Here is a 72,089-nt window from a genome sequence, read left to right on the forward strand (position 1 = left end):
GGAGTACCCTTCAGCAGCCGTTAGTTGTTGTCTGGCTGCTTCCCTTAGTTCTGTTGATGGGTACAGCCCCCCTTCCTCCTTCTTCACTACCTTTTCCGTTTATTGTTCTTATCTCTGATTCCTCCTTTCTTGTTTCCTTCCTTTACTTGCAGTCCTTCCTCCGTTCCATTCTCCTCTTTTACCCCTTGTACTGTGTACATACCTATATCTCCTGGTTTAGTTCCCTGGAACATCTTCCAGAGGTTAAAAACGTCTAAATGGCTTGCTAATTTCTTCCCTTTATAGGTTTTGTGAATGTATGTTAACAAATTATTCTGTGTGTATGCATCGAAGCTGCCGTTGGGCGGCCACAGTACCCTTACTTTATTGTCCGTTCCTTGTGTCCATTCTATGCTGTACTTTATTATTTTCTCTCTGTGTGGTGTCAGTGTCGTGCAAATGTGCTGAAGTGCAGTTGTCAATGCACTTCCCATGTTTCTCCACCCCACTCCTGCCCCCGATCCATAGTACAATGCCATGTTACAAGTTTACTTTTCCAAATGTCAACCTTTTACCTGGCCCCGTAAACTGGGGACTTCGATTGTCCACTGAAAAGGAAGCACCTTTTATATAACAGTTTATTGCTTATTACTTCGGCCCCCTTCGACCGTGGTACACAAAGCCCCCTGCGGCGATGTGTCCAGTGTGGTGTGCCTCTGGGCTGCCCCACCTTCCTCTTCCTTCTTTACCCAGCAAATCCTCCTCCTCCCTTCTTTCGCTCTCCTTCTTTTCAAACCACACCTACTATTTCCACAAACCCTCGTTGAGCACTGCCAGCGTTCTCCGTGCACGGCCGCCTCTTCCCCTGTGGCCCTCCCCCGTCGGAGTGTGGCCGGCATTCTCTGTGCGTGGCCGCCTCTTCACCATATCCTTTTCTTCCGCACCCTCTGTTCCTAACCGTCCTTGGATGGATGCAAGACGAGATGCGAAGTGTACCGCGGCGTCCTATTCAAACCCTATGGGTGACGTCACCCCTCTCTACAATTCACTTTAAGTACCTACACAACGTCAAATCTTTACAAATGTGCTTGTTTGTTACCCTTATATCCCCTTTTAACCCCACAGCTGTGTTCTCGCCTCTCCTGGAGCAAGGAAATCCACAATCAAAATAATCGGTCTGCGCACGCTGCGTTGCCTCGCGTGTGTTACGCCCCCTCTCCAGAGGTGCTTAACTAGCCAATTATCTTCCTCACTCGGTAAACAACCTAGTTACTCCCTGCGGGAAAACATCATCTACTTAACAAGCTGCAACACTCACTTAGTAGGGAACCTCATCTACTCATTGATCTATAACGTCAATTCATAGGAAAGCCACACCCCCTCTTGTACAGGTGTCCGCGATCTCCAACCAATATGCGCCCTTTAACAATCACTCGTGGGTGCTCGAGGCCCCACCTTATCCACTCCGTGACGTTGTAAGGGATGACCCTCGTGTCTGTCCCCTCACGCTTCACACCTCTGTTGCCGCGGAACAGCCAAAATCAATGTACACACACTGTGTCAACCGCCCTCCTCCCTCTTTACAACTCCTCCCCCCTCCCGCACAACATTTCATTGCTGGTTGGGCGTGCCATACTCACCAAATCCTCGTGAGCCAGGGCCACTCAACTGCGGGCACCCCTCCAAAAGCCGCTCGCCACCCCCCTTATCTGGACCACGCCCGGACACTCGCCAACCGCGGGCGGGATACTTTTCAAGTCAGCTCCCAAGGGCCAATATTCGGATTGCGCCGTCCGGTCTTTTCGCAGTTCCGCGATGGTCCTGTAGTCCTCAAAAGGGGGCAACAGCAAGGATAGCGCTTCGCCTGTATGCATCCATGGAGACCTTCTTGTCCTTAGGAGGGCTTGCAGGCCCTTTTTACCATAACATGATGCGCTGCTCGCGTCACCTGAGAAAATCGCCACTTCGGGTTGGCTCCCCGAGTGGTAGGGTTAGTATAGATGTTTATATGAAGGAAGGTTATTGGAAAAGGACAGGTCAGGTTGCACACTTTGGGGTGTCTCTAACACTTGCTACACTGAACTTGTTACATGGGGAACCTTAATGATTGGCTAACAAAAATGGCATCAGTAAAGAGCCCTGAGTCCACTGATTAGTTCCCTCATGAGCCCCCAAGCCTGGGACCATCGTTGTTTCCAGCCCGTGAAATACCTGGCGTTTGCAACATTGTGTAACTATGTGTTAGTGGGGGGTCAATGGCCAGGTATTTGCCTGTGGCGGATCATCACGCCTTTCCCATCGGTGTAGATGTCCAACTTGGCGTTTTGTTTTTGCAGCCTGTGACCCAGACGTGGGACCCGGGCGACTTTCTGTCTCGTGAGCCTGGCACCTTGTCAGGTTGGCCTGGTCACGTGTGGAGAGACCATAGCTGGAGCATAATTATGAGCATTTAATTTGGTTTATTGGCCCGGAGGGTGCTCGGCGGTGGCAGGTGTGACCTTGGCGCTTGGAGCTCGGTATGTGGGTTGCAACATTTCGGCCTTGGCGATGGGTGATGGGCTTTCGCTTGAGCTCGCTCTGCCAGGTCAGCGCAGTGAGTTTCGTCTAGAGAGGGTTTTCTACGACCTGGGGACTCTTGCTTGAGGTCTACTCTGGCCTCGTTCCTGGGAAGCGATATTTGATCTACAACATGGGTGCCGCGGGGCAACAGCGTGTCACAAGTCGTAGTATTGTATGTACATATGACGGCATCTCTATAGCAGTCAGGTAGCATAAAGCATCGGCAAGCATATATACAAGTTCTTCAGGCATCTTCAGGCATCTTGCGTTTCTGCGGTGCTGTAGGGTCCTATGTGAAAAAATAACAACGATGCATGTCAGTGAGTGAGTCAGTCCGCTATGTCATAGCACTGAGTATGTTCTTCGTGTGGGTTGGTATGTGAGTGAGCAGTGTGCATGGTGGCACATGTGTTCCTGTCAGTTGGTTATGTCGTCATGGCATCTCTAATGATGTTGATGGCTTGCGCCTGTTGTTTTAGTTGATCTGATCCATATCACAGGCGTCGGCATGGTAATGGGCAGGCTCCTCGTGCATGTGGGCCGCGAACACATATTACCTAGTCATCTGGTAAGGAAGTGAACGGGTCAAACTCCTCTCTTCGGGGGTGCTTGGGTCGTGATGCTCTAGGCCAGGGTCTGGATGAGAATGGGGGGAAGGAAGTTTCCCATTTTCCCACTTCACCGCCTAAGCAGCTAAATGGTTGTCAGAAAAAAGGCTGTCGAAAGGAAAAAACCCAAGGCGACTAAGGAGAATAGAGTTCACCAACAAGTCGAATTATCATTTCTAAAGACTTGGGCAATGGGTCCACAAGACAGGCTGAAATTAGGGGCCCTATTGTCAAATGGATAAAGAGTAATGCTGAGGTTCCGAAAGAGAATCAAAATGGCCACATGCAAGGAAGTGGGCGATCTGGCGATAAAGTTGAAACTAGCACTATGAATAACACTCAAAGAGCCACTAGATCCAACCCTAATAGCTTGCCGGGCCCATTACCAACAAAGCACATGGGAATAGATTCCTATAAAGAATTCCCATCCCACTGTCTAAAGCCCTTTCACGACTTGAGATCAGTAATGCCCCTTTAATGCCCCTTGGTCAACTGGTCAAACTGGAGGAACTATTCCCAACAGCCACTAGTCCCTTACTAAACTGATCCATTTTGTTTGGCAATATGGAAGGATATTCCATGGCTTTCCTCAATTAAAAGTAGTGATCTACTTTGCATAGAATTACCATGGAACTACCAACGTGGGACAGCCCCACAAACTGGGCACTTATTACATTGGCTTAATTTGCTATTTCATCTATAGTCTGTGCTTGTTAACCTGTACTGTTCGAGCTGGAGTTGAAACTGATGGTATGTCCCAACGATAATGGGAGGGGGAGTATGTTTAGATCGGCAAAAGATGGCTGGGGTCTTGCTGTGAGCAACATGGAGCAGGCTACCTGAGCAAACCAGCAAGGTGATGCTGAAACAACCATACACTCGATGAAGATTATCTCCTAGAATAGAGCAGGCCTTAACAGAGTTGTCTCTGACCCGGATTTGTGCAATTTTGCCAGAAAATATAAGGTGCTGCTCTTTCAGGAGACTGGGGGCATCATTACGAGAATGGGGGTAACCATGCCGCTTTGTGCGGCATGGCTACCCCCATTCTGGGTACTGGGTCCAGGTTCCCTGAATGGAGAAATACCGGGCCATTCCAACCTTGGAGGGCCCGGTATTTCCCCATTCAAGGAAACCGGACCCGGTACATCCCCATTCTCATTTGACCCCCCAAGGGCTCAATGGGAATGGGGAGGATGCAAACAACTGGCCTGTTAATGACGGGCCCATTGTTTGCATCCTGGTCTGCTTTGCCAGGCGTCCTTAGTGGGTCCTGCGAGGAGGTGGCAATGAGGTGTAATGAGGTGGCAGGGGTTTAACAGGGCCGACAGCTCTATGGCTCATTAACCCCCTACCGCCTAACATGTAATGAGGCCCTTGATCTCGTAGCCCTGTGAATTTCCAAAGTTATATAAACAATACAATCACAGCGATTGGGGGCATGCGGGTTAAGCCAACAGGGTGGCTGCAGATTTTGTTTGATGTAAACCTGCAGTGGAAGATGACCAATGTAGAAACATACTCAACAGATCTGCTGCTCGTGATGGCAACAAAAGGTGTGGGTCGGTTCCTGTTAGTTAATTTCTAAATTCGACCCAAAGTTGACTTTGACAGAGGAGTCATGTAGACACTCCAGGAGCTGATCAGATCAAGAATCCAATTGATGCTTCAGGGAGAATTTAGAATAGTCACTGGAGATATGAATTTTCAGATAGAACCTTTGAAAGAAACACTAGATCATTGGGATGATCAAGATGCAGCTTGAACTATTCTAATCCTTAAGGCTGCTCCACCGAAAATGGTGCATAGATGGGAAAAGAGAACAGCTTGCATTGTTGCTAACCACACAGCAAATCTAACATTCAATGGATGTAATGGCTTGTCGCGTATAGACTGCATTTTGCTACAGGCACTAGCTGTTCTAGGGTCTTGGGTTTTGAAGAAGTAGAAATAAGTGGGAGTGATCACTACCCTCTGGTGCTTCAATTCTGCACAAGGGCACCAAATCTATCTCTGAAGCCAGTCCTTCCCAGGAACCAAGTTGCAACCAGTTCCAACATTGTAAGGAAAACTATGAATTGGGCTGCCTGATTAAAAGAGACATAAAGCCAAAGGTGTAATACTCTGTTAAAGATAACTTGGGAAACATCTGCAGTAGCGGGTTGTTTAACAAAATGATTATTGCAGAGATAATTAGCAGGAAATTTACCCCCTTTCTAATATAAGTACCAGCCGCCTGAAAAATAAGACCACATTGCTAAATGCTTGGTATGATTTGGACTGTATAAGGGCAAATAAGGCCATTGTTGTATGTAAAAGAGCCAGTGCCGTTCCGGACAAGAACTGGCTCCGGGACCTCAGGGTAAAATATAAGGCCCTAATACTAACAAAAAAGAATGAGCATGACAAATCAAGGTGGGCAGTGAAGGTGGTCACTGCCCACAATACATTTAGAAACTCAGAATAAAGGACACATCCCAGTAGGGAATGAGACCAGGAGATTGGTTGTGAAAGACAATAAAGGTTTATGTAAAATTCAGCATCCAGAGAACTCTGCTGCCTTGAGAGCGCTCTGGCAAACAATGCAGATACAATACATTTTAAAGGGTTACAGTGTCATAGATGATGTTTTCCATACAGTTTACAAGTTACATTTGGATTGGTGAGGGAAAGGGTCCTACTATGGCACTATAGGGGAGGGCTCCACGAGATTGGCTGGCAGCTTGGCGAGCGGGTGGGCATTACGTGGGTCAGCTGGGCTGGTCCATGCGAGGTGAAGGTTGGGGGTGGTTTGGGTCTGGGAGAGGTGGCTGGTGGTGTTTAACTAATCTACATGCTATCACAGGACATGCAGTAAATTATAACCCATAAACTATACCTTTGTATTAAGAGAGACCTATAAATTGTACACACTTGTTTACATTATCCCGCCTTAGATCGTTGAAGCGGTGAAGGGTGTGGGGGTCTTGCCCTCCAAGAGGCTTACTGTGGGGTGAGATTTAACAGTTGTCGGTTCCGGCACTTTAGATCGGGAGGGAATAGATTGATATGTGTTGGTTTAAGGCAGCATATATGACAACATGAGATTAGCTATATTGGGGGCACTCTAGGGTGGTCAACAAGGAAGGGACACCCTTCTGTTACATCAAAAGAAGACTGGAGGGGCACAGGGTTGAACATGCAGTAACTTTCCAACAGTGGGGGTGAGAGGTGCAGGAGCAGGTTTGTGGAGCTGGATGGGCCACAAGTCATGATTCGGCCCGGTCACATGCAGGGCAGTGATCTCAGAGGAAGGATGAAAAGAATACACTGTTTGCTTTCAACAATTCCAGAGCATCTGTGAGAAATGGGCTTGGGTGGAACAAGTGCAGGTGGGAAAGGTGGGGGCCATCAGTGTTCGCTGTGTGCAGCACTGCTAAGGGGAGAGAAGACTTTGCAGATACCAGAATGCGGCCTAGTCCAAAGATGGAGTCTGGGGTACACAAAATGGAGTCCAAATGTATCTTGCAGTAGCCCCGCTTCTGTAGGTGCCAGGGACTCATCCACTGGGACCAGGGAAGGGCAAGGAAGGCATCCCCCCACTATTGAAAGATCAGGTGGTCTCTTTTGTGTGGAATGTATGGGGGAGGCAATCTGACCCCCCTCCTTCCTTACAGAAGTCCTGCCTATGGCATTGGTGCAGGGAGATAGTGCTGGCTTCTGGACACTGGTAACATGAAGGGAGTCACAAAACAAGCAGGCTCTTCAATCTCATATTTCTGCAGATGAATGGTGGTCCCATTTCTCTAAACTGGAAGCAAGTCCAGACCCATTAGTAGGGAATGGGTTTGGGCAAAAAGAAAATGATTCGATTCCATCCGAGTCCTGGCCCATTACAATCGAGAAGGTCATAAATGCTCTGATTTTGCAAAAATCGTGAAAAGCAGCTGGCCCTGGTTTGATAACTGTGTGCTTCTACTTCTACAAAGATGACATTTTAATCAGGGCTCCAATCCTACTTTAGGTTTTTAATGCTGTCACCAGTTTGGGAGAAATCCCAAGAATTGGAGAGAAGCAACCGTAGTCGTCATATACAAGAACGGGGGCGGGGGGCACCCAGAAAACTACAAACCTGGGTGAATGAAGCTGGGATTATTACAGGAGTGCAAGTGTTCTTCTGTGCCAGTAGAGGCACTGTGGATCATGTTTTCTTTTGTTTTTATAAATCCAAAAATACATATTTATGTCCAAAACCAGGCTCAAGGCCATTTCTTTTAACTTAAATTCATCTTTTGATACAGCCTTAAGAACTACCCTTTGGCAGGTACTAAATTAATGTAATGTACCCAAGCCATTGTTGGATTCAATTAAATTATTATATTAAAAAACGGAGGCATCAGTACGCTATGGAGCTGGGGGGGAACCATCAAGGCTGTCTGTAGTGAATAGAGGGGTGTGTTTGGCGCCCCTCCTGTTGCTACTTTATATACAAGGCTTAATAGGTATGGTATGGTAATGTTTGTTTGTAAAACGCCTAAGCACAAGGCAAGTGTTTCAAAGCGCTCACAGCTCTCAAGGAGGGAGGGAACAAGGGGAAAAAAACTACCGTCATTTAGAGCCCTGAATTTTTGAATGATACAAGTCTGCACATGCAGAGTAAGAGCATATAATACTATTAACAATGCAGATAACAGCAAATAGGTCTGACGAGAATTCTGCAGTGTTTCCAAGTGCAATGAGGCACCACCATGCAAGGAGGGGAGACAGAGATGATAGATAGACGATCTTCAAAGCATGGTATGTTAAGATCGTTCAAGTGTGCAGACAGTACAGGATAAGGGAGGGGGAGAACAAGTGCTCAATCAAAAACTGGGAGATGCCACTCTCATCGGTCTTTGACAAAGTGTGGTAGCAATGAGACAAGTGCAGGCCCGGAGGACTGGCGAGGTTGTCAGGGACCTTTGAGACTCTGAGGTACACCCAGTAGCCTGTCAGCAAGCTGTGTGGAAAAAGGGGGGGAGGGATAGAGCATAGATAGAGTTTTTTCATGTATAATTGTTAAACTGAATCTATGCCAAAGGTATTTATGCCCAATAAATCTATTGAATTGTATTGATATTTGTTACTTACAAATATTATTCGTACTCACATTTTACATAAACATAAATAATACACTCCCAAAATCCAGAATATTTTGTACTTTCCGGTAGCTGCAGCATCTTCTTTCAGTATTTCCTCCTCTTTGGGATAAATTATGTACATGCCGTCCATGTAGTTGTCCATTGTAGGGTGAGAGTAAAAAACACGGCCTGTCTCCTCACTTGTTAGAATGAACAATGGAAGAACATTACTTGATAAAAGAAGGTAGGATTCTCTGCATTTACTTTCTGATTGGGTCCTTATTATTTCTATGGTGGGCAGCTGCCAATAGAATGTCAAGTACCTTAGCTACTGTTCAGCTGTTCAACCTATTAGATAATGGGACTCATTATGAGTCAGCCAGTCCGGAAACAACAGTGGCGGTAAATCCGCCGCCACCGTTATTTCCGGACCGGTTGATTCCGAGTCCTGCAGGCGGGAGGTGTCACTTCCGCCATGTCTGACCTGGCGGAAGTAACACCACCCGCCTGCAGGCAGACATGGAAACACTGGCTCTGTCATAGACGGAACCAGTGTTTCCATGGTCCCCATCCCCATGGAGTCCTGTGGGACTCCATGGGAATGTGGATTTCCAGAGTTCCGCCTTCGGAATGACACAGGTCACCGGGGTTGTAATGCCCCGGTGATTCCGGCAATCACAGAGGCGGAATGGTATTACCGGTCCGGTAGCAGCCTGCCAGTTTTTCCGGCACGGCTATCACCGATTCGTAATTTAGGCCCCTTGTATTTTTTTGATTGATGTTTAAATATATCAATTACATGGAGGTTCCATTACAAAGCTGCTGCAACACTTTAATAACTTTCGATTCATCAACCATAAATACTACTGTACACATTTTAAAATGCCAAATAAGTTTGCAAACAAAGATTTTTGTACACATATTTATTTGCATGGAAGTGTTTGTGAATTTCTTTTTCTTTTAGAATGTAGTGTTTTTATATATAATAAGGTGGTATTTCCTGAACAAGAGGTGTGTTTTAGGAGATTGAGTTAAAGAGGCCATAGATATTGTTTTTGCTGGATATTTCAGAAATGGAGGCAATTAGACAATTTCAGAAGGAGATGTTGTCACTGCAGTATGTGGCGTGCCAGATGATAAATCCCATTGCTCAGAAGATTGGGGAGGAATCAAGAATGTTGAGAATGAGACTAATAGTGATGTTGAGGACATAGGTGATGTCAAAAGCATTGGATTGGTAATTTTTTCTGGTTCTATAATATAACTTTATATGAAGTATTGGAAATAAGAGCTATGTGCGCAAATTGTGGAAAAATATTTTAAACAGGGAGCACAGGTGTCTTTCTCTTTGAGAAAAGAAAATTAATTAGTCATCTAAGCAAAGAGCACAGAGACATTTTGCAAGCTTTTTTAATTGTATTAAAAATGTTTTTGGGTTATATATTGGCATCACAAAACAAAGTCTCTTTTAAGAGCCACCCATAGACATTTTAAAATATTAATGAAAATGAAAACATTATCTGTTGCCTATTTTTCTATAGCCGTGGTTACTGTGAAATTTTGACCAAAGGAACATATTAGGTTTTAAAAGTTGGAAAACAAAATTTCACATATCATTTGTATGGTCTTCACCTCTAGCCCTATGTTGTTTAAAGTTGGAAGCCTTTGCACATATGTGTTTTCTGTTATATAAAAATGTACGTATACATATGACTAAATAGGGCTTTCTTTATGTACGCGGCTAAAGACCAGCCACTGAAAGGTTGCGCCCTTTCATATGCTTTGATAGCTGTGGGTATCGACAAGCCAGTGGGCATTGCGGGTTTTGATGAGCCAATATAACCAAGGGAAAAACTGCTGTCAGAACCGTGGCTGTTGTAATACTTATTCTTATGCCATAATCATAATATTTCATGGCTGTTACAGCACACAATTTTATGTCTTTCTGACTCCATGCCCTCACGTGTACCCTTGTGTCATTTGAACTTTGAAACCTGGCTATTCACCAAGCCAATCGGACATTTTGTATTTTGGCGGACCAGTTTAACCGCAGGTATCAATGCCCTTTTGTAGTTGTGGCTTTTGGTACCCACATTTATGTGTACTAATAATTTTATTTTGTGGATGTTACACCGCACAATTTTACATGTCTTTCTGATTCCATGTTCTCACCGCTACCCTTGTGTCGTTTCAACTTTGAAAGCTTTACAATATGTGTTTTTGAGTGTATAAAAAATGTATGCATACCCGCGGCTATAAACCAAGGGTAGCATATGATTTCTTTTTTTTTTAAAGTTGTATATTATATGTCTACAGATATATGTCATAGGTAATCCTTAAAAGGTCTGTTTTGGAGAACACTCAGGGCCCTATTCTCATCCAGGAGTTAAGTACCGAAAAGGAAGTTAAATGGCTTAACAACGTTTTCCGAAGTCGGAAGGAATGCGCCACTTTCGGAATACATGTGATGGTTGCTGGGATGGGTTGGAAACCAACCTAGCAACGGCCACATTTTTAAACTGGCTTTTTGGACACCTATTCTTGTGGCACTCCACCAGATTAATATGTGCGCTAAACTAGCGCACATGTAAGGTACCCTTTTGGTACCGTTAAACTGGAGAAGTGCCACAAGAAGCCTTGTTTGGTGTAAATGAAAGTGTTAATATACACCTGTGTGTTGTATATGGACACTTTTATGTAGACCAACACAAGCAGATTCCCCGTTATATGATGCAACGTAGCAGCTTCAACGTTGCATACTGTAACGTTGAAGCTGCTCGCTTTGGTGTAAATTTAAGTGTTCATATACACCGCACAAACATGTGTCAGTCATTTCAGTAATTTGCTTTATGCAGTCCTGTTTGTGTGACATTGTTTTTTTTAAAGAAGGCACCGTTTTGTAGACTTTTGACATTCTGAATGCAGAATGCACACTGTAGCTGATGTGAAGATCTGTGCATCTTTTTGATTAGTTGATTAGTTGTAGGTGAGTGATTGTGTATTTGTCATGTATATGTGATGTGTTATTAGTTCTCTTGTTTATAAAAGGTATATTAAATAAGGTTATGTTTTTCAGTTAGAAAAGGTTATAGCTTTCATTTTTAATACAGGTTTTTCTGGTTTACTTGTGTGTTTTAAGGAGAGTGATCAAGCAGCAGTCCATGTTAAGCTATGGATCATAATATTATTTATATAATATGCTGTTAATGTGGCATATCTAAAAATGATATGATTAGGTGATTAGGTGATTAGGAAAGAAAACTGATTTCAGATTGAAGAACTAGACTGTACATTGAGGTGCATGATATAGAAATACTAAGTATGCCTGCTCCAGTGAACATAAATAAATGCTCACAGAGCTCTGGGAATGTGATTTTTTCTCAATAGTCTTATAACCACTTGTGATGATTTAAAAATAGTTGTGTGCGGTAATCTGAAAATGTCTATGTTTTTAAAAGAGTTGTTATGCTGCATTCAATGCTACTGTTTGGTATATTGTATTATTTTTTTCTTTGTTGTTGTTTTGCTAAACCCAGTGCTTAATGTGTAAACAAATATGTGAAAGGGCTGAACATTTTTTTTTTTTGGCAGCCAGCAGTGCTTTAAGTCATTCCCTAAAGTGGAATAGAGCCCTGTGGGCTGCACTGGTGTAAGGTAAACTTCCCTGAACACAGACTCTGTAAGCATGAGTCATGGAAGTGCAAGCATCCAACATATAGAATAGAAGGAATCAGCAGTGTAACCTTCGATCAAATAGAATGATTGCAGCATGCTCATCAGAAGTGTACACCTTCCCCACAAAGCCATAGCAGTTAAAGGTCTATTCATAAAGAACACAGGAATGGCATTTGTAGTGAAAGCTCACCTTATGTAAAAGAGACACAGAATGGTTTCCCAAGTTCAAATTGCCCCAAGAAAAACAGGCACAGTATGGGCCTCCGCAGAGCAATCTCAGCCCACACAAAATAACCACAGTATTGGTTTGGTTGTTGCTGCTCCACTCTTGTAGAATAGGCACAATATGCACATTAGCAGTGCAATTGCACCCCACATCTACAAGGTAAAATAAGGGCCTTGACAGTGCCTGCTCCAGTCGTATAGTTTAGGCATAGCAGGGGGCTTTGCAGTCCATGCTTCACTCACATAGATCATGCAAACTTCTGGAAGCTGTGGCTGTGCTAGCACTCGTTTTCTTTATTAATGCACAATTGTCACAATAAAAGCCATATGCCTTTAAAGTACGTGGTGCAGCTGGACACTGACACAAATTAAGCACTGGCTAAACTACTTGATTGGTTATATGTTGTTAATGTGGGTTCGGTAGTTTTTTTCTTTATTTCAATGTTCACTATATTTATACCTGTGCATTAGTTCTGCTTGTATCCACTGTATACCAATGAACTCAAATAATCCTTATTGTGCCTGGTCTATCTATCCATTCAATTTAATTAATTGTATCCCTGTTGAGGCATTCTTCTCCCAATATCTAAACTCCCATGCATCCTTCTTATTCCCACCATCTGTACCTTTTTCCATGCACAATATCTTTTTTTCTTTCTATCCCAACCCACTGGAGTTACTCCAAGTGTCTTTAACTTCACAAACTCATCCATTCTCCATGCACTATATCTGCATCAGTGTACCACTGAATTTTGTATCCCCACCCTATCTATTCAGCTCACTCATTTTACACATGTTTTGTGTACCCCCATCCATGTGTCTTGCAATAACTGTGTCTTTCAGCATTCTGTGTACTTGCAACCATCCTACTCTCATGCTCTATACTCATATGCACTCATTCAACCCTCATCCTCTCAACTCCTACCCATTCTATGCTTATCTGGTCTGCTCACATACATCTATCTCCCCTACCTCTGCCTTCTGTATCACTACCCACTGTACATCCACGCAACCTATCCCCATTGCATCAACTTCTACCCATTCACCCTTTGTCCACTCTTTTTACTCTTACCTACACATTCTACCCCAACCTCTGTCCCCACACACTGTTCTCCCATTGTCTGTATTCACACCTGTACAGCCATCCGTTCACCCTATTTGTATTCGCTGTACCCCACCCAGCATACCTGCACTGTGTTTTGCTGTGCCCATCTATCCTATATGCACCTACACAACCTTTACCATTCTACATCGTCTTTCTCTACATCCTCACTCTGTTCTTATCTCCATCCTGTCTATCCCTTGCCACTCATTCTACATATTATCTTTTTACCCCATCTTCTTGCCTTACATTCACTGTCTATATGTGCATTCGCTGTACCTCCATCTATCATATTTCTTTTGACTGTGCACCACACATCCACCTCATTCCCCAGCGTACCCCATCCACAATACATCCACCATATTTGCACTTATCCATCATGCCTCCATCTTTTCAAGCCGTACCTTTGCTACTACTACCTCACTATACCTCTATTGTGTGTTCCTCCATCTACCTATGCATCTACACATACTCCCTGTATCCGTATCTACCCGTTGCACCTCTATTTTCTCTTCACTTATACAGTTACCCTATCCCCAACCTCTGTATTCCTATCTAAACACCCCACTCCCACACTTTCTTTTTCCATCCACTCACCCTATTTCAATTTTCTGTACTCCCACCCATCCACTGTAGCCCACTGGTGTTATCCATAACCAATAATTGTATCTGCAGCACTCTACCTTCACTATTCCTATTCACTGTATATCCACCTTTTCTACTCCTACACATGTATCCTATTCCTATCCTATTTATTCTCAATCACCCACCATTCCCCACTTTTTCTATCCCAACCAGTAAACCCCCACATTCTCTAGTGCATAAATGCACTGTACCGGCAATGTCTTTATTTCATGCAGACAGTGTAGCCCCCTTGTCTTTAGTGTCATATATTCATTTTGAGTGGATCTTTATTTTATGAAAGTGTTCTCTTTAAGAGAAGTAGACATGATATGTATGTACAATTATATTTGTTTGTTTACAGCATCAGTGTAAAATGCCATCGACAAAGCAACAAAAATATGTCAGCAGGAAGGATTGTTTGCAGGGAAGTAAATTATTTTAAAGTGGAAGTGTTGATGCTAATGTTTCATGTTTTGTACAAACATGTTGTCATGGCAATGTACAAATGGCTGTTAGTGATAATATTTTTGAAAATGCCCAAATCTAGTTACAAGACATGGCAAGTCTTGAAATGAATGGAACCAAATATATCTCAAGCCAGACAGATAATGTAAAACATGTATCACTGCCATTAGTAGGGAGTAAAAAACACATGTTTTTTTTAGAAAACAGAGACTAGAACTTCTTTAGGTGTTAGGCAGAAGAATACAAATATACATGGGAAAATGTTCCACTTTCGAGTGTTTACTAATCTTTGGAGAAATGTGAAATCAAAATCTATGTATGCGGTAAAGCATTTTTTAGAAAAGAAAAAAAGTTGAGGGAGTGATCAGAAAATCCTTTCATATGAAAAGAACATTTTTGTGTTCAACAAAGATAAGAAGTTAATTAAGGTTACCACGACATTCTACATAAAGATACATGTACTTACACATGACAACTTTTGTGAAGTTTTTGCTGTAGAGTAGAAACACACTTCTGATCCATTAAGATTTTTTAATGAATAGGGTTACATTCAACAATGGAATGTAACCCTTGCTACTGATGAGAGTGTATGTATGCATTTCAAAATGGCGTGATTTCTGAAAAAGAAGAAATCCTAAGGACAGTCAGTAGGGAAGTAGAAGGTTTAGGGCAGTATGCAATAACACCTAGAAAACAAACTGTAGTATGAACATGCAATTCTTTGTGCAATATTGATACACTTTAATGCAGAGTCTTAAAGATATATGTGCATGTTTTTGTAATGTTCCTAGACAGATCAAAATGTTGCAGAGAACAGATGACTGTAATGTTTCTGAGAAAACATGCTTCTGGGTCACTTTCTAGCTTGTTTTGATTAAAAGCAGATGTAAGAGTCAGTTTCCTCATAAACGGATACTGGCAGCACATCATACTAACATGAGATATCTTCTGGTGAAATTGTATCAATGAAAAACACCATGTATGTCCCATGCACTTTTAAATCAAACACTGATGGCTGGAACTGTAGAAACTTTGCTTTCTATACTTCAAATGATGCACAAAATGTATTTGAAAGATCATATATGTATGTGACAAATCAACTTCCAGTCTAAAAGTAGTCCAGGGGTGAATATTGGTTTCTAAACCATCAATCAGCCTCACACCTCCAATACACCAGAAGGGATCCAAACAGATTGGAATTATAAGCAAATAATAAATCACCTTGTCCAATTTCGGTATTGTGGATGCAAGGGCAGGCTTATCTCCAAATGGTTGTGGATTGCAATGATTAAAGGAGTGTACTGTGAAGATTGTATTAAAAATAATAACTTTATTAATCACAACAGACAGTCTAACAGCACTACTAAGTACAACCCACTCTGTAAAGGAATGTAGAGTACAGACAGTTTCAAAGAAAGTAAAGCGATGCACTCTGGATACTGACAGGAGGGTAGTTGGTATGGCTAATAACAACAACAGTTTGTTAAGGTTTCTTTGTTTAAGCACAAAGGGAGCAATGGGCTATACATTGCCTGAGGGGTAGTACTGGGAAGGATCAAGGGGACATAACCACAATGTAACTTGTGCTGCTTGTGTTCTTGGTTCTTGACAGAGTCGAGGGTGCTTTGCAGACTTCTGTGAGTTTGAGACAAGAGTCAGCTATGGGTATCAATTGGCAAGACGGTTCAGTGATCAAACCTGGACGAATGGCTGCAGGCTGGCCTACACAGTGCCTATGGGTCTGGAATCATTGTCTCAGAGATGATCAGCAATTCTGAAGCACTGGTCAAAATGTCTCTGATGTCTTTAAGTGACAGTGGCTTGACAATGGTCAGCGTTGTCATCAGTTGCGGATTGAGGAACTCAAAATGTCCTTTAAGGCAGATGTCAGTAGACTTTGGTAGCTGCTTGTCGAGGCACTTCTCCCAGCTTCTTCAATGAGCTTGTGTCATTCTTCAAGGCGGACAGCCCACAGCTGTGGACTGTGTTGCAACTGGCTGCCTTGTAGGTTCAGGGGCCTTCTGGCATTCCCTGTCCAGGGAGCTTGATGCAGAGCCTAGCTGGTCACGCTGTGTGCTGATTGGGTGCCGTTCTGCAGCGGCTGGAGGTCCTCTGATTTATGTTTCTCCCTCTGTTCCCCGGGGGAAGTTTAAGGCAGGGATCTTGCTTCTTTCGTTGGATTTCCTGGCATTTTTTCACTGGCGCAAGATGTTAGGCAGACAGTACCTTCAGCCAGTATCCAAGGTTGAGTTCTTCTTCTTTCTTACTTCTTGTGAAGTCTTCTGATGTTCTGCCAAAAGAGGGGCTTGGCCCACTTTTAAAGCCAAGCAGGCCACATTGATTGGCTTAGGCTAAGCATACCTTAGTGAACCAATCCTGGAGTGCCTAACAAAAATCTACTTTATGGGTGAGGTCATAGCCAGAGTGCTTTGCAACAGGAGAGGTAAAGGGGTGAACACAGGAACAAAGCATGCCCAAGAACTAATTTGGTGGAACACGCCTCTCAACAGAAAGAGATCTGGCCTCACTCCCTTGGGCTATTAAGTCCAACCCATCTTTCTGTCTGTTGTGTTCAAAGAGTCTCTCTGGTTAATGTTCCTCCCTGTGTGGTCTCTGTTAAAGTGGCAGGTCTCCCTTCAAGCTGTGGTTAGACCAGACTCTCTGGCTCCTACAAAACACATTCTCATACCTTGTGAATGGGGTCCCCCAACAAAAGACACAGACCTGACACTTCATTTGCCATTGATACTGAGGGTGGGAGCTGGCTTCAGGTTGACACTGTTACATATGAAAGGTTGTTTGTTTTGTTGTCTCCTTTGTTATCTCTTGCAAGCAGGCCCACTAGGGACTGTTTGAAGTACTCTCTGTTGGTATGTTAATCAATGCCATCAGCTGCAGGGCCTCACAAAAGAGCAGAGCGGTTCAATGGAGCCTTTGTCAGTTAATCAGGTAGACCATGGCAGCAGGAATGTTGCCCCTCTCCCATCTTGGAGAAATCAATGTGCACTCCTTGGCTGTCACATTCAAACTAAGTATGACAGGGGTATTTGGGCATTGTCCAGCCCGGAGTGCACAGGTCTATGCTTTTGTTGTGGTGTGAGCATAGGAACGTGTGTGGATTTTTCCCACATATTTTCCAGTCTTCCATCATTCCATTTATTTAAACCTTTAAAAAAGCACAGGTGCACACACACCCACCATGCAGATTGGTTAAATTACCCACAATGTATATGAAAACCCTACAGGAAGTGTAAATGATGATCCTAGGTTTTTTTCTGATTGTTCAACAATATAGAAAGGTATTACACTGTTAGAGTTGTCTTGTTGCAGAAGACCTGACCTTGTTTGCGTGTCTTGTCAACGCTCTTTCTATAAATCCCAAGTACAACTATTGTGCATCACGGATAATGTTAAACAGACAGTAGAATATGTGTGGAAATACCTTTACCTTTATTTGTTTGTAGAAGAACCATTTGACACAAGTGAGGCACTATATGTTTGTAGAGACTGCGTTGGGTTTTATAACAGAAAATACATTCCTTCTAGAATTGTTTTGAATGACATGGTAGTGCCTGATATCCCTGTTGCCCTTCAAAAATTGAACATGTTTGAAGTGACTGCATTGCAAACTGTTCATCCTTTCCAAGTTATTGTTAAATTGCAAACAAAGATGTCTAAGCTGTCTGAAAAATCATTAGTGCAAGGGGTAAGAGGCAAAGTTGTGTATTTACCTCTAAATTTGCAAGAACATGTCAACACTGTAGGAGTGAAGCATGACATTGCAGATTCTTTATTTGTTTTAGTAAATGGTGTTGCCACAAAAGATAAGCAATTATGGCAGAAAGGTAAAAGACGCTTTAGAGTTTCTTTTGAAGAACAATGATTTATACAAAGGCAGTCTGACTGTACCAGACTTCTCTATGCTTGATGTTTGAGTCAACAAGCAAGAGCAGTGAATGTTAGATCCAATGTCTAACTGTTGCAGAAGGGAAAAGTTTGTATGAACATTACACCATTCATCCTCTTCACTCAAACATTATATCAAATCAAATCAACAAAAGGTGCACCAATCAGTGTCTAGGAAAAAACAGTTGAATCTTGTTGTTTCCCTATGCTTTTTCCTACTGGAAAAGGAGGCAGATTGGATGATCAGAAGGTTCTAATTTCGTTTTAAGAATATTATTGTACTCACATGTATTCTGAAGATTGCCAATGTTGCACAAATGTTAAATATATTGTTCATTTACTACATGAAAGTGCATTTTCAACATAAGGTTATGCTGTTGCTCATGCACTTCAGACAGGATCTAGATTTCAAAACATTTCTACTTGTGAGATGTTGCAACAGGTGAAAGTAAAAATGAAATTTTAGAATGGAAAATTACCAATCTCCTTGCCACAATGAGAAAAACTAAGAAATATCGGTATAGAAGACCCTCCTCAGTTAGATACATCATCAGAAATGTAACTCATGCACCCTGTAAGTGTATTACAATTCTTTCATCACCAGTTGTTTTTAGCCATGTTACACTTTATATGTAGTAGAGAAAGTGCTCCACAAGGTACTGTGGAACATGTCTTTTGGAGGAAAGAACTAGGGACGTGGGGCTCCACATATACATATGCTTTTGTGGATTAAAGATGCTCCCCAGTTTGGTACAGAAAGTGATGGCTGTGTGATGGAGTTTATAGACAAATATGTTACATGTTCCATACCTCCACAGCATGTGAATTCTGATCTACCTAACAAGGTGGAAAGGTTTCAAAGGCACTCTAGTGGGACACATTGCCAGAGGAAATATACAAATAAAGACAAGTACTACACTCTGTGAAGATTTGGCTTTCCCAGGTCTGTGACACCAGCTGGTGAAGCAAAGAGTCTAATGTCATCTGTTCAACACTACATCACTGGCAAGTCACTGAGGCCTATGTAGCATTTAAAAAGAGATAAGGAATGTCAATTTATTAACAATTACAATTCTGACATTGCTCAGGTTTTAAATGCAAATACTGATGTTCAATATATTGTAGATGGTACAACAGCTGTTGCTAGTTATGTTACAGCATACATGACAAAAGCTGACAAGAGCAATGCAGTTGAATTATGGGCAGACTTATCAGTGGACACATGTCTTAGTCACACACCTCTGAGCTTTGGTCTGTAGATGCTCTTGCATAGAGAGTGTGGAAGATACAAAGCTGCAGATCTGCTTATTAGTTTGCTATTGTAAGGACGCAGCATTAATGTAGTATCGCTAAGTCTTGGCCTAGGCATTGCCAGACATCGGGTGCTGAAGCCTTTGAATGAAATTCAGCAGTTAGCTAAAAGTGTAGCTAATGGTAAAGAGATGTTTAAAAACAACTTAATTGATACCGATTATCAAAAAAGGACTGCATAGTGGGAACAGCTTTGTTTATATGAAGTAGCAGAATGCTACTCATATCAAAATATTGAAGCAAACATTGACAGAGGACGGTTTCAAGTACATGGATGTACTGGTTGTCTAGTGAGATATGAAAAGCAAAGTCTAATCAAACACATGAAACTGTCTTGCCAAACTGCAGAGAAAAGGGAATTATACAATTTTTGCTTTTTGCCATTTTTCTTCTCATGGCAGTGATATATATATAGCTCAGGTGTAAAAAATACTGATGGTTTATTTTTAAGAAAAGAATATGGTAGGTTACTTGTACTGTATGTATGTTCTTTAGCTTGACCGTATTCCTTACATTGACCGTATACCTCTTCCTGCTAAGATTGTAGGAAGAAAAAATAAGCAAACAGTGTTGCTACATTCAAATATAGTGGTTCGTGTTAACGCTATAGAAGAAGTGAATCTGGCAGTGTTGGAAAGTCATACAAAATATGACATACTCCCACTGTAGATTTCGTAGATAATCAGGAGTTCAATGCTATTCAAATGCAGCTTTATGCATGCTTTTTCAAATGGCACCACTCATGCAAGAAATAGCTTCAATAAAAGACAAACAGCTATGTGCAGAACTTTTAATTCTCAAATTAACTGTAGATGAATGACCACACAATACACATTCAGAATTGTCAATCTGAAATTTATTAGCTGTTGGAAGTGGAAGATAACATTTCTCTCATAAAACGCAGGAAGATAGTCAAAAATGTGTAATGACTATTTTTGTAAAACTATCCCAGGAAACCGTTAATATAGTTACATAGGTAGGTGTGTCTTACGAGTGGAACCGTGAGTGTCCACACTGTAACAAAGAACATATTACTCGGGATGTTTCAGGAAGGTTTTTATATCTTCCTGTCCTGTTCAGAAAAGTGTGAATTTTTCTGATCTTGTAACAAAAGCTTTTCATTATATGCAATGATGTGACTATGGTTGTAATTTGCAGTGTACACTGTAACATCTACGTTTTACTAACTACCTCTTAATTATTTATATTTCAAAGATCTACAGGCCGATTCATGGAATTAATGTGCGCCGAAAAAACGGCGCACGCGTGCGAAAACGTGCGATTCGCAGTGAAATAGCGAAAATCGCAGTGCAAGTGCGATTATCGCACAGAAAACATCGCACATCTATTCATGGAAGTCCGTGCACGCGCAAAATGTGGGATGTGCGCTGAAAAAGTGCGTGGCGCACGCTGGCGCACGCTGGCGCACGCTGGCGCACAGGTCATCGAACACAGTGCGATAAGGCCACAGCGAATTCGCACATAGCGCGGCGCACATAACAAAAGTAGGCGTAACACGGGGCGTTACATGCAGAATGGGGAACAACTCATGAAAATGTGGGCGTCACGGGGGAAGTACAGGAGGCAAGTGCGCGGAACGCCCACACGCTCGCCTACAACACGTATTCATGGAATCGAATAGGGAAAAACAGCGCACGGCCAAAGACGCGCACAGGCCCATACATGTCCGCCACACGAAAGCAGGCGGTAGCGTCCCTGCGCAGGAAAAAAATGTGCGCCAAAGTTCTACACGTGCAAGAAGTTCCACACGCGATCGGGCCTGGGGGAGCGTGTGCCTGTATGTCAGAGGTGCACGAGAAGTCCCACACGCGATCGGGCCTGGGGGAGCGTGTGCGTGTATTTCAGAGGTGCGTGAGAAGTTTCACACGCAATTGGGCCTGGGGGAGCGTGTGCGTGTATTTCAGAGGTGCGCGAGAAGTCTCACACGCGATCGGGCCTGGGGGAGCGTATGCATGTATTTCAGAGGTGCGCGAGAAGTTTCACACGCGATCGGGCCTGGGGGAGCGTGTGCATGTATTTCAGAGGTGCACAAGAAGTCTCACGCGCGATCGGGCCTGGGGGAGCGTGTACATGTATTTCAGAGGTGCGCGAGAAGTTCCACACGCGATTGGCCTGGGCGCGTGTATTTCAGGGGTGCGCGAGAAGTTTCACACGCGATTGGCCTGGGCGCGTGTATTTCAGAGGTGCGCGAAAAGTTTCACACGCGATCGGGCATGGGGGTGCGTGTGCGTGTATTTCAGAGGTGCGCAAGAAGTTTCACACGCGATCGGGTCTGGGGGAGCGTGTGCGTGTATTTCAGAGGTGCGCAAGAAGTTCCACACGCGATTGGCCTGGGCGCGTGTATTTTAGGGGTGCGCGAGAAGTTCCACACGCGATTGGCTTGGGCGCGTGTATTTCAGGGGTGGGCGAGAAGTTCCACACGCGATTGGCCTGGGCGCGTGTATTTCAGAGGTGCGTGAGAAGTTCCACATGCGATTGGCCTGGGCGCGTGTATTTCAGGGGTGCGCGAGAAGTTCCACACGTGATTGGCCTGGGCGCGTGTATTTCAGGGGGGCGCGAGAAGTTCCACACGCGATTGGCCTGGGCGCGTGTATTTCAGAGGTGTGCGAGAAGTTCCACACGCGATCGGGCCTGGGGGAGCGTGTGTGTGTATTTCAGAGGTGCGCAAGAAGTTCCACACGCGATTGGCCTGGGCGTGGGTATTTCAGGGGTGCGTGAGAAGTTCCACACGCGATTGACCTGGGCGCATGTATTTCAGGGGTGCGCGAGAAGTTCCACACGCGATTGGCCTGGGCGCGTGTATTTCAGAGGTGCGCAAGAAGTTCCACACGCGATGGGGTCTGGGGGAGCGTGTGCGTGTATTTCAGAGGTGCGCGAGAAGTTCCACACACGATTGGCCTGGGCGCGTGTATTTCAGGGGTGCGCGAGAAGTTCCACACGCGATTGGCCTGGGTGCGTGTATTTCAGAGGTGCACGAGAAGTTCCACACGCGATTGGCCTGGGCGCGTGTATTTCAGGGGTGCGCGAGAAGTTCCACACACGATTGGCCTGGGGGAGCGTGTGCGTGTATTTCAGAGGTGCGCGAGAAGTTTCACACTCGGTTGGCCTGGGTGCGTGTATTGCAGAGGTGCACGAGAAGTTCCACACGCAATCGGGCCTGGGGGAGCATGTGCATGTATTTCAGAGGTGCGCGAGAAGTTTCACATGCGATTGGCCTGGGCGCGTGTATTTCAGGGGTGCGTGAGAAGTTCCACACGCGATTGGCCTGTGTACGCGATTCCACTGGACCAAAGGCCCTGACAGCGCAGGCGCGTCTGTGATGTGACACGCGCGGGCGTGTCCCTGTACCCGGGGGAATGTTACAAGACCAAAAACTGCACGTCCGAGTGTCAGCCCGCGTAATTGGAGGATAGTGCAAAAGTGCGTATACGCGGAAGTGACGTTGGATGTGTGGTGCGGTTTAAAAGGTACGTGTAGTACATCATTTCCTTGTACGTGCTTCTCCTGGAGAGCGAGTGGGTGAAATCTGTACTTCTTATCGGTTCACACGCGATTCACTTCACAGCGTTTCTAGTTCGTACTCCATGTTACCTCTGTCAGTATTTTTCTGATTTTCTCTTCGACCTGTTTCCTCAACCAGCGTTGACTTCTCCTTTTGTCCTGTCTCCTCAGCGACCTGTTTCCTCAAACAGCGTTGACTTCTCCTTTTGTCCTGTCTCCTCAGACAGTGTACAAATCTTCTTTTGGCGGGGGTGTTGCCAACGCGCACATGCGCGTATTTTTCACGCTCTTTTCCCAGGCAGACGGTGAGTCGCGCATGTATTTACCAACTGTGCTAGCCCCGTGTGTAGCGTACCCCTTCAGAGGTCATTGTAGGCTGTGTGTGACACGCATACGTTCATTTTTGTGTTTCTGGGTGCCACAGCGTAGTGCAGGTTCCTTTTCCCACGCACGTGGTCTACGAGGGGTCGCGTGCAAATCATTTTCTGTTTTATGGGTGCCTGTGCGTTGCGTGACCCGTCATCTTTCCCCAGGGGTTCCATAGAGCCTTGCTAGAGCACTTGGGTACGAATTCCATCTAGTACCCTACCCCTTTGACCCCCAATTGCCCAGGACAATTGTCCACTGCAACTCCCATACGCACAACTCCATCAGTGCCATGGCTGGGAGGCGAGCAAGTGGTAAGGGTGGCAAAGGTGGCTGAGCCTCAAGAGGTGGGCATGGTGGGCGCGGTAGGGGACGTGGCCAGGATTTGAAGACTACCCCTAGCCCCCCACGTGTGGAGGACCAGTCAGGGGGACACACCCCCCCATGGTTGAGGGACACCATCCCTGCTCAGCCCTTGTTGGACCGGCCTGTTGTGGCACCTGACCTAGCACAGGGGTGACTCCCAGGCTGACTTCCAGGTCGCCAAGTCTAGGCCACGGGTGGCGGCGCAAGCCAGTGTCACCAGGCCACGTGGTACAGGGGCAGCCATGTCATCTGCTGCCCCGAGTAGGCGGGGTGGGGAGGCTGCAGGGGCAGCTGCAGCTCCGTCCACCCCAGCTCTGACTCTCCCACCCAGGACAGTGTTGGTCCTGGTACATCAGACTGAGGTTCCCCCTGCCATCATCACACTTCAGCTAATGCCTGCAGAAAGTCATGTGGTCAGTGTGCCATCGCATACTACTACTACACAGTCCACCGGTGCTCCTGCCTCTAGTGTCCAGAGCAGCGTAGGGCACTCCGGATCCCCACCACCCACAAAAAGAAAGAGGAAGAGTGCTCGTCCAGTACGGTCCGGCACGCCAAGGAATCCTAGCTTCAATGATGCCGAACTGGATGCACTTGTGCAGTATGTGTCCGAACATGACGCCGAAATGTTGGTCACTTCAGGGTGTAGGATCACACCTGCTCGACGTCATTTTGCACTACATCGCGCCAGTTGCCCTTGAAGTGGCATCTTGCAACAACATTATTCCGTATTTAGCTTTGTTCATTCAGGCTGATTGTAGAAATTCACCCGGTTCTACTGCGCATCACTCTGCCCTATTGTCACATATATAACATGCCTATGGTACATGCCATCTGTGTGATGGCATGTGTTATGTATGTGTATTGGACATGCCACTCCCAGGCCAATGTGTGAAGGCTCAGCTAGCCAGCATGCAGCTAATGTGTTGCTCTCCCATCTTGGTGTCATCAGTGTCTGACATTTTCCTCTCCTTCCAACTCATGGACAGTGCATGCATGGGAGGGTTATAGTCATGTGGGACATGTGTAAATCAAGTACTGGTACTGTACCCTCTCTTGCTGCAGGCCATACTGTCCAGGGGTGTCCCTGGCTGCACCTCCCCAGAACTCTTTTCAGGTGTTGATTCGGATGAGACCTATGTGGATTCGCAGGTATGTGTTCATGGAAGGGATACTGTTCTGTCTGACCCACCTGCACCAGGGGTAGAGCCCACTATGGGGATGTCAGTGTTGGTAGGTGCGCCTGTGATGGTTACGGATGCAGTGCCACACTCCGCAACATCTGATCCTGTTCCTGGGCCAGCAGTTCAGAGGAGAAATGCAGTCCTGCAGCCTCAGGCAGTGCCGACACAGCAAGGCGCAGTTCGCCTTGCCCCAGACAGGTGTGGTGCCCGCCAACGCGGTGGCCGTCCGCCACCGGGCAATACCGCATGGGAGCAATCCATATACGGTATGGCCAACCAACAGGCAGCATCATCAGAAATGATTGCTCAAGCCATGGAGAGGGTGGCCACTTCCATTGTCCCCCCAGAAAGGCAGATGGAGCTACTGCAGCAGGCAACAGACTCCATTTGCCAATCAGTCATGGAGGACATGTTGGCGTCCAACAGGGACAGACAGGCGGCCCTGGACAATCTGAGGGAATCAATTTCTCTAGATGCCCAGGGACACAGGGAAGCCCTGAGGAGAGAGGTCCGGCACCTCAGGCAGACTCTTGTGGACCTTGAGGCTTCCACTGTCACCAGGACGGAACAGCTGCTGGAGCGCGTCACCCGTACGCTCTCAGCAGAGATGCAGGCAACTCGGGCGGAGGCCCGGGCAACTCGGGCGTAGGTCCGGGCAACACGTCGGATGTTGCATGGGGATCTCCGCACCATATCCCTCCAGAACGAGGCCTTCCACACCCGCATGCTTGCTGCCATGGAGGACCAAACTAGGGCTTTGCGTGGGCTGCCTCCCATAGCACCACCACCTCCTGTGGCAGCAGCAGCAGAGGTTGAGGAGAGCAAATCCAGCAGTGAATCTCCCACAATTTAGTAGCCGTGCAGGCCATGAGCCCATGGAGGTGTTTTTTTTCCCAACATTCACACAGGTGGCTGTTGGTGGGCACCCTGTCCTCAGACCTCCTGGGTGGCCTCCCCCACCTCCCTGGCCCACATATGGCCATTTTTGATTTTTGATTTTTGATTTTTTGTTGCAGTGTGTTGCCTTATGTGGCTCCCGTAGGCATCCACTGTATTCCGGCTGGGCACATGCAGGCTTGTCCTGAGTTTGGGTTAGATGCTTGGGTTCGTGAGACACACACCCCTCCTGCTTCACGTTTCCATGGGCTTGCAAAGGGTGTGCCCAAGTGACAGTGACTTACACAGTGAGGTTGGACTCCCACGACATGTGTGGGCAGTCTGTAGTCAATGCTGTGTATACATTCCTAATGCATATTGTTGTATTGTGCACTGCATGGTGTATTGATGTGTGCTTGTGCATCCATGTCTCCCTCCTAATTTGCAGGTTCATTCATCATGTCTTCACAAGGCCGTCCACTTTGGAGATGGAGCTCATGTTGTGAGCAGTGGACTTGCAGATGTGCGTGGCAACAACACTATACAGTTGGAGGTGGTGGATGTGCTGGCATTCTCATGTTGTAAGACTACGTATCCTTTAGTACTGTCATGTTCATGCTATGTCGATTGTATTGTGGTAAGTATTTGGTCATGTGTGTTGTTATTTCTACATTTATGTGGGCATATTGTGTGCGGCCAGTTTCCATTAGGGACACTGTACTTTGTGACATGTGTCATGTTTGGGGGATGACTTTGTTTGCTCTCACATGGCATGTCATGCCATGGTGTGTTGGGTGGCGGTGCTGGGGAGGGGTTGGGTGACATGGCACTGTTGTCATGTTGTATCTTGCAAATGAGTAATGATTTTAGCAGCATAGAAGTGTGTCTTTTGAACACAGCATTGGTGGTGTTTGTGTAGGTAGGGAAGCACACAATGGAACACTTCCAGATGTACAATCTCAGGCTGGTATGGTTGTGACAGTTGACTGTCCATTGACACATCATAATTGTCAGTTACAATCATCATTGATTGTCAGCTGGTATGTGCCAGGGCTGTGTGCACTCCACAGGGGTGTGATTTTATGTGAAGTAATTAGCCACAAGCTGCGTACGGGCTGCCTCACCCCGTGCCCTTTCCCCTCCCATGCGCATCGGGCATGCATGTGGTTGGGGATGTGGGGGCACCACCATGTCCACGGCCAGGCCCCGGCGTGTTGCAACGTTGTGCAGGACACATGCTGCCACTATGATCCTGCACACTACTGGGGGAGCGTATAACAGCTGCCCCCCAGAACGGTCAAGGGAGCGGAAGCGTGACTTGAGCACTCCGAATGTGCGCTCCACGATGCCCCGGGTTGCAATGTGGGCTGTGTTGTATCTTACCTGGGGTGGCATGATGGGGTTCCGAATTGGCGTCATCGTGTGGGTGCTGAGAGGGTAGGTACTGTCCCCTGGGGAGGTGGTGATGGGTATCATTAGTGGGGTTGTGACATTACTCAGTATCTGACATGCATGCATGGCAGTGGCATTTATACTCAACGAGGAGCCATGTATCGCCATGCCGCCCAGCTTCTATGTCCCGGTTTAGGGTAGACATTCTGTAGATGAAACTGTTGTGGGTGGAGCCTGGATAGTTGGCGTATACTGAGGTGATGATTCCCTTGGCGTCACATACTACCTGGACGTTGATGGAATGCCAGTGCTTGCGGTTTCAATAGATGTGCTCAGTTGCCCTGGGGGGACGTAGAGCCACATGGGTGCAATCAATGGCACCTAGCACTTTGGGGAATTGTGCCACCCTGTAGAAATCCTGGGCGACACCCTGCCTTTCTGCAGGTGTTCTGGGCAGGTATATGTGCCTGCGGACTGATGGGCGTGCAGTGATGATGGCCAAGACCTGGTGTAGGCAGCGTGACTGCGTGGCCTGTGACACCCCCCCACTATGGCACTTGTCCGCTGAAATGATCCAGTGGCCAAGAAGTGCAGTACATTGAGGACCTTCTCCAGGTGGCTGAGTGCTTGGGAGCACAGGGTGGTTGATGTGAGGTCATCCTTCCACTCACTGACCAGGTCGAGTATTATGTGAGGTGGAAACCTGAACCTCCCATACACATGGTCATCAGGCATCCCAAAAAGGCTGGTTCTGGGTGTAAAAATTCTGGCCCTGACTATCCGCCTCCTCCTCCTGCGATATCCCACTGCCACTGCTGCTAGGAATGGTATGTTCATCCTGGCGTCTGAGCTTGTTTGTGGTTTGCGTGCACTTTTATGCTGTGCGGGTGGACGTACGCCTACTTCCTGCTGGCGTACGTGTTTCCGGATTGGCCACGTTCGATTCCATGAATACATGTTGTAGGCGAGCGTGTAAAACTTCCCGTGCACCCCTGGAATACACGTACCCAGCCCAATCGCTTGTGAAACTTCTCGCGCACCCCTGAAATACACGTACCCTGCCCAGTCGCGTGTGAATTTTCTTGCGCACCCCTGAAATACCCGCACCCAGCCCAATCGCGTGTAAAACTTCCCGCGCACCCCTGGAATACATGTACCCAGCCCAATCGCGTGTGAAACTTCTCACGCACCCCTGAAATACACGCACACGCTCCCCCAGGCCAGATCGCGTGTGGAACTTCTCGCGCACCCCTGAAATACCCGCACACAGCCCAATCGCGTGTAAAACTTCCCACGCACCCCTGAAATACACGTACCCAGCCCAATCGTGTGTGAAACTTCTCACGCACCCCTGAAATACACGCACACGCACCCCCAGGCCCGATCACATGTAGGACTTCCCGCGCACCTCTGAAATACACATACCCAGCCCAATCACGTGTGAAACTTCCCGCGCACCCCTGAAATACCCGCACCCAGCCCAATCGTGTGTTAAACTTCCCGCGCACCCCTGAAATACACGTACCCAGCCCAATCGCGTGTGAAACTTCTCACATACCCCTGAAATACACGCACAAACTCCCCCAGGCCCGATCGCATGTGGGACTTCTCGCGCACCCCTGAAATACACGTACCCAGCCCAATCGCGTGTGAAACTTCCCGCGCACCCCTGAAATACACGTACCCAGCCCAATCGCGTGTGAAACTTCCCGCGCACCCCTGAAATACCCGCACCCAGCCCAATCGCGTGTTAAACTTCCCGCGCACTCCTGAAATACACGTACCCAGCCCGATCGCGTGTGGGACTTCTCGCGCACCCCTGAAATACACGTACCCAGCCCAATCGCGTGTGAAACTTCCCGCGCACCCCTGAAATACAAGTACCCAGCCCAATCGCGTGTGAAACTTCCCGCGCACCCCTGAAATACACATACCCAGCCCAATCGCGTGTGAAACTGCTCACGCACCCCTGAAATACACGCACACGCTCCCCCAGGCCCGATCGCGTGTGGGACTTCTCGCGCACCCCTGAAATACACATACCCAGCCTAATTGCGTGTGAATCTTCCCGCGCACCCCTGAAATAGACTTACCCAGCCCAATCACGTGTGAGACTTCCCGCGCACCCCTGAAATATCCGCACCCAGCCCAATCGCGTGTTAAACTTCCCGCGTACCCCTGAAATACACGTACCCAGCCCAATCGCGTGTGAAACTTCTCACGCACCCCTGAAATACACGCTCACGCTCCCCCAGGCCCGATCGCGTGTGGAACTTCTCGCACACCTCTGAAATACACGCACACGCTCCCCCAGGCCCGATCACGTGTGGAACTTCTCGTGCACCCCTGGAATACACGCACCCAGGCCATTCGCGTATAAAACTCCTTGCACACCCCTGAAGTGCACGCACCCAGCCCAATCGCGTGTAAAACTTCCCGCGCACCCCTGAAATACACGTACCGAGCCCAATCGCGTGTGAAACTTCTCACGCACCCCTGAAATACACGCACACACTCCCCCAGGCCCGATCGCGTGTGGGACTTCTCGCGCACCCCTGAAATACACGTACCCAGCCCAATCGCGTGTGAAACTTCCCGCGCACCCCTGAAATACCCGCATTCAGCCAAATCGTGTGTTAAACTTCCCACGCACCCCTGAAATACACGTACCCAGCCCAATCGTGTGTGAAACTTCTCACGCACCTCTGAAATACACGCACACGCTCCCCCAGGCCCGATCGCGTGTGGGACTTCTCGCGCACCCCTGAAATACACGTACCCAGCCCAATCGCGTGTGAAACTTCACGCGTACCCCTGAAATACACGTACCCAGCCCAATCGCGTGTGAAACTTCCCGCGCACCCCTGAAATACCCGCACCCAGCCCAATCGCGTGTTAAACTTCCCGCGCACCCCTGAAATACACGAACCCAGCCCAATCGCGTGTGAAACTTCTCACGCACCCCGAAATACGCGCACACGCTCGCCCAGGCCCGATCGCGTGTGGGACTTCTCGCGCACCCCTGAAATACACGTACCCAGCCCAATCGCGTGTGAAACTTCCACGCACCCCTGAAATACACGTACCGAGCCCAATCGTGTGTGAGACTTCCCACGCACCCCTGAAATACCCGCACCCAGCCCAATCGCGTGTTAAACTTCCCGCGCACCCCTGAAATACACGTACCCAGCCCAATCGCGTGTGAAACTTCTCACGCACCCCTGAAATACACGCTCACGCTCCCCCAGGCCCGATTGCGTGAGGAACTTCTCGCGCACCTCTGAAATACACGCACACGCTCCCCCAGGCCCGATCGCGTGTGGAACTTCTCATGCACCCCTGGAACACACGCACCCAGGCCATTCGCGTGTAAAACTTCTCGCGCACCCCTGAAGTACACGCACACACTCCCCCAGGCCCGATCGCGTGTGGAACTTCTCACGCACCTCTGAAATACACACGCCCAGGCCAATCGCGTGTGGTACTTCTCGCACACCCCTGAAATACACGCACCCAGCCCGTTCGCGTGTGGAACTTCTCACGCACCTCTGAAATACACGCACACGCTCCCCCAGGCCAGATCGCGTGTGGAACTTCTCGCGCACGCGTGTTCCCGAAACCCGTAATACATGTTCCCCGCTTAGAGTTTGCTGTTTGCCAGTCCGGTAAATTGGTACAGGGTTGGTGCAGCCCTTTGCGATGGTTTTGCGATCTTGATGGCTTTTCCTTGCGCAAGGGCGTTCTTGGGGGCGTAACTGGCGCTGCTGCAGGGTCGCTGCGCCACTCTGCGCCACGTCTGCTTTTGGAGGCGAGAATCCATGAATACGCTGTGCGCGGAAATTGATTTTATCGCACGCGGCTGGCGCACACATTCGCAAGGGCACGCTGTGCGCCAGCCGCATGCGACACTTTTGTGCGAATTTCCATGAATTACCCTGCTAGTGTAGATGGTTGGAAATTAACATGTCAGGAATGAATTTTGTGAATAGTCAAGTTTCTATTAGTAAGATAACCTATAACACATGTGCCATTATTTTTCATGAGGGAGCATCCATTCCCTATGGACATTTAACAACATGTACAGTATGTACAGAAGTAGATTGACTTGTCTATAATGACTCTGTTGTCACACGCCAAGCTACATTGCAAAAGGACTTAAAGAATGCTTAATTAATGTTGATAGAAGTGAAGGTTTAAAATATGTTGTATATTCTTTCTGAATATCATCATAGAAAAAAGATGCTTAAAACTGATTGATATTTACTAGTTTATAATATAAAATTACTATAACATAAAATTATATATCACTTTGACATTATTATATAAAACAGTAAAATACATCATTCTGCAATCTTCAACTTTTGTTTTATTATATAAAACATGGTATATTTTATTATGCCCAAGTGTTTCCTATCAGTACTTGGTTATATAAGTGGTTCCATGTACATTATTTTGAGTACTAGGGAGTGTAGATGTTGATAACTGTTAACATCTGTAACAAGTAAACAGTAGAAAGTAGAGAAAGAAAACAAAAAAAACCCATATAGGGCCTCATTACAAGTTTGCTGGTCCGGTAACTACAGTACCGGTAAACTTGCCGGTTCCGTAGTTACCGGCCCGGCAAACTACGAGTTCTGCTTGCGGGTGCCTTTTCACCAACCAGGTCGGACCTGGCGGGCGGTCCGTCATCCCTGAGCAGAGCATGTCGCATGTACCGGCAGATTTCTGAATGGTGCCGGTGCATCCATCCTCCCCATTCCCATTGAGCCCTTTGGGGCTCAAATGGGAATGAGTGAGGTGCAATTTTTACTGGCGCCCGGGAATGGGCAAATACCTGGTCCGGCGGGGCCGTAATGACCCGGTAATTGCCCATTCCCGGGCGCCGCTAAAATTTGCAAGTTTGGCAGCAGCCAGTAAAATTTGCAAGTTCGGCAGCAGCCTGCCGGTTGTACCGGCAAGGCAACCACAGAACTTGTAATGAGGCCCATAGTATTTAAAAAGCAATGAATTGTGAACAAAAATTGTAATGTTGAAGAAAGGTTTACTTATATTGACATTTGCTTCTTATGTGTGTAGGCCAAAATAAGCACACACTCAACGTTTAGAAAAGTGTTGGAAGGGTGGTTTTTCTGAAGTACTTCTATTTCAAGTGTGGTATTTTCTATAAATTCCAGGAATGTTTTTTGTGGTTACACTGTAGAATTTGATCACAACTAAATATGAAAAAAATAAGATATTTTTGAGAAATATCAATACATTTTTCCAGGATAGATTACAGAAAATTATTATTAACTTAATGTGTGTGTAGTTGTGTGTAGTTGGCCAAAAAAGGACACAAATAGATTTGTAAAGACATATTTTAATGACAATTTAGAGAGAATTAGCATATCTGGAAGTACATTTGTGGTGAACAGATAAAAAGGGATTCCACACTTTAGGTTGGCACCTACTGTTGTAGAACTACATATCTAAATTTTGTTTGTAGGTATTTTTTCATCCTGAACAATCAAAAAAGTGGATCTTATGAATAATTGTAACAATGTCAGTTTTAGATGTCTCTTTCACCTGTGAAGACTCCATTGTTTAAATGTCAGTTTGTGGTGTTTCTGAGGTACTTTCAAAACAAAGTTTACAAATTAATTGACAGCTTCAAGATGTCATTGTACACGTACAATGGAGTTTCTGAGTAAATAGAAGTATTAAATAACAATAGCATTTTAAAGATAAATATTAAAAGTTGAAGTGAAGATTATGAAATGTCAGTACTTTCACACACGGGCACTAAAAGGCTTCAGAGGAAGGCCGATTGGAGGACTTCCTATTTGATTGATAGGATATTAAATTGGGAGATGACAGAGCGGCTAACCGATTTAACAGACCTGTTACACCTGGTAAAGCATACTGATGGGGGTGATGTATTTGTCTTGTTTAATATCTATAATAGGCCTGAGACAGCAGATGGGCTGGCAGAGGTGGAGAAGGTACAGAGCTAGTAAATGCCAGCTTTTTTTGTCGCTGGAGATGTACATTTACAGTTTGAACTGAATGCTTCTGGGACAACCATGATTCAATTTGGGACATTTCCCCTCCGGTGTCCACACCTCCAACAAGGACTCACCTGTTGGTAATTGAAATTGCCCGCATGTTTTACAATATGCGCCTAACGGCCTGTAATGGCTGTTCACAGAATGACTGGCCAGCAAATCTAACTTTTGTGGGTTGTAACGTTGAATCAATTATTAATGATATCTTGATCACAATGAATGAGTGGGTGAGAGTGTATATCTTTGATGTCCTGGATAGAACCGAAGGTGACCACAAACCAGCAAGCATTTGGGCAGCAACAGGTGCATTTCCCCTAGACAATGCTACTGCCACAAAGCAGGATCAGGTGATAGCTATATCAGGACATGCATGTAAGGTCATTAAACGGCCCAGGTAAATGAAAAAAGATGTCAAAGCGTTTTGTATGGTGCTATTCTGGAAATATGAATGCCATAGGTATGTGGACATTTCGAATGAAAATATCCTGGCAGAATGTATTAAAATGAGAGATATTCTAATCCCTTACGTTACGTACACGGCCAAAGTTAAGAATCACACATTTTCTAAATATGGCTGCTACGACAGAGAAAGCAGAGCGGCTAAGAATAGTGGCCTGTGGTAGATAAAGCCCTGCGGTTGATAAGGCACCACTTAAATCACTTAGATCTGTTTGTAAGAAACTGATAGCAGGGAAAAAACAAGAATACACTTACATTAACTGGAATGTGCCCCTGAAAGTTCACGAAAAGACAGACTGTCGCTCCTTTGGGAAATTAGTAGATGGTGCTGAAGGGAATGAACACAACACAATTCATTGTTCTATCCCAACTGAAACCTGGAGGGCCCATTTTGCAGGTTTATACTGCTGCAGTGACACAATGTTATCTCCAACTAGCACCAGTAGGTTGAACATGATAGTGCGGAGGGATGAACTTAAACTAACTGTGTCAGAAATCATCAGGGCTATAAACTCTCAATAAAGAATCCTGAACCCAGGCACAGATACTATTCTAATTGATATTTTTAAAGATGAAGTAGGTATCCCGTCCTTAACTTAAGGATGGTCCCCACTTCCTGGAAAAACAGAGTCATTGCGCCTATATATAAAAAGAGGGGAAGGGACTCCCCTGCCAATTACAGACGAATCTCTCTGTTGGACAGTACAGGGAAGATCTTTGGGAAGTCAATCTTGCATCATCTGCAAGATTGGCTGGACAAAGACAATGTGATCAGAGAATCGCACGCACGTTTTCAAAGGAATAGGAGTACTGTGGATTAGAGTTTTAGTCTGTTCCTGTTGATCCAGTAGTACACAGTGCTGCTGAAGATGAAGTTGTACATAATATTCCTGGATCTCAGCATGACCTTTGACAAGTCTCCCGGAACACCTTTTGGGGGATATTGAGAGAGAGAAATTCTCCACCCCACTTAGTCTCTATTATTCAGTTGTTGTAGTCAGATAACCAGGCTGTGGTCCGGTGGGGTCTAAACTGAAAAACCACTACCCCTTTCAATGTGGAGAAGGGTGTAAGACAGGAGTGTGTGCTTGCCCCCTGCTCTTTTGTTAATACATTTAGTTGGTTGATGCTCTTCTGGAGAGCTTCCTAGATTACCCTATGATGGGTCCGAACAAATACCAAGCCCTATTTTACGCAGATGATGGTTCTATCATGGCCACATAACCCCATTGTTAGAAGGTAAATATGCACATTGTGGTGAGGAAATGTAAGGACCTGAACCTTGATTTTTACACTGCAAAAACAAAGATGATGGTTTTCAGACAACCATTTGAAAAAGTATTATTTTTTCCATTGTTGATAATGAGGTAAAATTGGAACAGGTCAGGTTCGTTAATGACCTGGTAGTTTGATTTTGTGATAATGGTGGTTGGGATGTGCAGGCTGGGAAATCATGTACTAACCTGGGGAAATACAGCTGGGGCACAAATTCATTTTTTATTGGTTATGGAAGTGCCGCTGTTTCCCTTGCTCTAGAGCTCTGTAAAAAAGTATATCTATACAAGCATCAACCTTAGGCACAGAACTATGGGGATATGGCAATAAACTGGCATTAGATAGCATGGAAAATAAGTTTCTGAAGCAGTTGTTATTGCTTCCCTAAAGAACACATTCAGTGATGGTCCACTTGGAGCTCGATATATGTCCAGTGGGTGAGCAAGTTGCTCTAAAACCAGTCTTGTATTGGGTCAGGCTGCGGCGGTCCCAGGCTCTGGATACATTTTGGTATGCTCTTAAACACATCATGACTCTAGAAGGTGGTAATAGTCTCCAACGGGTAAGGTACATGAAAGAATTACTGATAGAGTCATGGGCATGGGATAATCCTTGTTGCATGGGCAGCAGAACCCTTGGTAGGATTAAATGAGCAGCAAGCCTCAGGGGCTGAACAAAGCAAGAAACAGTTACCACAAGGCTAAAGCTCAACCTTACCTATCTGAGGCATAAAGTAGGGACAGGTTTTTTGAACAGTACATGGACATAATTACTCCTCCATGTGAAACGTCATTGTATGTGAGCTTCAGGTTGTGGATTCTCTCAGTACTCTCCAAACGGTTCAGAGCTGCCAATGAAAAAGTCATAGATTTTCTGTTAATATGTAAGGTATTATACTCACTAAGGTGCTCATATTTAAAACATGTTTTAGAGCTGCTGGGATTAGATGCACAGGAGAAGCTTTGACACGCTCTGAAAACACTTTGGAACTCCATGTAGTCTTTTGCAACCGCCTGCAATATTCATAGGGCTTTGTTGCATAGAGAATGAAAATGGCAGATACCAAAGGCTATTCATCCAGTTGATTGTGCTGGTGTTGTGGCAATGTATTGAATTGCTTAAAGAGCGCAACATGTGAGGTTGCAAGCTTGCTCTCCTCCTCCTGGTTGGATTTATTTTTTTTTATCATGTATTTATGTTTATTGTATTTAAAGATGTTGTGTTTATTGGATAATTATAACAAGGTTTTAGTGATTTTATTTGTATGTATAATCTGCCTGATGGTTGATATGCATTAATGAATGAATAGAAATGTTATTATTAACTTCTCATGTGTAGAGGTGGCCAATACAAGGACACACACAGATTTTACAAGAAGTATAGAAATTACATTTCTAAAATTCTTAGTGTAGCTTGTAGTCAGTGTTGATGTATTTGCATACGGGGAACTTTGTATTGTCTATCTATTATTTCAAATAATAGTTTGACTAGAGTTTAAAAGGTTTACACTCAAAATAATGCTACAATGTTGGCATGTCTTCATATTTCTATTTGTAAAACTGAAGACATTGGTATGTTATATGTCTGGGTTTACTGATTAAGTGTGCATACACTATGATATTATTGTATGTTTTCTTTGTAAAGAAAATGTGCGGAAGTACATTTGGAGGTGCACAAACCATTGACATTGCAAGCATTTCTATTTAAAATTTGCTAATGCAAAATGAGGTTCGTAAATACCTAAGTACTGACTGGAGCTGTTGTGCCCATGCATTGATTCTTGTCCCTAAAGCAGCCTCTACACATTCCTCCCTTTTCCAAGTGTAATTCTTTTAATCTGCACTCTTATTAAATATAGTGTGCATAGATTTCTTGTTCAAAGTTTAAAAAATGGAACTGGAAATATTATGAAATGTCTGTTTCTATTTCCATAGACTCTTGGATAGAAGTATTACAATTTTTTTAGAGTTTGGTGTAAGATGGTAATAATAATAATTATACATTATATGCACTGCATTGATGATAAAAAAAGTACAAAGAACTGAAGTTAGGATCATTCCTTTCAATAGATTTGTACTTTGTGAGCCATGCTGTTCAAGGCCAATTTAGCCATATAATGTGCATACGTGTGACATATAGAGATGTTTGTGCAACGTGAGATATCATTTAATTTGTGTGTAAATATTAATTTTAGAGATTTTAGAGAAGTGACTAGTCTTTTTTTCTTTCTAGAAGTAGTGCTTTTTTAGTAGAAGGATAGTATATACAATTTACAATAAACAGGTTCACATTGCTAGTACTCATTACAGTAGCTTAGTATACTGGAAAGAGCCTGATAATAGAAGGGCATTTGTATCAATGCATGACTTAATGCACTATGTACCTCATGCTATTTATTCCAATAATCCTTCACACTTTTTTTTATCAATATTACTTTAACAATCATCCTTTGTACAGACTTTTCATGAAAAGTAAATGCACATGTGATGTCATCAGTGATGTCATCAATGACATTTGTGATGTCATCTTTTATTTCCTGAGTGTTAGTCTTAGCAGTGCACGGTGGTGGTGTGAGTTATGGTTGTTGAGCTTACCATAACTGGTCAATTTCAGGGTTTTTTCGGTTTTACTTGGAACCATAACGTCCCTTTAAAAACATTTTTTTACTGAATTTCATAGGTTTTTAGTAGTGTAACTTAACCATAACGTCCCTTTAACAAAGTTTTTTCACTGAATTTCATAGGCTTTTAGTAGCACAACTTAACCCTAATGTCCCTTTAACAAAGTTGTTTTTCAATGAATATAGATATAGATAAAATAAATGTTAGAAATGTTTACTAAGACTCCCTTAGCTTACATACAATAACATACAAAATACTGATCCTACTGCCCCGCTAGTGATTTTGATGCCCACAGACCGTGGGCATGTCCGCGGACGGGTGCGGTCACCATGAACACTATCCAAAAACTCAGAGGGTATCTTACATTATTATATCATACAATAAAAACACCAAACATGTTCAAAAAGCACCACATAAAAACATAAATAAATTACATTTAATAATAAATAAGAATTGGAAACTGTATATGTAAGACACCAACCATCCACTGAAGTAACATTTGCAATATAATGGAATATACCAAAACAAAATAAATATGCCTCCAACTGAATTGCCTCGCAGAAACTGCAAAGCAAGAAGCAAGAGCATACTTACAGAGCAATAAAAGAAAACGTTTGTAAAAAACTAGTAAGTACACTACATTTATTTCATATACCTATACATTTTCTGAATTAGGTACACTAAAACTAACATTTTTTTTTTTTAACACAGAAATGTCCAGTACTTTGGAATGGCTGGAAGAAAATTTCCAACAAGATGAAATGAGTGAAGACATGATAATAATGGTAGATTCAACATTTCTCTATGAAAGCCAATTAATAATCATTACTTTATGTGTACACAACACATGTTTTTTAACAGCCCAGACAACCAATAAATGTAATGTACCGAAAGAGATATTAGAATATCATCTGAAATGAATAGAACTAAAAATGGATTTGTTAATGCAACACTTCAACTAAAAGAGTGTGTTGTGGACCACATTAAAGAAAACATTAAATACCACTGTCCCACATGTACCTGTTCCCCCTCTCCATGTCCCAGCCAACTATCCCTAAACTCTCCCCACTAAGAAAAAACAGTACGATGAGACTTCCATCCCTTCCTCCCTTCCCATACATCATGTCTAAATCCCTAATTCCCCTGTATTTGTTTCAGTTTCTGATTCCCCCTCTCTTTCGTAATTTTTATACTGTTAAACAATAATAACATTTTAAGTGTGTTCTTAGTATAAGCCAGTGTCTTATTTATTTTTTAAAAAGGCAGTTAAGGTGTCCGTGGACAGCGCAGGTGTCCATTATGTCTGCAATTAACCAAAATGGGGGTGTCCTAAGGACACTATACCTGTTTGTACTGTTCGTAATTAAAATGGAGGTGTCCGTAGAACAGACAAGATGTCCGCCTGTCCGTAATGAAGCAAAATGGGGGTGTCCTAAGGACAATATACCTGTTCGTACTGTTCGTAATTGAAATGAAGATGTCCTCAGAACACACAAGATGTCCGCTTGTCTGCAATTAACCCAAATGGGGGTGTCCTAAGGACACTATACCTGTTTGTATTGGTCGTAATTAAAATGGAGGTGTCCGCCTGTCCATAATTAACCAAAATGGGGGTGTCCTACGGACAATATACCTGTTCGTACTGTTCGTAATTGAAATGAAGATGTCCTCAGAACACACAAGATGTCCACTTGTCTGCAATGAACCCAACTGGGGGTGTCCTAAGGACAATATACCTGTTTGTATTGTTTGTAATTAAAATGGAAGTGTCCTTAGAACACAGAAGATGTCCGCCTGTCCATAATCACCCATAGGGGTGTCCGAAGAACACCCCGGCTGGTCGTAATGTGCGCAACCAGAATACATATATCTGTGGAACACATATCCTGTCCGCCTGTCCGCAAAGTTTTGATGTACATTTATTTGATACAGACACTTTAACACTGTTCATAGAACACCCACACACATGCGCATCACACACTTGGGTCCTACGAACATCGCGCCTCTCCGCAACTGTCCGCTGCACATGAGTCGCACTTTTAATTAGTTAGGGGACCCGAAGACTGTCCGTAGAACACCCACGCGCATGCGCACAAACGTCCTTGTGCATTGGGTGTCCTGCCGACAGCCGTCCCATTTGCGAACATGTCCGCAACGTCAGCATGTGTCCTTATTTGCAGACACTGTCCGGGCCCCCAAACATTTGAGCAATGCAAAGTATTTTACAGTAAAAGTTCACCATTGCACATGTCCCAGACAATGTCCCTGCCGATCTACATACTTTTTGGAACTTTTTGAGCCCTTTCTTGGTGTTCGAAGTGTTCGGGGATGATGCGAGTGTCCACGAAGCACACCCCAGCACCTAAATAAAAGGCCACACCCCAGAGCTGATCCTCATTCTGCTTTTGGATTTCCAATATTTACAACAGGACAATTGTGCCGGTTGCTGTTAATGGTTCCTGGTTCCTAGTTCCTGGTTCCTGGTTATTAACCTTCCAGATGGCATCCCAAATTTCTTCTGCTACTACTGCCTCTGCATCAGCACCCCCACCCCCTCCACCACCACGTCCCCTTGGGCCAGCAGAGGGGAACAGGCATGAGGATGCAGAGGAGACGGATGAAGAGGATGAAGAGGATGAGGTAGTGGAAGTCCCTACTACTAGCACTCATTGTGAGCCTTGGGTTATTTACCACCGTTGATGGAAAGTCAAAAGCTAATGCGAACAAGGTGATCTGCACTCAATGTCACTTGGTGCTGAGTCGTGGTAATCCTGGTTCATATAGCTTTGGAACTACATCAATGAAGCAACACCTAAAGTCATTCCACGGTGGGGCTATTCATAAATTTGTACCTTGCAATAAACATAGTAGGTTGAGTTCCTCTGCAACATCCTCAGTTTCCGCTCCTGTCACCACAAAAGACATTCCTGTGGGACAGTGCATCCCTCCAGCTGCCTCAAAGGCCATTCATGATGCTGTTGACCCTTACCTTCTGAGAGCAGGGGGGAGACCTTTCGGACTGCTTTAGAGACTGCGGCCAAGGAGCATGAGAAGGTCTGCGACCTACCTGAATAAGGCCCACCCTACATCTTCCTCTCTCCACCTGCCCTTTCTTATCCCCGTGGTTGGGGTCCCTTTCTTACCCTCCTTTCCCCTACTTTCCTTGTGTGTCATGTTTAAAAAAACAAAAAAATAATATAAAGCTACAAAAAACAACAAAGTCTCTTCTTTATAGAGCCGTCTTTCACAGTTTAAAAATAGAAGTGACAAATAAATAGTTCAGGGCCTGTGCATTTTTTAGAAGTCCACAGACAGTCCGCGGAAATCTACTTCTTGGGGGCACTGCCCTATCATAACCATTGCAATTTTCTGAAAGGAGCCTATTTATGGTGTTTTTTTGGGTTTCAAAAACTTGAAATAGTCAACACCTACTGCAAAATGGATTGCTGTAATTTTTTTTGTATATTTCGTAGAAAAATCGGATTGCCGGCATAAGTAAGATGTACTCCATCTCTGCGAAAAATGTGTGTGCTACAAAACATAATGTTTTCATTCTGAAAAGAGGACATACCAACATCTCTCAAAAAGGCACAAACAGCCTTGTTAACATTGTGCCTTGCTTTCTCCATTTGTGGACCAAATGAAAAAGAACGCAACCACATTTGTCTTTGCGCAATACGGGGAAAAATTATTCTGGAGTTTGGATACATGCGCATGACTTTCCCAAGTCCTTTTTTCATTGCAAATTGCAGAGATTCCAGACACATGTTCTAAACTGTTCCCTCGACAATGAATAATAATAATGTCTGGATGATGCTGTGTCACAAAAGAAGCACAGATAGGTACAAAATCCACCCACTTCATTCCATGCACTCCATGCCAGTGCACTTCCACATGAGAGAATCAAGATGTGCAGCCACTCCACAGCGATCTGCATGCACCTCCAACCAATTTATCCACGAATCTCCCAAAATCCAAACAATCTGCTTTCTGAAACGCACAGCCATAGCTATCTGCTCTTCTCTCAGGAAAAAGACCTACTGACACACTGTCTCCTTACACAACACACCCAGGAAACCTTATTGGCCAATCCCTTGCTCTGCTCAGCCTCATTTTCATGCGTCTCAACCCCAAATTCCCCGTATGTAATATGCGTTTTCTCTGGACAACCGCGCTGTCCGCGGACAAATCACAGAATCTGAGCGTGGGGAATGCAAATTTAAATAGTGTGTCCCATATCCCCTTTGAGGTTGGCTCTGAAAAGAGCCCTTTTTTGTTTGTTTTGGAGATGCTTCAGAAACACCTTTTATTTTGTATTTTTTTCATTTTTATTTTCATATTTTCCTCCAAAAATCTTCACATTAGCTTCTCCAAATCAACCCCTATGTTCCAAAAACACATGGCATTTCCCATAAAAGATAACAAAATGCCATCTTCTTTAAAATAAACAGCATTAACAGAATCAATGTTCTCATTATTACAAAAGAACATACCACCTCTAAGCATGAAAGCACACATGCCTTGGTTGATTGCACACCTAGCAATATTTTGCTGAGGAAAAAAACAAACCTGTTGTCCCATACTGCTCTAAGTAACAAAGGAGAAAAAATAAGCTTGGCATGTGGAAGGACTTTCATGATTGTCTGAACCAAGTTTTGCAGATCTTGCAACAAAGTAGGAGCACTGACATAGCCCAAATGCACAGCACCACAGTGCAGGACAACTACATGTGGACAATGAAACCTAGCTATATCCTCACAAACTACTAGAATTGCCTGCACATTGAAATCAGACACAGTGCTCCACACCACATCCACACCTTTTGTGTCAAAATGGTTAGCCACATTCCTAGATTTAGCATACTGCTCCAATCCATTCACAAACATATCTCCAACCACCAACACCCTTACTTTCTGCACCTCCGCCATCTACACTACACACAGCCTCTCTCAATAGGAATCAGAACCTCAACACCTGATTGGCTAATCCTCCCACTTCATGCTCGGAAACCCTGGATGTGGCATGTCCTGTCTGCGAACAGCAGCCCTGCTACCCTTTCCACTGCACTCTCTGCACCATTTCCTCATTGGCTACTGTTAAGCAGTGACACAATCATCCACCAATCACATCCAAAAACTCTACAACTAACTCTATCATCACAGATCGACACTTTAGATGTACTATTGATCACTCTTAGTACAATTCGGCTGTGACTGCAAACGACCTACAGCAACAACTACTATAAAACTCCTCAAGATTTCTCCTTGCAGATTCATGCACATCCACATGCATGAACACAGTCTACGGGTACGAATATTTTCTACACAGTACATGTACACCTCTTCTAGGAATACAATACATCCCGGGAGCATTGTTCAGTGGCAAAATGCGTGCCTTCGAAGAAAGACGACACAAATCAACGAAGGTTCGATCCCCGGGTCCGCGCTTAGAAACCTCTTGGTGTTTAAACGCGTTATAAATACGCAATTAAGACAAAATAATTACGCAATTAAAAAACAAATAATTCCTGGAACAGCGCCTCTAAGCTCATGGGCTGTGTAAGCACTTTAAAAATGTAAAATAAAATAAATACAAATATTAACAGTAAACACCACTTACCCTGTATAAATCGTAAAAAGAACTTACTGTCAATTCTCCCATCTGCTATGATGAAGTGTCAATTGCAAAACTTTCACTCTCAAAATTTTTGTTTACACACACACCTATCTAAAAACATATTGTTTCATTTTCTAAGATGGGAAAAATAACAGTATAATTATGAAAAGTGCTATAAACACACATATTCACTAACTTCTTTCTTTTACAATTGCAGTGAAGCAGTATCTGAGGTACGGACAAGGACTTAGAAGAAACCTACACTTTCCATACAAAAAAGTAATTACAAAACTAACATTATGTTCTAACTGTATTTTAGTGTATAGAAGAAACAAGTATATTAACCCTTTACCATTAGATGTAGTATTAGTGCTTCCCCTTACCAGTTGCATACTTTATTTTCCCATCTGAAGCCCAGTAAAGTAACACACAAATACAAGAATAGCCTTCCCAACTTGATGTAGCTGCCCATTGCACAATCACACACCTCTACAATCATACTTACCATCATACTCAGACACTCATGCACAAAACATGCATACAAAGCACAACAGCCCAACCCAAACTTTCTTTTTCTTCTCCAACAGACCCCAAAGAATGCCTACCAAAAAGCAACTCCATAGAAAGCAACGCAGAAGTAGAGCAAATCAAAATAAAAGTGTCCAAAATAAGCATCCATCTCTAGAAGATTTTGTAGAAAAAGTTCAAACAAAACAGCTAATACAGTCATTAAGCGAAACAGAACAAGCTTCCAGTACACAAATGTTCCCTCCTCTATCAAAATGTAAAACGAAACAGAAAGTGATTAACAAGACTTAAGCTTCCACTACTGCTAATACTGCACCTGTAAATCTTGATGTAGTGGCAAGTAGGCATTCCAAAAACATTTTTTACAAAAAATGTTCTGCCACAGAGTCCTTCAGAACCTTTTAAAAACAGGAGAGAAATCATGCACAACACTTAAAACCTACCGAAGAAAATTAATCCTAGAAGCTCTCAATCCTTCTCAAAAGGAAGTATTTTTTTTATGAAACCACTAACAAAACTAACTACTAAACTACAAAAAAGACTTCACAATAAACAGAATATCAACAAAAATAGCTTCTTAAACATCTGTGGAGGTGAATGGAGTCACACCACGAGCACAGAACCAAATTTTAATGAAGAAGCATATAAACTAAAGCAAACAACCCAATTGCCACACATAGCAGTGGACGGGGGTATGAAAAACTTAATAACACCATTATGAAACAAGAAACTCAGCTCACAAAAATATCCCCAGAAAACTCAGTATCACCTCCCCATTCTACTGAAACAAAACGTACAGTCTACAAATGGCCGTGCACATCAATGTGTAACATTGCCAAAAAAATCTTTCAAATCTTTATGCCAGTTCCTCAATCAGTATGTAAAAAGCAAAGACAAATTCAAAATGAAACTACTACAAAATATGGATGCCTGTCCCGTGCGCAAATACACAGGTCTACAAGGACATTTATTAGCCTGCATTTGAGGACCTATTTGCAAAAACTCCTTCCATCGTATCAAAATGATATCAAGACATCATTCAACTATAAGAAATCTGCTCCAAAAACTCTACTATGCTAAAAGTCCTGCTTAGATATAACGTACAAAATAGAAGACAAAGAAGATTCCAAATGGTTCCAATTAGCTTTCTACCTTATAGTAGAAAACAAATACGATATTACTGACCCCTTAATACTTTGCAATTACTGCACTGCAAAAGTTGAAAACAACCAAACACCTTCACACGCTATCAAAAATAACTTGGATTCATTCCCACTACCAAAACCTCTGCAACAACGAAATTTATATGAGAGCATCAAATCAAAAATTACCTCCCCCTGAATTAGTGAAAGGCATTTGTGGCAAATTAGTTTATTTACCATTAGATCTCAAAGAAAATGTACACACTCTAGGAGTGCAACGGCCAATATATCAATCTTTAATTGTCTTATTAAATGGTGTACATACAAAAGACAAAAAAATTTGGCAACAACTCGTCGACTTACATAAAGTTAGGCAAGTCCTGCAATATCTAAAAAACAACAACGAATACTACAAATAAATTAATATTGAAGAAAACCTGAGAGAAACCATTGAAATAATTCAAGAGTCACCAGAAACTGTTCAATTTGAACTTCTAACTCCTGCTACAGAATCCAATACGTTAGACCATTATACAATTCATCCTTTAAACTCTAAAGACACTATAGATGATGCACTGGAAACATACCAAATATGACAAGCCAAAGGATCTCCAATCAGCATATGGGAAAAAAAGTATAGAAGCACAGGCCTTTCCTCTACTCTTTCCTACTGGAAAAGGAAGAAGGTACGATGATAGACCCACACAGATAACAGCATCAGAATATTGCTCACTACAAATGTATTCTGATGACCCCAGATTCAGACAAAACGTGAAATACAAATTCGACCTTCTCTTTGAAACTGAACTAGCAACTCTATGCTACGGAGATGCACACAAATTAAAATCAGGTACCCATTTTCAAAATATGTCAGCTACGCAATTATTACAAAAAGTGCAAGAAAAAGAACAGGTTTTATAGTCAAGTATTACAAATCTTTTAGCAAACATGCATGGTACAAAAGGATACTGGTTCCGATGTCACAGAGATATACACTGTATGATAAGAAATTTTGGCCCACTGTGAGGCTGGAAACCCCGGTGCCCGTGGGGTTGGCTGGCAATGGCCAGGAGAAACAGAAAAACCACAAGGAAACTCCAACCAGGGAGTTAAGTCGAGTAATCCTGAGTCACCAAGAACAGTGACTCCCACTAATAAAAACACGAGAAAGGTCAATATGTCACTGGTAGGAATTACAAGAAGTTTTCCAACAGGGGATGTCAGACCACGGACTACATCTCCCATAATGCCTCTGGGTCAGCACAAATATATTCCTTTTAAACTAAAAATGAATAAAAGGGGGTTGCATACCAGGAAGGAAAGGTTCCCTTTTCCCTATAGCCGTGGCAGGAAGAGATACGAGGTGGGCAAAGTACGGGATATGGAAGTTGCACTGAGCCATGATAAAAACAAAGAAGCTGAAAAACCAACGCCTCGGGAGGTGGAGAGGGAAAGGGAGGGACTGACTGGGGAAAGGTGGAAGGAATTGCGCACACCTGAAGGTGAAGAGGGTGGAGGGGAGGTGCGGTTAAAAACAGCCACCTGGAACTCATTAGCCCCCCCGATTCTTTCATCTAGGAGCCGAGTGCAGGCACAGAGGAGTGGAGCCCGGACGTCAGTGGATTCGAGTGGGCATACTAGGTCAATCTATCCCTGGGACTGAGGAATCCCCTACAGCCGCACATTCAAACCAGGGATCCGGACAACCACAGTGAAAACAAAGACGGCAAGGAAAGGGTGCTCTTGGAACTCCTCTGACATTTTACGAGCAGAGCTCTAATTGCGAGAGCACAACGCCGTCTGGGAGGAACGTTCGTGGTTTTGTTTTCTTTATTTCCCTTCTTTTTCAACACGGCTCACGAGTAAAAGCCGGCAGAAAAAAGGGGAATGTTCCGTGATATGGCCAGTGCAAGTGAGGTGCAGGACTGAAAAGCCGACAATGAACATTTGAAGTTGGTTTTGCTCCTCGCCAAGATTTATACCTTTCTTCCCCTGGACACTTGAACTCTGTTTTAAAGAAATCAGAGGCGGGACCTTTCTTTACTGCACAGTGCCAACGAGAAGCCTATTTATTTTTGCATTATTGGTGATTTAAGTTTCAAAAGCTGCAATTTCGTTCTGAAAGCACAGTGCCAGTAAGAAGCCTATATACTTTGCATTATTTGTCATATGAGTTATACAAGCTGCAAATTCGGTCGTAAAACCTGAATAAACCCCTTCTTTGAATTAACCTGAATTACTGACTCCTGCCTGCTATTTAACACCCACTTGGTTTGTTACATTAAGTTGGGCAGAATATGCATGGGGAGATTTACATGATTTGCTACGCATAGAAAACAAAAAAAAACAAACATAGATATAAAAACACCAGGAGAACTCTGCTCTCTAGATCCTGTAAATGTATCAAGATATTTTCATCATCACTTCATTGCTATGCTACACTTTATTTGTAATAAGACTTTGCCTCCCCTCGTAGAAGTTCAACACTTCTTTTCAAGAAAAGAATACCAAGCCAGAGGAACACCACACATCCACATGCTATTATGGATTAAATATGCTCTTAAATAAAAACTCCAAACATGTTCAAAAAGCACCACATAAAAACATAAATAAATTACATTTAATAATAAATAAGAATTGGAAACTGTATATGTAAGACACCAACCATCCACTGAAGTAACATTTGCAATATAATGGAATATACCAAAACAAAATAAATATGCCTCCAACTGAATTGCCTCGCAGAAACTGCAAAGCAAGAAGCAAGAGCATACTTACAGAGCAATAAAAGAAAACGTTTGTAAAAAACTAGTAAGTACACTACATTTATTTCATATACCTATACATTTTCTGAATTAGGTACACTAAAACTAACATTTTTTTTTTTTAACACAGAAATGTCCAGTACTTTGGAATGGCTGGAAGAAAATTTCCAACAAGATGAAATGAGTGAAGACATGATAATAATGGTAGATTCAACATTTCTCTATGAAAGCCAATTAATAATCATTACTTTATGTGTACACAACACATGTTTTTTAACAGCCCAGACAACCAATAAATGTAATGTACCGAAAGAGATATTAGAATAGCATCTGAAATGAATAGAACTAAAAATGGATTTGTTAATGCAACACTTCAACTAAAAGAGTGTGTTGTGGACCACATTAGAGAAAACATTTAATACCACTGTCCCACATGTACCTGTTCCCCCTCTCCATGTCCCAGCCAACTATCCCTAAACTCTCCCCACTAAGAAAAAACAGTACGATGAGACTTCCATCCCTTCCTCTCTTCCCATACATCATGTCTAAATCCCTAATTCCCCTGTATTTGTTTCAGTTTCTGATTCCCCCTCTCTTTCGTAATTTTTATACTGTTAAACAATAATAACATTTTAAGTGTGTTCTTAGTATAAGCCAGTGTCTTATTTATTTTTTAAAAAGGCAGTTAAGGTGTCCGTGGACAGCGCAGGTGTCCATTATGTCTGCAATTAACCAAAATGGGGGTGTCCTAAGGACACTATACCTGTTTGTACTGTTTGTAATTAAAATGGAGGTGTCCGTAGAACAGACAAGATGTCCGCCTGTCCGTAATGAAGCAAAATGGGGGTGTCCTAAGGACAATATACATGTTCGTACTGTTCGTAATTGAAATGAAGATGTCCTCAGAACACACAAGATGTCCGCTTGTCTGCAATTAACCCAAATGGGGGTGTCCTAAGGACACTATACCTGTTTGTATTGGTCGTAATTAAAATGGAGGTGTCCGCCTGTCCATAATTAACCAAAATGGGGGTGTCCTACGGATTATATACCTGTTCGTACTGTTCGTAATTGAAATGAAGATGTCCTCAGAACACACAAGATGTCCGCTTGTCTGCAATGAACCCAACTGGGGGTGTCCTAAGGACAATATACCTGTTTGTATTGTTTGTAATTAAAATGGAAGTGTCCTTAGAACACAGAAGATGTCCGCCTGTCCATAATCACCCATAGGGGTGTCCGAAGAACACCCCGGCTGGTCGTAATGTGCGCAACCAGAATACATATATCTGTGGAACACATATCCTGTCCGCCTGTCCGCAAAGTTTTGATGTACATTTATTTGATACAGACACTTTAACACTGTTCATAGAACACCCACACACATGCGCATCACACACTTGGGTCCTACGAACATCGCGCCTCTCCGCAACTGTCCGCTGCACATGAGTCGCACTTTTAATTAGTTAGGGGACCCGAAGACTGTCCGTAGAACACCCACGCGCATGCGCACAAACGTCCTTGTGCATTGGGTGTCCTGCCGACAGCCGTCCCATTTGCGAACATGTCCGCAACGTCAGCATGTGTCCTTATTTGCAGACACTGTCCGGGCCCCCAAACATTTGAGCAATGCAAAGTATTTTACAGTAAAAGTTCACCATTGCACATGTCCCAGACAATGTCCCTGCCGATCTACATACTTTTTGGAACTTTTTGAGCCCTTTCTTGGTGTTCGAAGTGTTCGGGGATGATGCGAGTGTCCACGAAGCACACCCCAGCACCTAAATAAAAGGCCACACCCCAGAGCTGATCCTCATTCTGCTTTTGGATTTCCAATATTTACAACAGGACAATTGTGCCGGTTGCTGTTAATGGTTCCTGGTTCCTAGTTCCTGGTTCCTGGTTATTAACCTTCCAGATGGCATCCCAAATTTCTTCTGCTACTACTGCCTCTGCATCAGCACCCCCACCCCCTCCACCACCACGTCCCCTTGGGCCAGCAGAGGGGAACAGGCATGAGGATGCAGAGGAGACGGATGAAGAGGATGAAGAGGATGAGGTAGTGGAAGTCCCTACTACTAGCACTCATTGTGAGCCTTGGGTTATTTACCACCGTTGATGGAAAGTCAAAAGCTAATGCGAACAAGGTGATCTGCACTCAATGTCACTTGGTGCTGAGTCGTGGTAATCCTGGTTCATATAGCTTTGGAACTACATCAATGAAGCAACACCTAAAGTCATTCCACGGTGGGGCTATTCATAAATTTGTACCTTGCAATAAACATAGTAGGTTGAGTTCCTCTGCAACATCCTCAGTTTCCGCTCCTGTCACCACAAAAGACATTCCTGTGGGACAGTGCATCCCTCCAGCTGCCTCAAAGGCCATTCATGATGCTGTTGACCCTTACCTTCTGAGAGCAGGGGGGAGACCTTTCGGACTGCTTTAGAGACTGCGGCCAAGGAGCATGAGAAGGTCTGCGACCTACCTGAATAAGGCCCACCCTACATCTTCCTCTCTCCACCTGCCCTTTCTTATCCCCGTGGTTGGGGTCCCTTTCTTACCCTCCTTTCCCCTACTTTCCTTGTGTGTCATGTTTAAAAAAACAAAAAAATAATATAAAGCTACAAAAAACAACAAAGTCTCTTCTTTATAGAGCCGTCTTTCACAGTTTAAAAATAGAAGTGACAAATAAATAGTTCAGGGCCTGTGCATTTTTTAGAAGTCCACAGACAGTCCGCGGAAATCTACTTCTTGGGGGCACTGCCCTATCATAACCATTGCAATTTTCTGAAAGGAGCCTATTTATGGTGTTTTTTTGGGTTTCAAAAACTTGAAATAGTCAACACCTACTGCAAAATGGATTGCTGTAATTTTTTTTGTATATTTCGTAGAAAAATCGGATTGCCGGCATAAGTAAGATGTACTCCATCTCTGCGAAAAATGTGTGTGCTACAAAACATAATGTTTTCATTCTGAAAAGAGGACATACCAACATCTCTCAAAAAGGCACAAACAGCCTTGTTAACATTGTGCCTTGCTTTCTCCATTTGTGGACCAAATGAAAAAGAACGCAACCACATTTGTCTTTGCGCAATACGGGGAAAAATTATTCTGGAGTTTGGATACATGCGCATGACTTTCCCAAGTCCTTTTTTCATTGCAAATTGCAGAGATTCCAGACACATGTTCTAAACTGTTCCCTCGACAATGAATAATAATAATGTCTGGATGATGCTGTGTCACAAAAGAAGCACAGATAGGTACAAAATCCACCCACTTCATTCCATGCACTCCATGCCAGTGCACTTCCACATGAGAGAATCAAGATGTGCAGCCACTCCACAGCGATCTGCATGCACCTCCAACCAATTTATCCACGAATCTCCCAAAATCCAAACAATCTGCTTTCTGAAACGCACAGCCATAGCTATCTGCTCTTCTCTCAGGAAAAAGACCTACTGACACACTGTCTCCTTACACAACACACCCAGGAAACCTTATTGGCCAATCCCTTGCTCTGCTCAGCCTCATTTTCATGCGTCTCAACCCCAAATTCCCCGTATGTAATATGCGTTTTCTCTGGACAACCGCGCTGTCCGCGGACAAATCACAGAATCTGAGCGTGGGGAATGCAAATTTAAATAGTGTGTCCCATATCCCCTTTGAGGTTGGCTCTGAAAAGAGCCCTTTTTTGTTTGTTTTGGAGATGCTTCAGAAACACCTTTTATTTTGTATTTTTTTCATTTTTATTTTCATATTTTCCTCCAAAAATCTTCACATTAGCTTCTCCAAATCAACCCCTATGTTCCAAAAACACATGGCATTTCCCATAAAAGATAACAAAATGCCATCTTCTTTAAAATAAACAGCATTAACAGAATCAATGTTCTCATTATTACAAAAGAACATACCACCTCTAAGCATGAAAGCACACATGCCTTGGTTGATTGCACACCTAGCAATATTTTGCTGAGGAAAAAAACAAACCTGTTGTCCCATACTGCTCTAAGTAACAAAGGAGAAAAAATAAGCTTGGCATGTGGAAGGACTTTCATGATTGTCTGAACCAAGTTTTGCAGATCTTGCAACAAAGTAGGAGCACTGACATAGCCCAAATGCACAGCACCACAGTGCAGGACAACTACATGTGGACAATGAAACCTAGCTATATCCTCACAAACTACTAGAATTGCCTGCACATTGAAATCAGACACAGTGCTCCACACCACATCCACACCTTTTGTGTCAAAATGGTTAGCCACATTCCTAGATTTAGCATACTGCTCCAATCCATTCACAAACATATCTCCAACCACCAACACCCTTACTTTCTGCACCTCCGCCATCTACACTACACACAGCCTCTCTCAATAGGAATCAGAACCTCAACACCTGATTGGCTAATCCTCCCACTTCATGCTCGGAAACCCTGGATGTGGCATGTCCTGTCTGCGAACAGCAGCCCTGCTACCCTTTCCACTGCACTCTCTGCACCATTTCCTCATTGGCTACTGTTAAGCAGTGACACAATCATCCACCAATCACATCCAAAAACTCTACAACTAACTCTATCATCACAGATCGACACTTTAGATGTACTATTGATCACTCTTAGTACAATTCGGCTGTGACTGCAAACGACCTACAGCAACAACTACTATAAAACTCCTCAAGATTTCTCCTTGCAGATTCATGCACATCCACATGCATGAACACAGTCTACGGGTACGAATATTTTCTACACAGTACATGTACACCTCTTCTAGGAATACAATACATCCCGGGAGCATTGTTCAGTGGCAAAATGCGTGCCTTCGAAGAAAGACGACACAAATCAACGAAGGTTCGATCCCCGGGTCCGCGCTTAGAAACCTCTTGGTGTTTAAACGCGTTATAAATACGCAATTAAGACAAAATAATTACGCAATTAAAAAACAAATAATTCCTGGAACAGCGCCTCTAAGCTCATGGGCTGTGTAAGCACTTTAAAAATGTAAAATAAAATAAATACAAATATTAACAGTAAACACCACTTACCCTGTATAAATCGTAAAAAGAACTTACTGTCAATTCTCCCATCTGCTATGATGAAGTGTCAATTGCAAAACTTTCACTCTCAAAATTTTTGTTTACACACACACCTATCTAAAAACATATTGTTTCATTTTCTAAGATGGGAAAAATAACAGTATAATTATGAAAAGTGCTATAAACACACATATTCACTAACTTCTTTCTTTTACAATTGCAGTGAAGCAGTATCTGAGGTACGGACAAGGACTTAGAAGAAACCTACACTTTCCATACAAAAAAGTAATTACAAAACTAACATTATGTTCTAACTGTATTTTAGTGTATAGAAGAAACAAGTATATTAACCCTTTACCATTAGATGTAGTATTAGTGCTTCCCCTTACCAGTTGCATACTTTATTTTCCCATCTGAAGCCCAGTAAAGTAACACACAAATACAAGAATAGCCTTCCCAACTTGATGTAGCTGCCCATTGCACAATCACACACCTCTACAATCATACTTACCATCATACTCAGACACTCATGCACAAAACATGCATACAAAGCACAACAGCCCAACCCAAACTTTCTTTTTCTTCTCCAACAGACCCCAAAGAATGCCTACCAAAAAGCAACTCCATAGAAAGCAACGCAGAAGTAGAGCAAATCAAAATAAAAGTGTCCAAAATAAGCATCCATCTCTAGAAGATTTTGTAGAAAAAGTTCAAACAAAACAGCTAATACAGTCATTAAGCGAAACAGAACAAGCTTCCAGTACACAAATGTTCCCTCCTCTATCAAAATGTAAAACGAAACAGAAAGTGATTAACAAGACTTAAGCTTCCACTACTGCTAATACTGCACCTGTAAATCTTGATGTAGTGGCAAGTAGGCATTCCAAAAACATTTTTTACAAAAAATGTTCTGCCACAGAGTCCTTCAGAACCTTTTAAAAACAGGAGAGAAATCATGCACAACACTTAAAACCTACCGAAGAAAATTAATCCTAGAAGCTCTCAATCCTTCTCAAAAGGAAGTATTTTTTTTATGAAACCACTAACAAAACTAACTACTAAACTACAAAAAAGACTTCACAATAAACAGAATATCAACAAAAATAGCTTCTTAAACATCTGTGGAGGTGAATGGAGTCACACCACGAGCACAGAACCAAATTTTAATGAAGAAGCATATAAACTAAAGCAAACAACCCAATTGCCACACATAGCAGTGGACGGGGGTATGAAAAACTTAATAACACCATTATGAAACAAGAAACTCAGCTCACAAAAATATCCCCAGAAAACTCAGTATCACCTCCCCATTCTACTGAAACAAAACGTACAGTCTACAAATGGCCGTGCACATCAATGTGTAACATTGCCAAAAAAATCTTTCAAATCTTTATGCCAGTTCCTCAATCAGTATGTAAAAAGCAAAGACAAATTCAAAATGAAACTACTACAAAATATGGATGCCTGTCCCGTGCGCAAATACACAGGTCTACAAGGACATTTATTAGCCTGCATTTGAGGACCTATTTGCAAAAACTCCTTCCATCGTATCAAAATGATATCAAGACATCATTCAACTATAAGAAATCTGCTCCAAAAACTCTACTATGCTAAAAGTCCTGCTTAGATATAACGTACAAAATAGAAGACAAAGAAGATTCCAAATGGTTCCAATTAGCTTTCTACCTTATAGTAGAAAACAAATACGATATTACTGACCCCTTAATACTTTGCAATTACTGCACTGCAAAAGTTGAAAACAACCAAACACCTTCACACGCTATCAAAAATAACTTGGATTCATTCCCACTACCAAAACCTCTGCAACAACGAAATTTATATGAGAGCATCAAATCAAAAATTACCTCCCCCTGAATTAGTGAAAGGCATTTGTGGCAAATTAGTTTATTTACCATTAGATCTCAAAGAAAATGTACACACTCTAGGAGTGCAACGGCCAATATATCAATCTTTAATTGTCTTATTAAATGGTGTACATACAAAAGACAAAAAAATTTGGCAACAACTCGTCGACTTACATAAAGTTAGGCAAGTCCTGCAATATCTAAAAAACAACAACGAATACTACAAATAAATTAATATTGAAGAAAACCTGAGAGAAACCATTGAAATAATTCAAGAGTCACCAGAAACTGTTCAATTTGAACTTCTAACTCCTGCTACAGAATCCAATACGTTAGACCATTATACAATTCATCCTTTAAACTCTAAAGACACTATAGATGATGCACTGGAAACATACCAAATATGACAAGCCAAAGGATCTCCAATCAGCATATGGGAAAAAAAGTATAGAAGCACAGGCCTTTCCTCTACTCTTTCCTACTGGAAAAGGAAGAAGGTACGATGATAGACCCACACAGATAACAGCATCAGAATATTGCTCACTACAAATGTATTCTGATGACCCCAGATTCAGACAAAACGTGAAATACAAATTCGACCTTCTCTTTGAAACTGAACTAGCAACTCTATGCTACGGAGATGCACACAAATTAAAATCAGGTACCCATTTTCAAAATATGTCAGCTACGCAATTATTACAAAAAGTGCAAGAAAAAGAACAGGTTTTATAGTCAAGTATTACAAATCTTTTAGCAAACATGCATGGTACAAAAGGATACTGGTTCCGATGTCACAGAGATATACACTGTATGATAAGAAATTTTGGCCCACTGTGAGGCTGGAAACCCCGGTGCCCGTGGGGTTGGCTGGCAATGGCCAGGAGAAACAGAAAAACCACAAGGAAACTCCAACCAGGGAGTTAAGTCGAGTAATCCTGAGTCACCAAGAACAGTGACTCCCACTAATAAAAACACGAGAAAGGTCAATATGTCACTGGTAGGAATTACAAGAAGTTTTCCAACAGGGGATGTCAGACCACGGACTACATCTCCCATAATGCCTCTGGGTCAGCACAAATATATTCCTTTTAAACTAAAAATGAATAAAAGGGGGTTGCATACCAGGAAGGAAAGGTTCCCTTTTCCCTATAGCCGTGGCAGGAAGAGATACGAGGTGGGCAAAGTACGGGATATGGAAGTTGCACTGAGCCATGATAAAAACAAAGAAGCTGAAAAACCAACGCCTCGGGAGGTGGAGAGGGAAAGGGAGGGACTGACTGGGGAAAGGTGGAAGGAATTGCGCACACCTGAAGGTGAAGAGGGTGGAGGGGAGGTGCGGTTAAAAACAGCCACCTGGAACTCATTAGCCCCCCCGATTCTTTCATCTAGGAGCCGAGTGCAGGCACAGAGGAGTGGAGCCCGGACGTCAGTGGATTCGAGTGGGCATACTAGGTCAATCTATCCCTGGGACTGAGGAATCCCCTACAGCCGCACATTCAAACCAGGGATCCGGACAACCACAGTGAAAACAAAGACGGCAAGGAAAGGGTGCTCTTGGAACTCCTCTGACATTTTACGAGCAGAGCTCTAATTGCGAGAGCACAACGCCGTCTGGGAGGAACGTTCGTGGTTTTGTTTTCTTTATTTCCCTTCTTTTTCAACACGGCTCACGAGTAAAAGCCGGCAGAAAAAAGGGGAATGTTCCGTGATATGGCCAGTGCAAGTGAGGTGCAGGACTGAAAAGCCGACAATGAACATTTGAAGTTGGTTTTGCTCCTCGCCAAGATTTATACCTTTCTTCCCCTGGACACTTGAACTCTGTTTTAAAGAAATCAGAGGCGGGACCTTTCTTTACTGCACAGTGCCAACGAGAAGCCTATTTATTTTTGCATTATTGGTGATTTAAGTTTCAAAAGCTGCAATTTCGTTCTGAAAGCACAGTGCCAGTAAGAAGCCTATATACTTTGCATTATTTGTCATATGAGTTATACAAGCTGCAAATTCGGTCGTAAAACCTGAATAAACCCCTTCTTTGAATTAACCTGAATTACTGACTCCTGCCTGCTATTTAACACCCACTTGGTTTGTTACATTAAGTTGGGCAGAATATGCATGGGGAGATTTACATGATTTGCTACGCATAGAAAACAAAAAAAAACAAACATAGATATAAAAACACCAGGAGAACTCTGCTCTCTAGATCCTGTAAATGTATCAAGATATTTTCATCATCACTTCATTGCTATGCTACACTTTATTTGTAATAAGACTTTGCCTCCCCTCGTAGAAGTTCAACACTTCTTTTCAAGAAAAGAATACCAAGCCAGAGGAACACCACACATCCACATGCTATTATGGATTAAATATGCTCTTAAATAAAAACTCCAAACATGTTCAAAAAGCACCACATAAAAACATAAATAAATTACATTTAATAATAAATAAGAATTGGAAACTGTATATGTAAGACACCAACCATCCACTGAAGTAACATTTGCAATATAATGGAATATACCAAAACAAAATAAATATGCCTCCAACTGAATTGCCTCGCAGAAACTGCAAAGCAAGAAGCAAGAGCATACTTACAGAGCAATAAAAGAAAACGTTTGTAAAAAACTAGTAAGTACACTACATTTATTTCATATACCTATACATTTTCTGAATTAGGTACACTAAAACTAACATTTTTTTTTTTTAACACAGAAATGTCCAGTACTTTGGAATGGCTGGAAGAAAATTTCCAACAAGATGAAATGAGTGAAGACATGATAATAATGGTAGATTCAACATTTCTCTATGAAAGCCAATTAATAATCATTACTTTATGTGTACACAACACATGTTTTTTAACAGCCCAGACAACCAATAAATGTAATGTACCGAAAGAGATATTAGAATAGCATCTGAAATGAATAGAACTAAAAATGGATTTGTTAATGCAACACTTCAACTAAAAGAGTGTGTTGTGGACCACATTAGAGAAAACATTTAATACCACTGTCCCACATGTACCTGTTCCCCCTCTCCATGTCCCAGCCAACTATCCCTAAACTCTCCCCACTAAGAAAAAACAGTACGATGAGACTTCCATCCCTTCCTCTCTTCCCATACATCATGTCTAAATCCCTAATTCCCCTGTATTTGTTTCAGTTTCTGATTCCCCCTCTCTTTCGTAATTTTTATACTGTTAAACAATAATAACATTTTAAGTGTGTTCTTAGTATAAGCCAGTGTCTTATTTATTTTTTAAAAAGGCAGTTAAGGTGTCCGTGGACAGCGCAGGTGTCCATTATGTCTGCAATTAACCAAAATGGGGGTGTCCTAAGGACACTATACCTGTTTGTACTGTTTGTAATTAAAATGGAGGTGTCCGTAGAACAGACAAGATGTCCGCCTGTCCGTAATGAAGCAAAATGGGGGTGTCCTAAGGACAATATACATGTTCGTACTGTTCGTAATTGAAATGAAGATGTCCTCAGAACACACAAGATGTCCGCTTGTCTGCAATTAACCCAAATGGGGGTGTCCTAAGGACACTATACCTGTTTGTATTGGTCGTAATTAAAATGGAGGTGTCCGCCTGTCCATAATTAACCAAAATGGGGGTGTCCTACGGATTATATACCTGTTCGTACTGTTCGTAATTGAAATGAAGATGTCCTCAGAACACACAAGATGTCCGCTTGTCTGCAATGAACCCAACTGGGGGTGTCCTAAGGACAATATACCTGTTTGTATTGTTTGTAATTAAAATGGAAGTGTCCTTAGAACACAGAAGATGTCCGCCTGTCCATAATCACCCATAGGGGTGTCCGAAGAACACCCCGGCTGGTCGTAATGTGCGCAACCAGAATACATATATCTGTGGAACACATATCCTGTCCGCCTGTCCGCAAAGTTTTGATGTACATTTATTTGATACAGACACTTTAACACTGTTCATAGAACACCCACACACATGCGCATCACACACTTGGGTCCTACGAACATCGCGCCTCTCCGCAACTGTCCGCTGCACATGAGTCGCACTTTTAATTAGTTAGGGGACCCGAAGACTGTCCGTAGAACACCCACGCGCATGCGCACAAACGTCCTTGTGCATTGGGTGTCCTGCCGACAGCCGTCCCATTTGCGAACATGTCCGCAACGTCAGCATGTGTCCTTATTTGCAGACACTGTCCGGGCCCCCAAACATTTGAGCAATGCAAAGTATTTTACAGTAAAAGTTCACCATTGCACATGTCCCAGACAATGTCCCTGCCGATCTACATACTTTTTGGAACTTTTTGAGCCCTTTCTTGGTGTTCGAAGTGTTCGGGGATGATGCGAGTGTCCACGAAGCACACCCCAGCACCTAAATAAAAGGCCACACCCCAGAGCTGATCCTCATTCTGCTTTTGGATTTCCAATATTTACAACAGGACAATTGTGCCGGTTGCTGTTAATGGTTCCTGGTTCCTAGTTCCTGGTTCCTGGTTATTAACCTTCCAGATGGCATCCCAAATTTCTTCTGCTACTACTGCCTCTGCATCAGCACCCCCACCCCCTCCACCACCACGTCCCCTTGGGCCAGCAGAGGGGAACAGGCATGAGGATGCAGAGGAGACGGATGAAGAGGATGAAGAGGATGAGGTAGTGGAAGTCCCTACTACTAGCACTCATTGTGAGCCTTGGGTTATTTACCACCGTTGATGGAAAGTCAAAAGCTAATGCGAACAAGGTGATCTGCACTCAATGTCACTTGGTGCTGAGTCGTGGTAATCCTGGTTCATATAGCTTTGGAACTACATCAATGAAGCAACACCTAAAGTCATTCCACGGTGGGGCTATTCATAAATTTGTACCTTGCAATAAACATAGTAGGTTGAGTTCCTCTGCAACATCCTCAGTTTCCGCTCCTGTCACCACAAAAGACATTCCTGTGGGACAGTGCATCCCTCCAGCTGCCTCAAAGGCCATTCATGATGCTGTTGACCCTTACCTTCTGAGAGCAGGGGGGAGACCTTTCGGACTGCTTTAGAGACTGCGGCCAAGGAGCATGAGAAGGTCTGCGACCTACCTGAATAAGGCCCACCCTACATCTTCCTCTCTCCACCTGCCCTTTCTTATCCCCGTGGTTGGGGTCCCTTTCTTACCCTCCTTTCCCCTACTTTCCTTGTGTGTCATGTTTAAAAAAACAAAAAAATAATATAAAGCTACAAAAAACAACAAAGTCTCTTCTTTATAGAGCCGTCTTTCACAGTTTAAAAATAGAAGTGACAAATAAATAGTTCAGGGCCTGTGCATTTTTTAGAAGTCCACAGACAGTCCGCGGAAATCTACTTCTTGGGGGCACTGCCCTATCATAACCATTGCAATTTTCTGAAAGGAGCCTATTTATGGTGTTTTTTTGGGTTTCAAAAACTTGAAATAGTCAACACCTACTGCAAAATGGATTGCTGTAATTTTTTTTGTATATTTCGTAGAAAAATCGGATTGCCGGCATAAGTAAGATGTACTCCATCTCTGCGAAAAATGTGTGTGCTACAAAACATAATGTTTTCATTCTGAAAAGAGGACATACCAACATCTCTCAAAAAGGCACAAACAGCCTTGTTAACATTGTGCCTTGCTTTCTCCATTTGTGGACCAAATGAAAAAGAACGCAACCACATTTGTCTTTGCGCAATACGGGGAAAAATTATTCTGGAGTTTGGATACATGCGCATGACTTTCCCAAGTCCTTTTTTCATTGCAAATTGCAGAGATTCCAGACACATGTTCTAAACTGTTCCCTCGACAATGAATAATAATAATGTCTGGATGATGCTGTGTCACAAAAGAAGCACAGATAGGTACAAAATCCACCCACTTCATTCCATGCACTCCATGCCAGTGCACTTCCACATGAGAGAATCAAGATGTGCAGCCACTCCACAGCGATCTGCATGCACCTCCAACCAATTTATCCACGAATCTCCCAAAATCCAAACAATCTGCTTTCTGAAACGCACAGCCATAGCTATCTGCTCTTCTCTCAGGAAAAAGACCTACTGACACACTGTCTCCTTACACAACACACCCAGGAAACCTTATTGGCCAATCCCTTGCTCTGCTCAGCCTCATTTTCATGCGTCTCAACCCCAAATTCCCCGTATGTAATATGCGTTTTCTCTGGACAACCGCGCTGTCCGCGGACAAATCACAGAATCTGAGCGTGGGGAATGCAAATTTAAATAGTGTGTCCCATATCCCCTTTGAGGTTGGCTCTGAAAAGAGCCCTTTTTTGTTTGTTTTGGAGATGCTTCAGAAACACCTTTTATTTTGTATTTTTTTCATTTTTATTTTCATATTTTCCTCCAAAAATCTTCACATTAGCTTCTCCAAATCAACCCCTATGTTCCAAAAACACATGGCATTTCCCATAAAAGATAACAAAATGCCATCTTCTTTAAAATAAACAGCATTAACAGAATTAATGTTCTCATTATTACAAAAGAACATACCACCTCTAAGCATGAAAGCACACATGCCTTGGTTGATTGCACACCTAGCAATATTTTGCTGAGGAAAAAAACAAACCTGTTGTCCCATACTGCTCTAAGTAACAAAGGAGAAAAAATAAGCTTGGCATGTGGAAGGACTTTCATGATTGTCTGAACCAAGTTTTGCAGATCTTGCAACAAAGTAGGAGCACTGACATAGCCCAAATGCACAGCACCACAGTGCAGGACAACTACATGTGGACAATGAAACCTAGCTATATCCTCACAAACTACTAGAATTGCCTGCACATTGAAATCAGACACAGTGCTCCACACCACATCCACACCTTTTGTGTCAAAATGGTTAGCCACATTCCTAGATTTAGCATACTGCTCCAATCCATTCACAAACATATCTCCAACCACCAACACCCTTACTTTCTGCACCTCCGCCATCTACACTACACACAGCCTCTCTCAATAGGAATCAGAACCTCAACACCTGATTGGCTAATCCTCCCACTTCATGCTCGGAAACCCTGGATGTGGCATGTCCTGTCTGCGAACAGCAGCCCTGCTACCCTTTCCACTGCACTCTCTGCACCATTTCCTCATTGGCTACTGTTAAGCAGTGACACAATCATCCACCAATCACATCCAAAAACTCTACAACTAACTCTATCATCACAGATCGACACTTTAGATGTACTATTGATCACTCTTAGTACAATTCGGCTGTGACTGCAAACGACCTACAGCAACAACTACTATAAAACTCCTCAAGATTTCTCCTTGCAGATTCATGCACATCCACATGCATGAACACAGTCTACGGGTACGAATATTTTCTACACAGTACATGTACACCTCTTCTAGGAATACAATACATCCCGGGAGCATTGTTCAGTGGCAAAATGCGTGCCTTCGAAGAAAGACGACACAAATCAACGAAGGTTCGATCCCCGGGTCCGCGCTTAGAAACCTCTTGGTGTTTAAACGCGTTATAAATACGCAATTAAGACAAAATAATTACGCAATTAAAAAACAAATAATTCCTGGAACAGCGCCTCTAAGCTCATGGGCTGTGTAAGCTCTTTAAAAATGTAAAATAAAATAAATACAAATATTAACAGTAAACACCACTTACCCTGTATAAATCGTAAAAAGAACTTACTGTCAATTCTCCCATCTGCTATGATGAAGTGTCAATTGCAAAACTTTCACTCTCAAAATTTTTGTTTACACACACACCTATCTAAAAACATATTGTTTCATTTTCTAAGATGGGAAAAATAACAGTATAATTATGAAAAGTGCTATAAACACACATATTCACTAACTTCTTTCTTTTACAATTGCAGTGAAGCAGTATCTGAGGTACGGACAAGGACTTAGAAGAAACCTACACTTTCCATACAAAAAAGTAATTACAAAACTAACATTATGTTCTAACTGTATTTTAGTGTATAGAAGAAACAAGTATATTAACCCTTTACCATTAGATGTAGTATTAGTGCTTCCCCTTACCAGTTGCATACTTTATTTTCCCATCTGAAGCCCAGTAAAGTAACACACACATACAAGAATAGCCTTCCCAACTTGATGTAGCTGCCCATTGCACAATCACACACATCTACAATCATACTTACCATCATACTCAGACACTCATGCACAAAGCATGCATACAAAGCACAACAGCCCAACCCAAACTTTCTTTTTCTTCTCCAACAGACCCCAAAGAATGCCTACCAAAAAGCAACTCCATAGAAAGCAACGCAGAAGTAGAGCAAATCAAAATAAAAGTGTCCAAAATAAGCATCCATCTCTAGAAGATTTTGTAGAAAAAGTTCAAACAAAACAGCTAATACAGTCATTAAGCGAAACAGAACAAGCTTCCAGTACACAAATGTTCCCTCCTCTATCAAAATGTAAAACGAAACAGAAAGTGATTAACAAGACTTAAGCTTCCACTACTGCTAATACTGCACCTGTAAATCTTGATGTAGTGGCAAGTAGGCATTCCAAAAACATTTTTTACAAAAAATGTTCTGCCACAGAGTCCTTCAGAACCTTTTAAAAACAGGAGAGAAATCATGCACAACACTTAAAACCTACCGAAGAAAATTAATCCTAGAAGCTCTCAATCCTTCTCAAAAGGAAGTATTTTTTTTATGAAACCACTAACAAAACTAACTACTAAACTACAAAAAAGACTTCACAATAAACAGAATATCAACAAAAATAGCTTCTTAAACATCTGTGGAGGTGAATGGAGTCACACCACGAGCACAGAACCAAATTTTAATGAAGAAGCATATAAACTAAAGCAAACAACCCAATTGCCACACATAGCAGTGGACGGGGGTATGAAAAACTTAATAACACCATTATGAAACAAGAAACTCAGCTCACAAAAATATCCCCAGAAAACTCAGTATCACCTCCCCATTCTACTGAAACAAAACGTACAGTCTACAAATGGCCGTGCACATCAATGTGTAACATTGCCAAAAAAATCTTTCAAATCTTTATGCCAGTTCCTCAATCAGTATGTAAAAAGCAAAGACAAATTCAAAATGAAACTACTACAAAATATGGATGCCTGTCCCGTGCGCAAATACACAGGTCTACAAGGACATTTATTAGCCTGCATTTGAGGACCTATTTGCAAAAACTCCTTCCATCGTATCAAAATGATATCAAGACATCATTCAACTATAAGAAATCTGCTCCAAAAACTCTACTATGCTAAAAGTCCTGCTTAGATATAACGTACAAAATAGAAGACAAAGAAGATTCCAAATGGTTCCAATTAGCTTTCTACCTTATAGTAGAAAACAAATACGATATTACTGACCCCTTAATACTTTGCAATTACTGCACTGCAAAAGTTGAAAACAACCAAACACCTTCACACGCTATCAAAAATAACTTGGAATCATTCCCACTACCAAAAACCTCTGCAACAACGAAATTTATATGAGAGCATCAAATCAAAAATTACCTCCCCCTGAATTAGTGAAAGGCATTTGTGGCAAATTAGTTTATTTACCATTAGATCTCAAAGAAAATGTACACACTCTAGGAGTGCAACGGCCAATATATCAATCTTTAATTGTCTTATTAAATGGTGTACATACAAAAGACAAAAAAATTTGGCAACAACTCGTCGACTTACATAAAGTTAGGCAAGTCCTGCAATATCTAAAAAACAACAACGAATACTACAAATAAATTAATATTGAAGAAAACCTGAGAGAAACCATTGAAATAATTCAAGAGTCACCAGAAACTGTTCAATTTGAACTTCTAACTCCTGCTACAGAATCCAATACGTTAGACCATTATACAATTCATCCTTTAAACTCTAAAGACACTATAGATGATGCACTGGAAACATACCAAATATGACAAGCTAAAGGATCTCCAATCAGCATATGGGAAAAAAAGTATAGAAGCACAGGCCTTTCCTCTACTCTTTCCTACTGGAAAAGGAAGAAGGTACGATGATAGACCCACACAGATAACAGCATCAGTTGCTCACTACAAATGTATTCTGATGACCCCAGATTCAGACAAAACGTGAAATACAAATTCGACCTTCTCTTTGAAACTGAACTAGCAACTCTATGCTACGGAGATGCACACAAATTAAAATCAGGTACCCATTTTCAAAATATGTCAGCTACGCAATTATTACAAAAAGTGCAAGAAAAAGAACAGGTTTTATAGTCAAGTATTACAAATCTTTTAGCAAACATGCATGGTACAAAAGGATACTGGTTCCGATGTCACAGAGATATACACTGTATGATAAGAAATTTTGGCCCACTCTGAGGCTGGAAACCCCGGTGCCCGTGGGGTTGGCCGGCAATGGCCAGGAGAAACAGAAAAACCACAAGGAAACTCCAACCAGGGAGTTAAGTCGAGTAATCCTGAGTCACCAAGAACAGTGACTCCCACTAATAAAAACACGAGAAAGGTCAATATGTCACTGGTAGGAATTACAAGAAGTTTTCCAACAGGGGATGTCAGACCATGGACTACATCTCCCATAATGCCTCTGGGTCAGCACAAATATATTCCTTTTAAACTAAAAATGAATAAAAGGGGGTTGCATACCAGGAAGGAAAGGTTCCCTTTTCCCTATAGCCGTGGCAGGAAGAGATACGAGGTGGGCAAAGTACGGGATATGGAAGTTGCACTGAGCCATGATAAAAACAAAGAAGCTGAAAAACCAACGCCTCGGGAGGTGGAGAGGGAAAGGGAGGGACTGACTGGGGAAAGGTGGAAGGAATTGCGCACACCTGAAGGTGAAGAGGGTGGAGGGGAGGTGCGGTTAAAAACAGCCACCTGGAACTCATTAGCTCCCCCGATTCTTTCATCTAGGAGCCGAGTGCAGGCACAGAGGAGTGGAGCCCGGACGTCAGTGGATTCGAGTGGGCATACTAGGTCAATCTATCCCTGGGACTGAGGAATCCCCTACAGCCGCACATTCAAACCAGGGATCCGGACAACCACAGTGAAAACAAAGACGGCAAGGAAAGGGTGCTCTTGGAACTCCTCTGACATTTTACGAGCAGAGCTCTAATTGCGAGAGCACAACGCCGTCTGGGAGGAACGTTCGTGGTTTTGTTTTCTTTATTTCCCTTCTTTTTCAACACGGCTCACGAGTAAAAGCCGGCAGAAAAAAGGGGAATGTTCCGTGATATGGCCAGTGCAAGTGAGGTGCAGGACTGAAAAGCCGACAATGAACATTTGAAGTTGGTTTTGCTCCTCGCCAAGATTTATACCTTTCTTCCCCTGGACACTTGAACTCTGTTTTAAAGAAATCAGAGGCGGGACCTTTCTTTACTGCACAGTGCCAACGAGAAGCCTATTTATTTTTGCATTATTGGTGATTTAAGTTTCAAAAGCTGCAATTTCGTTCTGAAAGCACAGTGCCAGTAAGAAGCCTATATACTTTGCATTATTTGTCATATGAGTTATACAAGCTGCAAATTCGGTCGTAAAACCTGAATAAACCCCTTCTTTGAATTAACCTGAATTACTGACTCCTGCCTGCTATTTAACACCCACTTGGTTTGTTACATTAAGTTGGGCAGAATATGCATGGGGAGATTTACATGATTTGCTACGCATAGAAAACAAAAAAAAACAAACATAGATATAAAAACACCAGGAGAACTCTGCTCTCTAGATCCTGTAAATGTATCAAGATATTTTCATCATCACTTCATTGCTATGCTACACTTTATTTGTAATAAGACTTTGCCTCCCCTCGTAGAAGTTCAACACTTCTTTTCAAGAAAAGAATACCAAGCCAGAGGAACACCACACATCCACATGCTATTATGGATTAAATATGCTCTTAAATAAAAACTCCAAACATGTTCAAAAAGCACCACATAAAAACATAAATAAATTACATTTAATAATAAATAAGAATTGGAAACTGTATATGTAAGACACCAACCATCCACTGAAGTAACATTTGCAATATAATGGAATATACCAAAACAAAATAAATATGCCTCCAACTGAATTGCCTCGCAGAAACTGCAAAGCAAGAAGCATTTATTTCATATACCTATACATTTTCTGAATTAGGTACACTAAAACTAACATTTTTTTTTTTTAACACAGAAATGTCCAGTACTTTGGAATGGCTGGAAGAAAATTTCCAACAAGATGAAATGAGTGAAGACATGATAATAATGGTAGATTCAACATTTCTCTATGAAAGCCAATTAATAATCATTACTTTATGTGTACACAACACATGTTTTTTAACAGCCCAGACAACCAATAAATGTAATGTACCGAAAGAGATATTAGAATAGCATCTGAAATGAATAGAACTAAAAATGGATTTGTTAATGCAACACTTCAACTAAAAGAGTGTGTTGTGGACCACATTAGAGAAAACATTTAATACCACTGTCCCACATGTACCTGTTCCCCCTCTCCATGTCCCAGCCAACTATCCCTAAACTCTCCCCACTAAGAAAAAACAGTACGATGAGACTTCCATCCCTTCCTCTCTTCCCATACATCATGTCTAAATCCCTAATTCCCCTGTATTTGTTTCAGTTTCTGATTCCCCCTCTCTTTCGTAATTTTTATACTGTTAAACAATAATAACATTTTAAGTGTGTTCTTAGTATAAGCCAGTGTCTTATTTATTTTTTAAAAAGGCAGTTAAGGTGTCCGTGGACAGCGCAGGTGTCCATTATGTCTGCAATTAACCAAAATGGGGGTGTCCTAAGGACACTATACCTGTTTGTACTGTTCGTAATTAAAATGGAGGTGTCCGTAGAACAGACAAGATGTCCGCCTGTCCGTAATGAAGCAAAATGGGGGTGTCCTAAGGACAATATACCTGTTCGTACTGTTCGTAATTGAAATGAAGATGTCCTCAGAACACACAAGATGTCCGCTTGTCTGCAATTAACCCAAATGGGGGTGTCCTAAGGACACTATACCTGTTTGTATTGGTCGTAATTAAAATGGAGGTGTCCGCCTGTCCATAATTAACCAAAATGGGGGTGTCCTACGGATTATATACCTGTTCGTACTGTTCGTAATTGAAATGAAGATGTCCTCAGAACACACAAGATGTCCGCTTGTCTGCAATGAACCCAACTGGGGGTGTCCTAAGGACAATATACCTGTTTGTATTGTTTGTAATTAAAATGGAAGTGTCCTTAGAACACAGAAGATGTCCGCCTGTCCATAATCACCCATAGGGGTGTCCGAAGAACACCCCGGCTGGTCGTAATGTGCGCAACCAGAATACATATATCTGTGGAACACATATCCTGTCCGCCTGTCCGCAAAGTTTTGATGTACATTTATTTGATACAGACACTTTAACACTGTTCATAGAACACCCACACACATGCGCATCACACACTTGGGTCCTACAAACATCGCGCCTCTCCGCAACTGTCCGCTGCACATGAGTCGCACTTTTAATTAGTTAGGGGACCCGAAGACTGTCCGTAGAACACCCACGCGCATGCGCACAAACGTCCTTGTGCATTGGGTGTCCTGCCGACAGCCGTCCCATTTGCGAACATGTCCGCAACGTCAGCATGTGTCCTTATTTGCAGACACTGTCCGGGCCCCCAAACATTTGAGCAATGCAAAGTATTTTACAGTAAAAGTTCACCATTGCACATGTCCCAGACAATGTCCCTGCCGATCTACATACTTTTTGGAACTTTTTGAGCCCTTTCTTGGTGTTCGAAGTGTTCGGGGATGATGCGAGTGTCCACGAAGCACACCCCAGCACCTAAATAAAAGGCCACACCCCAGAGCTGATCCTCATTCTGCTTTTGGATTTCCAATATTTACAACAGGACAATTGTGCCGGTTGCTGTTAATGGTTCCTGGTTCCTAGTTCCTGGTTCCTGGTTATTAACCTTCCAGATGGCATCCCAAATTTCTTCTGCTACTACTGCCTCTGCATCAGCACCCCCACCCCCTCCACCACCACGTCCCCTTGGGCCAGCAGAGGGGAACAGGCATGAGGATGCAGAGGAGACGGATGAAGAGGATGAAGAGGATGAGGTAGTGGAAGTCCCTACTACTAGCACTCATTGTGAGCCTTGGGTTATTTACCACCGTTGATGGAAAGTCAAAAGCTAATGCGAACAAGGTGATCTGCACTCAATGTCACTTGGTGCTGAGTCGTGGTAATCCTGGTTCATATAGCTTTGGAACTACATCAATGAAGCAACACCTAAAGTCATTCCACGCAGGGCTGGACTGCCCCACCGGGACACCGGGATATCCCCCGGTGGGCCTCTGGTCATAGGGCCTCTTTGGCGACGCGGAAGGATACAATAAAATGTGCGCATTCCGTAAATCCACCTAGGTGGTTTCATTAAATTGGCTGCCTGCTGGCTGCCACCACCGACGGCACTCTGACGCTGGCGCTGCGGCTGCAGATTTCTTTTTTTCTTCCCAGCTGGTTGTGCGCCTGCACATGAGGGCATGGGCAGGTCGAGGAACGAAACAGCACATGCCTTCTTGCACACACATTCCGGGGCAGTGTCAAGTGTTGGGTGTGAGGTGCGTACCACTGCTGGTGCAGCGGCTGTGAGGCCTTCGGCTGGCATGTCATTGATGTCGAAGGTAAGATAGACCAACGCTTTATTAGTCTGCATTACTGAGTTTCCATCAAACAAACTAAGGGGAAAACGGAGCAGAGGAAGGAAAAAAAAATGTAGCGTTTGTATGAACATCAGATCTAGCTGGATGTGTTTGCCGATTTCAGAGTGAACTATAACAAACTCCATTAACTTTTGACAAAGAATGCAAATTAATCACAACATGGGGTGAGAAGAAATGAAGGGCTCTTTTCCAATCAATAAGAAGGCAGGATGAAATATTCCCACCTTCTGCTGCATCCTGGGCCTGCGCCTCGACTCTTCTCCCTGCAGCCCAGTGGGCGCTAGCTGAGGGTGGAGTTGGTCTTAGCTTAGGGAATAGGTCAGAGCACATGATATGGCATTTAATACGCGCCTATACACAAGTGTTTCAAGGCGCAAAATAAGTACCCACACTATCAGGCCCAGGCCAGTCGATTCCAAGTGGGGCCCCCACTCACACTGCGCATCCCTAGAGTGGTCTGCTTACAAGTCACTTGGATCAAGAAAACACACTAATCATCCGTATCAGAGGTGCATCGAATTTGTTATTCGCTCTCTCGCTGGCGGCAGATGCTCTGGGATTCAACCTTAAGTGACATCTCGGGCCACTGGTCGTGTTCACGCTACAGCAACACGCCCACCTGTACTGCCTGCAGGTGAACAGTCTGCAGCTCCATATGGAGCAGTGGAAATTAACAGCAAGATGGAAATGGCTGAAGCTGCAGAGAGGCTGATCGAGTCGGGGAAGGGGAGAAGGAAAAAATGAAATTTACAGACGAAAGCAGAGGGGTAATAAATTAATGGCGCACGAAAACAATCCCAGCTTTTCCATTCCACGGGCAACTATTTGCTCAGAATCTGTCTTTCTTTGTAACTTCGGGTCATTTCTATGTAATTTATCACCTACTATGAAGAGTGATAACACAAAGAAATGTAAAAAGCATTATTATCACACAGGCAGACTCAAGAGCTATACTTTAAATACATGTTGTTGTGGCCTCTAAGGACGACAGGACGCCAGAGTAATTGTTACTGCCTTTATTGGCTAACAAAACGCGGGATTGCAATCGTCCATGTGTGGGACGGGGCAGGTACTCACAGTCTTGGCTAGGCCTTCCAGTTATTTGCACTGGAAGCCAGGTGTGCATTTGTGCTGCACGCTGTGTACTTCCAGGGCCCCCAGGGGGCCTCCTTTGGCATTGGACTTACACCCTGGAAGTGAGCTGGTACTGGCTTGGGCCTTCAGTCACGTTGGCTCCTCAGCCGCGCTGTCCAGACCGACTTGTCTGGCGCTCCACCAGCCTCTCACTGGCGCCAAAGTCCCCGCTCGCGGAGCGCGGGTCCACGAGATCACATTCGGCCGACATCTTGCGAGACCGCGTTCCCGCGATCACATGATGTCCCCACACATGTCTACTGTGGTATGTCTCTCTGCGTTCCTGTTTCCAGCAGGGAGTGCTAGTGGGAGGAAGGTGGACCTTCTTATTATCCCTTTAGGTTTGGGGATGTGGTTGTACACACAGAGTGCGCGTGTGTAAACATAGCAACTAGGTTTGTGGTATTAATCGTTCATGGTGTTTTTACTGTGGGAATGGAAATTACATTACTATGCATTTGTATTTTTGGACAGGACTGTGTTAGTGGATGGAACTGTTGGAAACCAGTTTTAGCGGGCTCCCTGGATACATGTTGTTGTAGTTAAGAAAAGAACAGTGCACAAGTGCCACACACAAGTACACATATGCATGTGAGCCAGTCTCTGTTCGTTTTGTAACCTCCCATGTGAGGCAACCTTATAGAAGGCCAGTTAGGGAGGTACGCTGTCAAGTGATAGAGTTCTGCTAAGTGGAGAAAAGATGCATTTGAACCCCAGAATAATGTATTCTTCACACAAAGATGTTGTGGAATGAGCTAAGGGGCACAAGTTGCCTGTAATGCGGACTATGCTACATGCAACAATTCTGTACTTAAAAGTTGCCCAACCCTATGGAAGCATGGTTCTCGCACCTAGAAACACTTGTATACAGGTGTGTTATAAATGACTTATCATATCATGTCATTGAAGGTGCAATGTATGTCCCCAGCACTTAATTCAGACCCACAGAGAGTGTGAGAGAACATCAGCAGGCTGACATTGAGCTTCTGGAGGTAACTGTGGAAAAATGCACCTGGAGGGACAGGTTATATGGGACTGAGGCAGAAGACTGACTAAGCATTAGATAGGGTTGGAACTCAGCTGAGGCTGAAGGCAAGAAGACAATGTTGAATCAAGATAACTGTGCTCTACAAAAACATTTCACACCCAGTCTTTGTGGGTGTGTTCAGGACTAAAGTACTTTGAATGGGTGCGCTAGCATTTGGGAAGCCAGCGTGCAAATCCTGGAGAGTGTATTTAAAATCCACAGGTATAGCCCAATAGACCGCTGCTTAACTCAGGAGAGGTTTTCTTCCTCCCTGCTCACAATGCTGCACCCCTCCTTACACAGTGTCTTCACATTCTCCTCTTCACTCCATACCCAATTGCTCGCAAGCTATGGGTCCTTTAGAGGCGTAGCTAGGATTTCCTAACTAGTGGGATCTGAAGCTAAAGTAGTTGGGCCCACCACAGTAATATTAAGATCTGCAAATGCCCACACAGTGCTGATGAGTGGGTATTTACAGATTCTGGGGGGCCTTGCCTGCTCAGGCCTTACCCTGTCTACGGATCTTGTCCAATTGACTGTAACCTTTAGTTTCTTCAATTCATCAGCTCCAACACAGTTGCTGATTGGCTCAGCCTGCTGTTCTTACCCTATCAATAATATATGTAAGGTTTTTCTTTATATGGGCTTAAAATGCTGTCGGTAGCTTACTTCCGATG

The sequence above is a fragment of the Ambystoma mexicanum genome, chromosome 6q, assembly GCF_040938575.1.
Source record: "Ambystoma mexicanum isolate Mex_15411 chromosome 6q, UKY_AmexF1_1, whole genome shotgun sequence".
Classification (NCBI taxonomy): Eukaryota; Metazoa; Chordata; class Amphibia; order Caudata; family Ambystomatidae; genus Ambystoma; species Ambystoma mexicanum.